This window comes from Mustela putorius, unplaced genomic scaffold (assembly GCF_011764305.1).
Source record: "Mustela putorius furo isolate JIRA1106 unplaced genomic scaffold, ASM1176430v1.1 tig00000056_pilon_pilon_pilon, whole genome shotgun sequence".
In the NCBI taxonomy this organism is placed as follows: Eukaryota; Metazoa; Chordata; class Mammalia; order Carnivora; family Mustelidae; genus Mustela; species Mustela putorius.
The window spans coordinates 5,521,846-5,593,934 of record NW_025421263.1 but is presented as its reverse complement, the minus strand read 5'-3'; the positions used below and the strand labels follow the sequence as shown (position 1 = coordinate 5,593,934).

Below are 72,089 nucleotides of genomic sequence, written 5' to 3'. Positions count from 1 at the left end.
CACTGAGCTTTTCAAATAACCACTCAGGAGGATGGACATAGTGCTTGGAACAGAAGGCTCATAGGAATAGTAAGAGAACTTAATATCTGTCATCATTTTTATAAAATGAATCCAGGTGATTGCTTCTCAAAAGTGCAAATAGATAACCTCAAAAGAGTAGTTAGGCGGTAAAGATAATATAGTTACAGAGTTCACATGGTCACTTAACTGGTGAATTTAGAACAGATGCTCTTAAGCAGGTTTCATCAAACTCACTTTACATCAACCAACCCATGCTTTCTCTTCCCTCAACCAGCCATTGTGGGCTATAGCCTATGACCTTCTCAACTTCACCTTCTGCAGACATGAGATCAGGAACAGTACCACACGCGGCCTTAGAGTTGACAGCAGGGTCATTCAAGATATTCTAGGTAGGATTTCTGTAACTTCTTTTTCCTCTGGATGCACAGCAAAACCTCGACTTACTCCGTGAGGTAAAATGCACATGGAAAACTTAGACTGGAGTGTTCTTAAGTTTAACTTTATACAAACTATCCTTCTATATATTGTTCACTAATAACATCAAATCACCTTCCATTTGCCCAAGGTAGACAATGGTACAGTATTTGGCAGCTAAATATTTTGAGCTATCTCCCTTTGGATGGTCCTCTGGTCAACAGTGTAATTTTAGAACTTCCCCACCTTTATCAACAAAGCAGAGTTTGTGTGATCCAAACTTCTGCTTTGTAAAAATAGACTAGAAAACAAAAGTGGGATGATGCTTGTTATAAGGAGTATAGCCTCACAAACTTAACAAGGATAGATGGGATTATTCTTCAATGAGCTCACTCACCTGGTCCTTTAATTAACCAACCATGAGTACAAATTTGAAAGCAGAGCTCAAAGGGTGGGACATATGCATGTAAGAAATACATCTTCGAAGTTGTATCTTGAAACTTCTAGACACGATTAGACACAATCTAGACACAAATTTTATTTACTTTTTTTTCTTGTCTCCAATGCAACCATCTGCATTAATTAAACTTTTAAATTTATGATATATTGGGGCGCCTGGGTGGCTCAGTGGATTAAAGCCTCTGCCTTCGGCTCAGGTCATGATCTCAGGGTCCTGGGATCGAGCCCCGCATTGGGCTCTCTGATCAGCGGGGAGCCTGCTTCCCTTCCTCTCTCTCTGCCTGCCTCTCTGCCTACTTGTGATCTCTGTCAAATAAACAAATAAAATATTAAAAAAATAAATTTATGATATATTAATTTAGACTGTATAGGTCTTCTCTCTCTCTCTCTCTTTTTTTATTAATCTCTCTCTCCTGCGTTGATAAGAGATTAAAGCTTTGCCTACTGTCATGAGACTGACTATTCACTGAATGAAATGAATACCAGGTTACTGAAATCACTATAGAGATGCGATTGGAAAAAAATAAGCTCCAAATGGTTATCATATTAAGACTATGAGCCTATGAGGTCTTACAGTATAACTACTGTCGAATAACTACATTGTAAGAAGAAATGCCCTTGAGTGGTTTCCAAGGAGGAAGATACTAAAATACAGGATGAAAAAGAGGCATTTGATATAATTCAGCCCTAGCTCTAATAAAACTAACGACTTTAAGTAGATTTGAGCCAAAAATGAATGTGCTAGTGAGATTTAATCAAATACTGAGCACAGGGACAAATTGGGATATTATCTAATGCAGGGGAACCAAAGGAACAGAGGAATATCAGAAAATTTCATTGGAGATTTTAGGATCTTAGAATTCTTAAGATGGGAAAATCTGAGTAAATCACTCAGTCAAGCGCTTGCCTTCAGACTTATTCTCTTAAAATCTCCAGTACCGAACATTTTTGAAAGGGCTGTCTTCTGTGCCACACCCTTCGTCTTGTCTCTTTTTTTCCCACTGTTCACTCTTCAAAATGGAAATTGCAACATGACCTCAGAAATCCAAACCAGAGCAAACAACACCCCAAACCCCTCGTCATTCAAAGTGAAAATGTGTCAAGAGGGAAGATTTGAGTCAAATCCAGATGGCGATGTGCCATGAAAGGCTAACAGAGCTCTTCATTTTCAGCAGAGAACAGAAACAGGCAGTGTTTATAATGACGTGTTAACATCTGTCTGTGAATATCATCTCCATAGCACCAAAGTACACCGCCCAAACAAAGGAAATTCACAATAAAAGCAAGACTCTGCACATTCTTAATAGGGAATTAGTACTAGAACTGCCAAAGACTCATCATATACGTTTGAAAAATCGAGGTAAAGTATATCATACCTCAAAGAATGACTTCTACCCTAGATCAGACATGAACATGAAAGCAGATGCCAAGGACTTTTTAATATGGAGCATGTCTACCAGCCCACCTCAGTTGGTGGCAGCGGAGAACAGTAGACTAAATACAGCATTAACATCATATTTACCCGCGTGTAATCCTAGATCCACAATTCCTTCCGTGTATGTCCCTGGGTAAGTCACTTAATGTCTGTCAGCATCAGTTTCACTATTTAAAGGAGGAAACAGTGAGCAACTCCCTGTAAGAATAAGTAAGAGATATAGACTCTTTGAAAACTACCTACCAGTTAATGTGTGCTCTGTAAATGTTGGTTTTCTTTCTGCTCTCCTTATAAAATAGTCTCCGTTACTTTGATCTAAATTCACAGTTGCTCGGGGGCGCCTGGGTGGCTCAGTGGGTTAAAGCCTCTGCCTTCGGCTCAGGTCATGATCTCAGGGTCCTGGGATCAGGCCCCACATTAGGCTATCTGCTCAGCAGGGAGCCTGCTTCCTCTCTCTCTCTCTCTTCCTACTTGTGATCTCTGTCAAATAAATAAATAAAATTAAAAAAAAAAATTCACAGTTGCTCATTTGTTGTAAAAGCAGTTTATTTAGCCTTGAACCATAAAAGAGCTTTGTTTTTCTTTTCTAGTCTCTACTTTTGGTCCTGCTCATTTGAATCCCTTTGCTCAACCTTGAGTGGCATCTTGGGCAGATTTTGGAAATTTTTGACTATTTTCCCTTACCAGAATTCAGGCCATTTGAGTTAAAATTCCACATCTAATTCAGTGCATTCCCATGTGCTCTCTCTGGCTATGCTCGGGAAATGGTCTAAGGAAAGAAAAATGGCCAACAATTTTACTCCTCACCTCCCCATGCCCTTGGTGTCACGGTCTTCTGTGATGCAGACATCCCGGGGTTGGCTCACTCCTTGAGCCCAACTGTAGGTCTCTGGAAGGTTCTCCCATGCCATCTAGTCCACAGTTCCCTGAAATGAGAAACTGGTGTGGGTTCAGTCAACAGTCTCTAGAACCCCATCCAGCTCCAGCCCCTGATGGTCCACCTTGAACCCATTGCTACTAGGATCCTCTTCTGTGGTAAATGTGCAAGAACGAGCTCAGCTCAAATCCTTCTAGAGATTTCCATTTGACCTGTGAAAAACACACATTCTCGTTATACTACAATGCTGGGGCCAGCCATTTCCATTTCTTTTCTCTCTCTCTCTCCCTCTGGCCTACTTTTCCTCTCCCAGATCACCTTTAGCCCTGCTCAGATGGGCACCCAGTAGAGAGGCTGATGTGTAGCCTAAGCAGGCAATGATGCAGATCAGAATACCAGCCTTCCCTGGTTTTCCACTTTTCGCAGGGAAGCCCTCTTTTATGCCTTTCCCATGAACCCTCCCTGGTGTCAACAAACATGGGGACTGGGACTGGAGTGCTTCTTCCTTAGCTGGGAAGGGAAGGACTCAGTACTCGCCACTAATACTATACTTCTTAGAGGAATAACGACTTTTTCTTCCCATCCTTGGGCATCCCCTCAGTCTTGGAAGGCCAGGTCTTCTCATTTTCATGGGATTGCTTCTGCAGGTTTCTGGCTACAGTGTTAGTAGTTCTCTTTGAAATGGGGGATATGCCCTTGTTACATTTCAGCTATGGATACGGGCCCCCAATTGAGGGGAAAGAGAAAAACATTAATAGTGTTGGATTGCAATGGCAAGAAACACAAATATTTGATGTATACACAGTTTCTGTAGTGTTGTCACCAACTTACTCCGACTCAACTTTATAACTGGTGTAGTCTTCACACACTCCCACACAAGGTAGTAGGAGAAATTCAGCCTATTAGTTCTGCTCTCCAGCTCTCCTTTCTGCTCTCCTTTATGTTCCTAAGACTGTGTTTTATGTATGAGTGCAAGGACTCTCATGGGGGAAGCATGGGGAATGGATTCTCAGATCTATACAGTATTCTCAAGATCCACATCAGTCTTCATTGTTCAGTGGCCAGCCTGATGTTTTCTGGGTGCATGTAGCTTCTGATTTCATTCCTGGGATGTTCTAATTAGCATCTTTGGCTAAATCAGCAGCTAACTAGAGATCTGTTAGTGCCCAACTCAGCCATGGCCAGTTACCTGACTTGGCTTGGGCAGAGCTAGATACCCCACAACCTCAACAGATCCCCTGACCCTTACAGCTTTAAAGCAGGTTCATGTCCCCACTACCTTGGTGGGTGCCATGACAGACACCCCTGGCCTTGTAGTCAGCATATCACATGTGGGAACCAGATGGGATTGGAAATGCCTGTGAGAACTGCCCTATCTGACCATTTTATTCCACCCTTAATGAGGATACTAGTAACTCCTCTGTCCTCTGTGGGATGATTTTTAAAACTAGTGTGTGTTTTTGTCATTGATTCTGTATAACTGTTAAGTTTCTCCTGGAAATGTTCTATATTCATTGGAGTAAGAGACTGACCTACCAGATACTTGGTTCACTGAGATTGTCCACGTTGGCCATCACCTCCAATATAGTTGGAGAAAGAAGAAAAAAGCCATCATTATTTACTTGGTAATTTCTAGTAGGCATTTTGTTACATGATTTGTTGCTTCACCTTAATATATAAAGAAATCTTACTACAATATTGTAGTATGATTGCTAAAGACAGAGAAATGGTGAAAAAAGTTTTCAATAACTACAAAGTTCTAAAATGGTTATTTTCCTTCTTCCTTTGTGATCTCTCTGGCTCTCATTCTCTCTCAAATGAATAAATAAAAATAAATAAATAAATTTAAAAATTTAAATTTCTTCAAATTTTATAGGCGTTTTCTTCTTTATGGAAAAAAGATACATTAACTTCATTTAGAGTTTTCTAATCTATGGTCTGTAATTTGATAGTTGAAAGCATATACTTAACATCTAGAAAACGACATACTTGAGCTAAAGGTCATTTTTTTCTCCCAAGAAATTCCAAAATAGATGATAAGAACTATTTTAAAAAAGAAATTAATGTCATCATTCTTCCACCTCTTTAATTGATACTGTCTTGCAAACCCTCTAGTTTACAAATTTGAAAAGCGTCAAGCCAGTATTTCAAAGTTGTAGCTGGAGTAAATTTAAGAAGTATGTTGTACCCTCTACACTGTGGGTGGGAGTGTGAAATGTTGCAGCCACTACTGAAATGAGCATAGAGGTCTCACAAACAAACAAACAGCTAAAAAGTAAAGCCACCGTATGATCAGCTATTCCATTCCTTGGTATTTATCCAAAAGAACTGAAAGCAGGGCGCGTCTGGGTGGCTCAGTGGGTTGGGCCTCTGCCTTTGGCTCCAGTCATGATCCTGGGGTCCTGGGATCGAGTCCCACATTGGGCTCTCTGCTCAGCAGGGGGCCTGCTTCCCTCCCTCTTTCTCTGTCTGCCTCTCTGCCTACTTGTGATCTCTCTCTCTGTGTCAAATAAATAAATAAAATCTTAAAAAAAAAAAAAAAGAAGTATTGATGTCCCAAACTATCTTTGAAAATATGCTTATGCTAATTTAAACAGTTTATTTTTAAAGTTAATAAATTTTCCAGGTTTAGTTAGTTTTGCTGGTTTTTTATTTTTTTTTAAGATTTTATTTATTCATTTGAGACAGAGAGATACAGAGAGAGAGATATGAGAGGAGAAAAGGGAGAGGGAGAGGGAAAAGCAGACTCTGCCCGAGCCAGGAGCCCAATGTGGGACTTGATGTGGGGCTCAACTCCAAAGCCTGCAGATCATGAGCTGAGATGAAGACAGATGCTTAACCATCTGAGCCATCCAGGTGCCCTTATTTATTTTTTTTAATAAATTCATCAGTTACTGATGCTTGCAGGAATTCTGTTAAATCAATCACTAAAATTGTCTCAAAAACTAGAATTTTTTAAAAAGTTTCAGAACAATAAAATAAATCAGTCTTATTTTGGATCATGATTTTTTTTTAATACATATACTAACTAAAGCTTTCCTTCAATGTGTGATGCATTTTTACTACTTCTCTTAATTATCAATATTCGTTTCTTCCAAAAGGATGATTATTGAATGGACCAAAAGTGAGACTCGTTTTCAAGGAGTTTTTGTCCAGGTCTGCTGGAGCAAAGTGAGGTGGAGAACAGAAGCAACTAGGAACAACTACCGAGTACTCAATTCTCACAGAACTTTCTAGTATTCCCTACAAGTAACTTTAAAAAAAGCAACAGTCTGTACCTTCATAGTGTTTAAAATTAAATAGGAAAATCTAAAAAAAAAAAAAAAAAAAGAAGCTAATTTAACACTTTCAGAGATGTGAATATTACTGCAATTCTTCACTTGTTTGCAATAAACACAGTCTAAGAAAGAAGAGTAGGTTGCAAATTGATGGGGGACCATCCTGTTGTAATTCAGAAGGACTAACCATAGGCTCTCCACATGAGAAGAACCAACAGTTCCACACACTAGTGGGTACATGGTTCAGTCAAACTGGTAATACAGTGTTCCTCTAAAGAGCTCCCCAGGAAAATCCAACTCAGAAAACCACCATTTATAGATACCAGGGTCCTGGTGCAAGTATATGGTTTGTCCTTCACTAAAATAGAATCTGAACCCAGGACTCCTTTCTGGCCTGGAGGAAGAGGTACAACAGGTCACAGACCAGAGTTACCATATTGAAACTGGGTTGCTTTTAGATCTTGAAATAGATCAATTATTGGAGTCATCCTAAAGAGATCTAGCAGGCTATCTAAAGGAGGGATTAGATTATTTTGTCAATAATATTGGGTGTGATTTCTCAATTCCTAGAAGCATTTTTCAATGATTTTTTTTCTCTTCTGTAAATTCACTCTTCTAGTTGGCTGTATTTGATCAGTGGGTAAATTAGGGTTTTGCCATAAATATGCTGTATAGCAAACATCCCCTCAATTCCCATGGCTTACAAAATTTTTTTTTCCCCAAGTGGAAGGTGATCTGTCATTCCAGTGCTCTCAGCTGGGATTGTCTTGTCTTTCCTGGACTACTAGGCTGGATCACAAGCTTCAGACTGATTTGAATCTTCCTTTCAGGATCCAGGCTAAAGAAGAAATAGCTCCCTGAGATACATTATGGCTAAGGGGAGCTGTTCCAAGAGTATTGGCTGAATCTTGCCACTAAGGCACAAGTTGAGAAAAGACGCGTGGTCATTTCTGCCCAATATTCCATTAGCTAAAGCAGGTATCACTTGGACAAGCCCAAAGTCAATGGGGTAAGGAGATACACTTCATTCACAGGTGAGTGATAGCATAGCAGGGAGAGAGGAAGAACTATAGACCCATAATACAATCCATTCCAGTAATGTAATAAAAGAGATAAGATAGTAAAACCTGATGTCTGGGGCTAACGTGCAACCATGCCTCTAGGAAAATCACAATTGCAAAAGAAGTCAGGATGTAGCAATTTAAACTGCTCAGTGAGGATGACTCAAGCTCATACCCAGCCCCAAAGCAGCTGCATACCTATTCAGTTGTCTCTTTAAGGCATGGGTGGGGAAGCTTTCCTGACTCTGTTTCTTAACACACCCTCTTTTCCTTCCTTTGGTTTGGGATTTCCACCATGATTTCCCAAACAGCATCTTTGCTTCTGGGTTTAGCTCCAGCCTCTTTGTCAGATAGTCATTCTTATCAACCCTCCAGTTTTACTCGCTCAGCCCGGGTCAGGTATTCCCAGCATCCCATCTTTCACCAGAAGTGTTTGGCACTTAGAACCGGGCAACCAAGACTGCTGGCTGACTGGGTGTTCTACCTTGAAAGTGTCCCACTTGTTATTCAGAAGGTGTATGCTCAAAATATGAAGTAATATTCATAAATAAATCAGTGGAGAGATAGTATGAAGTTGGACTACTTACTCAATAATGCTTGAAGAAAAAGTGTGGTTTTAGATATTCATTTATTTGTATTTATATATTCATTTATTCATATTTGTATATTCATTTTTGTTGAAAACAAAGATCAAATAGAAGCTCTCGGGCTTCCTAAATACCAGAGAAGCCATGAGATGTGGTGGAATAAGGGAGTTTATGCTTTTATCCTTGCTGTGTCATTAAGACTTATAGTCTACCTTTTACATGACCTATCTCTCTGGTTTTGATCTTTAGGTAGCCTTATTTGAATGATGACAGGATGAGCCTTTGAAGTTTCATACAATCCTACTCAACTGATGCTAAATATCTGAGACAAGGACATAACATTACCTTTGTTAATTAAAGACAGATGTATCTTTGGGGCACCTGTGTGGCTCAGTCAGCTGAGCATCTGACTCTTGATTTCCATTCAGGTCATGATCTCAGGTTCCTGGGATCAAGCCGTGTTGGTGTCTGTGCTCAGCGCGAAGTCAGCTTAAGGATTCTCTCTGTCCCTCCTCCTCTGCCCCTCCCCCAGCCCTTCCTGGGCTCATGAACGTGAGCTCTCTAAAATAAATAACCCTTTAACAAAATACATATTTTATTCAAAACTAATCCCAATGTTACACATATATAATCCCTCTAATTTGAAAATTTAGAAATTCCATACAAATTTAACAAAGACATTTAAAGGACACAACTGCTGATTTAGTTAGTGCTTTACATTTGAAGATTTATTATTTATTGGATCATATTTTTCAATGAACCTCTGACATAAAAGTCTTATTCTCAGGAACTACGTTCTCATATTGTTTTTCTTCACTGACTTAGAGTGAGTCATTCCAGAGAATATTCATAGATCATCTACCATATATTGAGCATTGAACATTACACACTAAAAGAACCAACAGTATAGACAAGGCTTCTGTCATCAGTTATATTTTAGATATCATCTGCCAGGAAGACAGATAAGAAAGAGCAAAATAAAAAGAAAATAGTAATTTTTGGATAGTTCAATGTTTTATGGAGAAAACACACAGAGAAATTAAAAAAAAAAATGACTCCTAGTATGTGTGCTACTCAAATTAGGGTTCAGGAAGGACATTTAGGCTGAAATCTAAAGGAATACAGAGATAAGTAATGTGGGTCTGCAGCCATATGGACATCTCAGGAAGAGATCTCTAGGCTTGGAGGAATAAGAGAAAGGCCTTCATGTCTGAATGGAGCCTCTGGTCCAAGAGACAGGAGAAAGACAAGGCAGGATGCTGGTGCCCAGTAAGCAAGGGGGTGGGGCACAGTAGCTGAAGGTCTCAGGGTGATGGGCAGGATCATATCTCAAGGAAGTTTTGGCACAAATGATAGTGGTTTCCAGGTGGTAGCATATATACAGGCCAACAAAGAGAAGCAGTTTGCCTATGAAGTAGCAGCAAGGACCAGGTGTTTGGAGACCTTATCTACAGTAATAGCTCTCTCATTCACTAACTATGCAAACTTAACCGAATGAACCAGTCTTATGGATCTCATTTTTCTTCCCTGGGAAGATAGGAATCTATACTGTCAAGATGCCATTATTGCCTTTAAAAACTAAATTAAACAAAAATCTAATGGTCTAACATTGACTGACAACTGACACTGTTTTACTAAGCCTCTTTATTTTAAGTTAATCGTACTTGGAATCTGTTTGTCCTTCAGCCTAAAACCATAATAGGCATAGCTTTGTAGATGGACAAAGTAGTATATTACCAACAACAACAACAACAAAAAATTAGCACTTTCTTTGTACTAAGCTAATTACTTTAAAATGCTCACATACAAATGAAAGGTAAAATGTTAGAGCTCTGATAGAAACAAAAATTCTTTCACAAGATAAATAAAAGAATTTATGTATTCATTCAGTCAGCACATGTTTGTTAAGTCCCCACTAAATGCCAAGCATCTCGGATGACCGCGGATGCAAAGTTAAAACATCCTTCCCCTACCGAGTATGCCCACTGCGGTACCGTCCCTGGAGAGTTGTTTTTATGTTTGTTGGTGTTGTTGTTTGGTTTTTTGTTGGTTGGTTGGTTGGTTTTTGGTGGGTTTTTTTGCATGTTACTGAACTGTACACATATAGTGTTCACATGACTATATGTCTGGGGATTGGGATGCAGAGAAAAAATAGATTAAGAAATGGGGACACTCACCAGGCAAAACTAATGGGTCCTCTTCCCTTGCTAGCTCCTGCTTCTTAGAGACAGTGTCGCAGTTTCAAGGCAATTCACAAATGCACAGTTGTGAGCAAAATACTAATGACAACCTTGAGAAGTCATACAGTTCAATCCTCTGCCTTCAAGTTCACACTTAAGTCTTCCAGAAATAAAATTCGATCTTTTCATTTTTCTATTTTACCAGGAAGGAACATTCCTGTGGCGAATTCATTATCAGAACTATTTGATTTCCTTTACAATATTGTCATGCACAATATTAGTACATAATAAGGAGTCTCTTAGAGTCCTTAGGTGCTCTGATAATGCAGCTATTGTTGCTAATAATAATGTTATGAACCAGTTCCTGCTCCACTGCCAATAGACATCAATTGTGTGACGGGGGACCTGCTAACTGGCTTCTTTGGAGCTCAATTCCTTCAACTATAAAATGAAAGTTTGGATTAGGGAATCATTAAAGAGTTTTCTAATTTTAATTTTGTATCTATGATTCCTAAAGCTTTTATATTTTTTTTTCCCTCCTCCTGCTAGGCTATATCCTTGTCTTAAAAGGTACCATGCTGCCCTCATGTGGTCAGACTTGAAATAATACACAGTTATTGAAACCAGTAAATAGAATTTTTTTGTTTTGTTTTAATGAAGCTTCATAAATGGTCAGTAACAAAATCAGTTTGAATCACCTATCCACTAAAAGTGTTCAGGTTTTACACATTCACAGTATACAGAGTTTTTATGTAGGAATAATAACAGAAATACTAATGTCAGTTAACATCAATGAGCACTATCTGAATGTTGGATCCCATCCATATTTTACATATTTTATTACACTTCATTTTTCAAAGATAGGTTATTTTTTTATGTATCATTTTTTCAGAATGCAGAAAGTGAAACACAATTGGGTCAAGTGCCAGGACATCACAGTAAACAAATGGGAAGACCAGTATCAATCCAAGAGCCCAAACTCTTTCACTGCTGTGTTCTCATTCAACCATTATATATTTATGATATCTCATTTCCTAACATTCCTTTGTTCTGGGAGACATTCCTAAGGAACTGGACATGAGTTCTTAAAAATTTGATGAGACAATATATATGAAAACTACAAAATGCAATGCCTGGTAGGAAAATAAGAGCTCAAAGAATGTTAACTTATTTTAATTATGCATCCTATTGCTGATAGCATAATGATCCTTTATTTAGTAATTAATACTCACTTTTGATAGTGATGTGAATTGATAAAGAGATTAAATATCTTATACCAATCAATAAGTACTCATTTTCTCAGTTGTAAAAAAGTTATCAGGGCGAATGCAAAAAGATCTGTTAAAAATTTAATAATGGAAGGGGATTTTGTTTTCAGATTTACAACTGTATTGAATGCCTTCATAAGGCAGATCAGTAGATGCTGTGTTTCATGTTGCAGGGAAAATAAAAACATTTTCAATTTTAGAAACGGGAGGGTATATCCATTCAAAGGGTCAACATAAGACGTTAGAAGTGTGATAGCAGGAGATGGGGCAGCTTGCTAATTTCTGGAGCTCTGAAGGCTGGTTATGTGACTTTAGGTGTTCTTCATCTCATTAGAATTGTGTCCTCAGTTCCTAATTAAAGGGACCAGGTTCTAGGATTTGCATACGCTTTGCCAGCTTCTATATTCATTCCATTGTCCTAGCCATTCTAAAAAATCTTAGGCCACATTCGTCTTTGGCCCACTTTTGTTAACAAAGTCACAATCACTTCTTGGCTCTGTGGGTTGTTTCAAAAAGCCCAATAGGAAGAGGGCTTCTATTTTGTTAAGCTTTACTTAACTTACTCAGCTGTTTCTCAACCACCTCTGTGAGACTTGAGGTTAATGGTCTTATCTCTGCCTCTGGTATCTTCAAGATAGTGCATGCCATCAGATTCTTTCAATGCACCACCCAGACACAGAGAACTAGCGATTCAATTTCATATAATATTCTCTCTCCCCAAATTCCATGCAAAAAGCATGCTCTGCTATCATGTTACCTCTCTTTTCTATTCCAAACTCCAAGGACCCTATTTCCTTAAATATCTCTAAATAAATAAACACAAACTTAAGCAAAAATTCTCCAAGTTTTCTGGGTCTAGGAGATCTTCTACGAGGAGATTATAGCTGTCTTTATAAAACCTAAAAAGTTAGAGCCATTAGGAAATTTCCTTATTTCTCTGAAAAAAAAAGTGATAGCTAGCTATTAAACTATATGAATGTGAATACAGTGTTGGCACCAGGAAAGATCACTAAGATGCAGAAAGAACAAGGAAGAGCTACAATCTTCAAATATGAAAATATTTTTGACTTAACAGTGAAGAGAATAAAAAGTCTACAAGTGTACTAATTGGTCCTAATCTTGTCTAAAAGGAAAACATTACAGCGAAATAGTTACAGCTATTATGAATCATCTTCTCTGACCTAAGAACTCTTTATCTGCTACCTCTAATTCTCATAACAATACCAGAACTAGAAATTACTTCCTGTGTGTCTATAATGATTTCAAGTCTCAAGAAGGATAAATGATTTTTTAAGGTCACACAGACAGCACACAAACAAATACAAGAACCCATGTTTTTCCAAATTCAAGACTATGGTTTGTCCACTATATTATGCCACCCACCAAGGTCTATGCCCAATGATTACTTTGAAGACTTTGTGATGCACAAATGTGGTATAAATATGGTAATAATCAGGAACAAAGCAAAGAAGTTCCTTCTCAGCACAGCTTTTTAACATCATACTCAAAATCCTAGCTAATACAATAAGACAAGAAAAGGAAATAAAAGCTATATGGATTGGGAGGGAGAAAATAAACTGTCTTTGCTCACAGTGACAGATTTGTCAATGTAAAAAATCTAATAGCTTTAACCCAAGAAAACCTGGAACTAATAAGTGTTCGTAGCAAGGTTGCAAAATATGTTAATATACTAAAGTCAATCTCTTTCCTAAATACTAGCAATGAACAAGTGAGCTTTGAAATTAAAAACACAATATCGTTTATATTAGCACTCTTAAAAATAGAACACATACAAAATCTATATGAGGAAAACTACAAAACCCTAATGAAAGATATCAAAAAAACTAAATAGAAGGAAGATATTCCATGTTCATGAGGAAAACTCAATATTGTCAAGATATTAGGTCTTTCTAATTTAATCTGTGAATTTAATACAATCCCAATCAAAATCCCAGCAAGTTATTTTGTGGATATCAACAAACTGTTCCTAAAGTTTATAAGGAGAGGCAAAAGATTCAGAAGAGCCATCTTGATATTGAAACAGAAGAGCAAAGTAACCAACTTGACGCTAACCAACTTGAGGACTTACAGAAGGTACACTAATCAATACAGTGTACTATTGGTGAAATAGCTCAACAGAATGGAATAGAAACCCCAGAAATAGACCCGTATAAATATAATCCACTGATATTTGACAAAAGAGCAAAAGCAATACAACTGGCCTCTACACCAGTGGTGCTAGAACAACTAAACATCCACGCACAAGTAAGCAAACCTAGACATAGATGTTATACATTTCACAAGAATTAACTCAAAACAGATCATAGACCTGAATATAAAAAGCAAAATTACAAAACTCCTAGAAGGTAACATAAGAGAAATCCTAGCTGACCTTGGGTATAGTGATGAGATTTTTAAATACAACTCCAAAGGCACAATCTATGAAAGAAACAAATCCTAAGGTAAATTCTATTAAAATTTAAAAGTTCTGCTCTGTGAAAAACAATGTCAGGAGAATGAGAGATAAGACACAGATTGGGAGAAAATATTTGCAAAGCACACATCTGATAAAGGGATGTTACTCAAAATATATAAACAAACTCTTAGAACTCACCAATAAGAAAATGGGCAACGCCATTTAAATATGAGCCAGAGACCTTAAAGGCACTTTACTAAAGAAGATACACAAATAGAAAGTAAGCATTCAAAAAATGTTCAATATCATATGTCATTTATGAATTACAAATCAAAACAACAATGAAATACTATTATACACACACATTAAAATAGCTAAAATCCAAAATACTGACATCATTAAATGTGATGTGATGTAATACTATGTCTAAGGATGTGGAGCAAGACCAACTTTCATTCACTAATGGTAGGAATGCAAAATGGTAAAGTCACTTTGAAAGACAGCTGACAATTCTTACAGAACTAAATATACTTTTATCATATATATACCTACAGCAATTGTACTCCTTAGTATTTACTTAAATGGAATTGAAAACATATGTGCACACAAAACTTGCACAGACATGTTTATAGAAGCTTTAGAATTTGACAAAACTGGGGTAGCTGAAAAACCATGCATGAGCTCTGAAACTTGGTAACTTGGAAGCTACCGAGATATCCTTCAGCAGGGAAGCGAAGGATAAATAAATTGTGGATATCTGAACAGTGGAATATTATTCAGCACTAAAAAATGAGATATCAAGCCATGAAAAGATATGGAGGGAACTAAATGCATGTTATTAAGGGAAATTGAAGCCAATTTGAAAAGGCTGCATACTGTCTGATTCCAACTGTATGACATTCTGGAAAAGGTAAAACTGTGAACAGTAAAAAGATTGTTGGTTACTAAGGGTCAATGGGGGGAGGGATGAAGAGGAGCACAGAAGATTTTTATGACAGTAATACTATCCTGTATGATTCTATAACAATAAATACATGTTACTGCACATTTGTCAAAACCTGTAGAATGTTCAACAGCAAGAGTAAATCCCAATGGGGAATAATGCTATGTCAATGTAGGTCTTCAATTGTAATAAATGTACCCCTATAATGGAGAATGCTGATCCTGGGGAAGGTTGTTCATGTATGGGGACAAGTAGTATATGGGAACTCTATATTTCCTGTTCAATTTAGCTCCAAACCTAAAACTGCTCTAAAAAAACAGTTTATTAATTTGTAAGCAATAATTTACATAAATTAAAAATTCTTGAAACCAGATAACCCTTCAAAGCAATACAATTAAATCATTCTGCATCTGTGTCTGTAGTTAGAATGTAAGTAGCTGTCTTTTTCACATGCTGCCTGAGTGACAGTTCTCTATCATTGCTAAGTGTGAAGCTAAATTTTCAGTGAGGATGAGTCACCCTCAACTATACAATTTTCACTTAAAGCCCGGTTTTCTCTACACTTGTCCCCTCCCTGCAAGTCCTCCTTTTTTCTTACACTCATCTTTGGAACAATGTGATTTTTTCATAGGCAATAGAAGCCAAAATATATGTTATTTCTCACAGAATCCATCTTGCTTAAGGGGAATGGAGAGCTAATAAAACAGAATGTACATTAGTATTAATGACCTACTCGGAATAAAGGATACCAGAATTGTTATATCATGAAAATGACAAATTTCTATTTGAAATGATTATATGAGGAAAAAAATAGGGAGTTTTAGGCTCCAGCAAAATATTATTGTTGTGCAAAATGCATTGTTTTTACCTGTGAATCCCGGATTTTTCTGAAATAGTTAAGATTACGGAATAGTCAGCCAATGCAGAGAACAGATGCTATTTGGCTCTGGTAGTTAATCATGGTTCTAAGATAACCCATTAGCTCTGTCTCCACAGTGCAGCAATGTAGAAGAGCTAAAGCATTGCTCTGTTCACATTTATTCAAATGTCAGCAAAATAGAAATGGATTGAGGTTTCTATAGAAACCACTTGTGATTTCAGGTGTTTCTCAAGGCATTTTGTTCCATTAACTGTTTGGAGAAAGAAAGTATGCATTATGGCTTTTCATTAATGGTATTTTCCCCTCCTCGTTAGAAGCTAGTCGGCGGAGTTTCCACATTCTCCTTTGTTTTACCACATTTTTGGCAGCCCCTGTGCCAGCCTTTCCCCTCCAGCGGAGAAACTAGAATGAGCTACTTCTAAAGCCCGAGAAATCGAGCCCATTAGCAGTAGCTGTTCAGACACCATTTCTTCTCTTTTGGCCAGAGAGGATATTTGAAAGTCTCGAATCTGGAAATTTATGTAACACCTTTTCTTAGGCAAAATTTATATGAAATCCCTCCAACCTGTTGCCAATCCAAGAGGTTAAGGACAATAGCAATGACTACAAACAACAACAAAAAAAGGGGGCAGGTGTGTTTGTGAGATTTCATGGCATTAGTAAGATTTTCACTGTAAGCCCAAGACTGAAGATAATCAAATCTTGCAATCCATATACTAGTTAATTAGCTGCCTGGAGGAATAATATCCCTTCCCACAACATAGGGAGGAAAATTAAAAAGAAAAAGCCAACCTTTCAACATGGCAGTAATACAACGACTCAAGTACATTATCGGATGCCATGTTTTTCTATAATTTATATTAGAATGTAGAAAGCTCATAGGGTACTGTGAAAGGTCGGATTAATAAGGAAAAGCCAACACAAAATCAAAAAAAAAAAAAAAAAGAAGAAGAAGAAGAAGAAGAAGAAACAACCATGTAATATGCCTTGGAGTAACCGAGGGCAGCCTGTGGTAGCTGAAAAACCACGAGTGAGCTCTGAAATCTCCCAGTTCAACTCACATCTTACTGCATCTACTTACCGCATAGGATCTTGAATAAGTTCTTTAATTGCTATACAAGTCCATTTCCTCATTGTGAAGTGAAGATAAATCCTACCTTGCCGGGTTGTTAAGTATTAGAAGCAAGGGACAAACTTCCTTATCATTGCATTCATTATCTGAAACTCTGCAGCTGTGAGGTCTGCGGGGACACAAACTTCCCCGTATCATGAAAACGTTCACTGAAGAACTAATCTGTTGTAAAATTAATATCCATTCAATCATTTCCCCCAATTTAATGCTAACATCTTTCTCAGCTTATGTTTCAAATTATTTGACAATCTTAAGCTGATTACTGGAATTATGATATCTCATGCAATTACAGTGATCGCTGATAACAGATTTATAATGCTTATCTGAGAAGGTATAGGATTTCACGTAGTTCTATAGATACGATGATGATGAACAGGAGAGGTTGCACAGCATAGACCAGTGCCAGACAGCACAGACTCAGATGCTAGATACACGGGTTACTAGATGTATAGGCTTCAGCAAACATCTTAGCCTTTCTGTGTCTCAGTTTCCCCATCAATAAAATAGAAATGATCACACTATCTATTGGAAGTATATGTTATGAGGATAAAATGAAGTAAAGTGCTTAGTACATGCTTGGTCAGTCATAACAAACACATGAGGGTTTATTAAGTGAGAATAAAAACAAACAAAATAACTCCATAACAAAGCTATTTTAAAATGAAGTAGAATGATTAAAAACTGGAGAAAACCCAGAAGGTTCTTGACAGGTAGGAAACAATAAATAATAATTGGAATATCCTAGAAGTTAAGAAGCATTTGTGAAAACGGAAGAGGTCCTGGATTGTTTTCATAAACAAACAAATAAACAACAAACAAAACCCCAAAAGATCACGTTTTGTCACTGGGCTGCTAAAATCAAAGAAAGATGAGGTTTGGATAGGTGATCTTCAAGATAACCCCAAGGAGGCCCACCTTCTGGTGTCCCCACCCAGGGCAATCCCCAGCTCCCACAATGCACCAGGCTTCACCTGAGAAAACAGGAAGGGAAGGAACAGCGTTCCACTCTCAAGGTTATGCCGTGGAAGATCTTGCTCCTTCCAACCCCATCACTCCCTGGCTCGTTCTGTCTCTCTCTAGCCACTCACTTGGAAGAAGACTGCTGTCATGCCACAAGCAGCCCTCTGAAGATCCCAGGAGGGAAGGATCTAAGGACTTTGTTCAAAAGCGGGAAAACTAAGCACTCCTGCCAGAAGCCATTTGAACTTGAAATTAAGTCTTCCTTCAGATGACTACAGCCCCTTGGACTGCTTGTCGGCAACCCCGGGAGAGAGCCTGAACAAGTACACTTAGCTCAGCTGTTTCCAGATTCTGGCCCCAGGGAAACCATGTGGAATAAAAAATATCAGTGTTTTTGAGAGGCTAATTTTGGGAGCTACTGTTATGCAGCAACAGATACCACTATGCAGGTGAAGGAAACCCTATGTGCTATTTTGCAAATTTAATGAAAACGTTTACACCTCCCATATAGGTGCCATTTATAATGTTTATTTTAAAATAGGCAAATACTTGTGACCTTCACTTTTCAAGATCTAAATCTTTCAAATTGCTTTTTTTTCTTTTTTCCCATTTTTAATAGGTCATTTTGATTTCCCTTCAACTAGCTGGCAAAGACCAGTATGTATGTATGCTTCTCATCTCTTTCTATTTTTCCCCTCTTTCTTTCTGCTTTATCCACACTCAGTTCTTATTTCTATTTCTGGAATATGCTGGGCATACTTCCGCTTTAAGGCCTTTGCATGGACTATCCCTTCTATCTTACCTTCTCTTCCCCCAAATACCTGAATACCTCACTTTACCTCCTGTCTTTAATCAATGTCTCCTCCACCCTGAGATCTATCCCAAGTGCCTTACTTAAAATTGCAACCCCTTTTCTTCTCATGCCTGACTTTCCTTATCCCAAGTTATTGCTCCATAACACTTCTATTAATTTACTGTGTATCTCCCCTCACCAAGTGCCAGCTCTATGGGATAGGGATTTGTCTTTTTAGTCGTGTACTGTACTGACATGTCCTCATTACCTACAAAAAATTCCTGGCACTTAATAGGTGCTCAATAAATATTGGTTGGCATGAGTAAATTTACTTCAAATAGCTTTTTTATAGTACCAACTACCCTGGGTTAAGAATTACTACTGTACTAAAATTTTCTGACTCAGTAGGTTGTTCATAAACAGTAGCTATGATCTAAAAGCAAAGCTCCATTTAAAAATAAGAATTGTTAGCTTGAGTGACTCACAGAAAGGACCAGGTACAGAAGAACTAAAGAGACTGAGATGGGGATTAATCTGTGCATTTATTATCTAAATTAAATCTGTATCATGACACATTCTAAGGGCAATATATCTCATCATATGTGCATATAAAAAGACTTTCATATCTCTCAATACTCAAAACAGATGTATATTACTTTCATTACCAAGTTTGCATCAAAGAATAGTATTACTCCCTTTACCTAGACAAACCTAAAGACATAAATCAAATGGTGATTCTAAAAAGTTTAAAAGGGCTATGACATCAATTTTGAAGACTTCTGGAAGGCTTGCTTAGAAAAGATTCTCATATAAAGGCCCATTAACGCTGCCTTTATGGATGTGTGGCCTGTGCAGTCACACAGGACCTTGTACTTAGAAGGGCCCATTACTTGGTTTAATGCTCTGCTGTTGCTCTCTTGGAATTCTTAATAATTTATGAATAAGGACCCTTCATTTTCATTTTACACAGGGTGCTACAAATTACACAGCTGGTTCTGAGGCCCAAAGAAGACAATATTACTCAGTTACTACTCATTGCCCAAGGAGAGAAACAGAGGTGGAATGACAAGAAAAGCATATAGAAATTTCTGAGCTACATACCCCAGTCCTCTTCCCCTCCCCCACACTCCCCTTCCCTTGAGAACTGGGGGAAAAAAAAAAAAGCCTTTGTGGGATAAAGCTTGCTACTGAAATTGGGGCCTGTGCCAGCAGCAGCCTGGGGCTGGGGGTGGGGAGTGGGAGGGTGATATATATATATATATATATATATATATATATATATATATATATAATCTCCACTCCAGACATACTGGGCTAGAATTTACATTTTCTGTACACTCCAAATTTGAGGGACTGACCTGTACTGTTCCAAGAGTAACCAAAAGTAATCCAGGACACCCACAATAATGGAAATTCTAAAGAGGTGGGGTTTTTTTGTTTGTTTTTTTGTTTTTTGTTTTTTGGGTTTTTTTTCCTTCAAGGGGACTCCCCCCCCCCCCCTTCCACTGGAAGATCTCTTATCTGAGAAGTTGCCAGATTGGGATGCTAACTGATTTGAACATTACTTTTGTTCCCTCTGTAGTCCATTCTGTAAGATTGTGTTAATATGAAGTGATGTGGTGTGAAAAAAATAAAAGAAGAGCATGAAGAATGAGTTATTACGAACTAAGCTGAGATGGTGGAAAGCAATTACGATAATAAAATGAAGGACGGGGGGAAGCTACCTTAAACAGGTAATAGCTAAAACTGAACAACTTAAAATATGCCAGCCATCTTGCAAAGTGTTTAAGGTGGGTTATTATATTTAAATTTCACCACAAACCTCAGAAGCACGTTCTACCCCTACCTACCTTTGCAAATGGAAAAACGGGCTTGAGAGGTTTTGAAATGGCCATCATGTAACAAGTAAAGAAATTGTGCCTGACTTTCATAACTGCAAATTCCTGTTAACGTATTTATAAACATCTGCTGAACGAATGAATGCCTTTGTGTCAATTCGCTAACATTTTGGAATTAGGTCCTAAACGTTAGAGACCTCCGCAGCAGGAACAAGGCCAAGAAAAATTCAAATACTGCCCGAATCTTTCAGTTTTGAGATAAAAGGAAGAATAGAGGACTTCGTTCTCGAAGCAGGCGCATCGCCTGGGGAATGACTCTCCAGCTCTCCTCGAACAGCTGGGAGGTGAAGATGCCACAAACATCCGCGAAACCGCCACAGTTCCCCGCTCATCGCATCCCCAGGCCCGGGGCCCTGGGGACTCAGGGAGCGGCCGAGCGCCCAGCGCCGTGCACCCGGCTCCGCCGCTCCCGCCCCGCACACCCAGGAGGGGAGGAGCCGAGGAATCGAAAGAGAAACCCGGGGGAGGCGGGGGCACCGGCGGCCGCCGGGCGCGGGGCGCGGGGCGCGGGGATGGAGCTGCGGGCGCTGCGGCGGTTCTGGCTGCTTTGCTGCTGCTGCTGCTGCTGCTGCTGCTGCCGCGGCCGCGGCCTCCCCGCGGACCCCCGCGCCACCCTCACGGCGACGGAGCCGCGGAGCCGCGAGCGACAGGCAGCCGCCTTCCGGGTACCGAGCGCGCGCCGCTGTTTCCTAGTCGCCCCTGCTGCCCGGGCTCTGGGCTTGGGGCAGCGGGTTGGGGGGTGGCGGGGTGTCGCTGAGAGCCGCCACTCCAGGGGGTCACCCTGCCCGCACTTCGGTGACGGGTTTGGGCTCCCGGAGAAGTCCGCAGGCCAACTTCCCCCTCCGTTCCGCACGTGCCAGCCCTCCCCTATCTGGGCTCTCCGAAAGAGGGGATGTTGCAGGTTAGATCTGTCACCGTGGGCCTGTGGGATGAGCCCAGAGTCATCAATGGATGTGTTCACCGTATTCGCGATCGGAAGAAGCACCCCTTTGGGCAGTGCCCTGGACCGTCCTCATGGCCTTCCAAAGCGGGTCCTTTCAGAGTCTCTGGAACCGGATTAAAAGCGGGAGCGGCCGGACGGGTGTTCTCCTTCCGCAGGGGGGCGCTGGTGCCCGCCTGTGATCGGCTTGTTCTAAACAAAGAGCCCGCGTTGGAAAAGCTCAGAGCCCTGCCTCTGTGTGATTTCCCTGAGCTGGGGCTCCTCAAACTTGTGCAGCAACCTTCAAATTCGTCTTGACTTGCTGGAGACGGATTTGGAAAAAAGGGAAGCATTTCATTTCCTTTTCACATTATTTTCAAAAGTCCTCATAAGAATGCTTAGATTTTAGCCCAGCGTTAAACCTCGGGAATGGCCGGAGGTAGCAGAGTATCAATAGGTTTTTCCTGTAACCTAGAGATACCGATTTAAAGCTTGCCTCATTGTGTTCTATATATCTGAGACCACTTAACAACTTTTTAAATCATGAAAGACGTCATCATTTTATTATAAAAGAAAATTGATTCATTCTGACTCAAAGGTAAAAATTTAGTAGTATTGTTTGTTGGAATGATATTTAGTTTTTTGCTGGTATAGTCTTGGGATTTCTCCTGGAGTTCTGTAGCTGTACTCTTTTCTGCTCCTCCTGTCTCCCCTAGAATATTCCAGTGTTTAGGAAGTCGCAGCCTTGCCTGATTGTGCCCGCTCTTGTTTTTTGCCCAAACCAAGATGTGTACGCTTGTCTCTGCTTTATTGCTTTTGAGTTACATTATAGCTTTTGAAATCAGAGGCACTGGCACAATTGCTGGAAAACAAACTTTGTGCCCCTGTATTCGGCCCCTGTCCTGGGCTTGGTTGCCTATGGTGGTGACCCAGACCCTTTAGGGGAAAAAAGTCAATCTTATCTATACTGATAATTTATTCATTGGCTGAATAAATAAACACACTGCTGTCCTCCTCAAGAAAATCATGTTGGAGGATTGGAGGCACAAGGAGGCCAGAGTAATAAATATATTTTTAAATATATGCATAAACAATGAATTTTGGAACAGTGACAAAAAATTAAACAAAATTTTAAAAAATATATGTAATATATATCTATTGACTTATATAGTTACTCATATTGGTCCTGTGAAGTGGTTGCACCCAGGAGGCAAAGGTCTGCAAATTCAACTCTTCTCAGGAAAAATACAAGGATCCGTAACAGGAAATGGAACATTTAAGTGAAGGAGGTCAGTTATGAAGACTTTTAGTACATTTAAAAATCTTGAGTTGAAAAAGCCTGGGAAAGTTTTCAAACCAATTGCTTCTAGTGGGAGTTTACTTCACAAAATGGATACCCAGGAATGAAAGTGTTTAGACTTTAAAACACATCACTGGAAAGTGGAGCACCTCGTGGTGTTAGATTCTAGTTGTCTGGACCTGGAGTAGAGGGCTGGACACAGGCAAAGATAGAAAAGGCCTTGCTTCCATGGTACCCATGAGCATTTGGAAGAATTCTTCTGACCAGGCAGGAGAGATTAAAGTATGTGATAACCAAAACTCATAACTACAACTCTACAACGCTTTACTCCTTTAAGATCATGTCAAGTTATGAATTGGCAGAGATTCCCCACTGTTTAACCATCTGGTAAATTATGTGCAGAATCTAGAAAATGCCCTTGTTTCACAGTGAAGTTAAAGTTTAGAGGGAAAAAAATTGGGACACCCATGGGTGGCTCAGTTGGTTGAGCTTCTGACTCTTAGTTTCAGCTCAGATCATGATCTCGGGGTCATGGGATCCAGCCCCTTGTGGGGATATCTGTGCTCGTGGGGAGTCTGCTGGAGATTGTCTCCCTCTCGCTCTGCCCCTCCACCACTCTTTCATCCAAGCGCTATCTCGCATTCTCTCTCTCTCAAATGAATAAATCTTTTTTAAAAAAAAGTTTAAAAATTAAAATAGAATCGTAAAACACTCTGTGTTGGGCCAGAATCTATAGATGCCCTAAAAGGTAGACAAATCCTGAGGACCAAGAGCTGTAATCTCTGGATCTTTGTTTCTTATTTAGGGATAGCAAATAGGTCTCATCATGTTTGCAAAAGGATTGATTAATAGTAGCTGCCTGAAATATGGCATTGGAAAGTATTCAGAGAATTGCTGTTGGAGACAGTTGGAGAAAATGTCTAATTAATTAATAATGTCTTTGATGGTGTTGGGTTCAGAGAATGGTGAAAGAGTCTTGTCATCCCTGCCATATGTATTTTCATAAATTCCTAGGACTATTTCTTAAATGGAAGTTAGATGGCATCTATGACACTTGTTGACAAACTATCACCACATTATTGTTGGTTGAAGACTGGGCCACTCTATGGTTTGTTATGGTATGCTTCTCAGGATAACTGATGGAGGGAAAACGGATAGCATCCCCAATCTGTGCTCTTCCACTGCTTTAGAAACTTTCAATGCCGAGGAAAATCAGAATGGAGGATTCAGCCTGCTCCTCTTTGTGCTGAAACCCAGGTGTGCACTGATAATTTACCGATGCTCATTATTTCACCACAGAAAAGTTCATATTCTTATGCCTTTGAGAAGTTACAGACCCAATAGTGGAACTATAAAAGTCATATGCACTCACTTCAGAGTGATGTTTATGTGCCAATACAAATGTGATTTGTGCATAAAATTTTAGAATCTTCACTTTAAAATTACTGGCATAAAATGATATATGTTACATTGTTAAAATTATATATAATTGTTAGGCATGTTGTTTATGCATAAATATAAAATAGTAGTTTATGTATAAATAGAAAATTTTACAATAAATAATCCTAACTAATAAGTCACAGATACTTGGCCATAATCAGCCCCTTGAAATCTGGATTGTCTCCTCCAAATGAACTCTGGGCAAGAATGCTTTAAAGCACATTTTCTACCTAGCATAGATAGCTGAATTTGATGTAAGGTACTGTTGTTCAAGTGGGCATTTTCAATGATTCTAACTTAATGCCTGCATTGCCAAAATGAAAATATATGAGGACCTTAAAATCTTGGATCAGAGTTTATTCATTCATTTGTCCATTTTTTGATATGTTTGCCTGTTTCGTGTGTGTTGAGTTTGAGGAGTTAATTATAGATCCTGGATATCAACCTTTGTCCATCTGTCCATTCATCTATCCAATATTTTCATATTCACTATGTGAAAGGAGCTGATCTGGGTTTTCTGATTCAGTGGGGGAATAAGACATGTGCCAACTTCTAAGAATTATAGCCTAACAAATGGATATTGTATACTTGAACATTGTACTAGAATCCATTTTTCAGTGAACAAACAGAAAAATGTAAAGAGTAATACACTAGAAAAATTATTCCTTCAATCAATTCTCAAAGGAGTATCACTTTAATTCAGTCTTTATGTGCATGTACAAGCAAATACTAAATGACAACATATTTCTTTTTATTGTACTCTGCATGATAAACATACATGCATATTATTTTTATACAGATGTCAGCACAACATATACAAAATCCTTTGTGCTGGTGACTTCTGTAAAGCAGGAATTTATTAAAGTATATATTTTTATTGTTCTAGTAGAGGCCTTCCCAACAGCTGCACTGTCGACATTGTGGAACCAATAATTATTGGTTGTGGGGAGCTGTCCTGTGCCTTGCAGTGTGATTAGCAGTGTCCTTGGCTTTTACCCACTAGGTGCCAGTAGTGTCTATCAAAATTGTCTGCAGACAGTGCCAAAAATCCTTGGGAGGGAAGAGGAGGAAGGAGGGAGTTTCCCTCAGCTGAGATTCACTGATCAAAGATTTACAACTCTCAAGTCTTAAGAGAAATTCTCAGCGATGCTCCCACACCGCATATAAACATTCTGCCTCTCGGGCCATCCCCAGACTTACTGCAACTTCCAGAAACGAAAGCACCAGCAAGGAGAACGTTTTAAATCCATCTGTGAAATGTATGATTTGTCCTATACCAAACCTCAGAACCTCCAAGTGAGGGCTGTTGAGGGAAAAGCTAAAAAACAGAAGTGGGAATGAGTTTAGAGCCCTAAAGGAAAAGTCACCTTACAAAGCACCTGTGGCTTCTGCAGTAACGTCAGTGTACAGCTTATCCCAGCAAAGCATGAAATGAACTCATTAAGGGAGCACACACCACAGAGAAAGTACAAAATAGATCACCATCCTACGACCCGTCTGTTTTTCACACATCTGCACGTTTCAAAACTAGTAATGCCGTGTGCTATATACTCCTCAGAACTTGACTGTCTTCTTTCCTAAGTGACCTTAAGGCTCAGGTCTTTCATTTTAATATTTTATATGGTTTTAGGCACATTGACTCGACTGTAGGTATAGTCACCATACTATAATACCATTATGGTCTCTTCCATGGTCTTATGTTAAGATCATGTGGTAATTGGTCCTTTACCTAGGACTGATTCTATGACAGAGCGAGTTAACATGAGGAGCTCCATAGACTCACAGTTTGTGATGCTTCTGCGAAATCTGCTCTCACAGAAGGAATCGAAATGGACCAGAAAAGTCACTTGGAAGAGTAGTCAATTCCAGAAATTAAATACAGGGCTTTTTAAAATTTACGTGATTTGAAACCCTGTTAGGGGGACTTGATTTATGTCTTACTGTTCTAGCAAATAGGAGAATAAATATTCTTGGATATACTGATAATATTATTTTACTGTGAAATCTGTTTCTTTTGATCGATAACTGGTCATTTCTAATTGCATGACAAAGATTAGCTCCATATTAATCTAAGAAAACCTGAAAACATGATCTTTGAAGGACATTTTCTATGTCCAAATGTTCTGTGTTTAAAGGGGGAGAAATATTCTGTGTTTAAGGGGTGAAAGAAGATACAGCACAGGAGTATTGAATTTAACATTTTTTCTGTAATTTGCATTTTCCAAACATTATCTTATTTAATTCTCACATTCTGTCAGGTCGGAATTACCCCATTTGTCAATGAAAAAAATAAAGACCCAAGAGGCTAAGTAGATACCCAAATATTGCATGACAATGTGGTTAAGACATTTGTTACAAAACTGAGAAGAAATTAGAGAAATTTACTGTGTGTGCATATAAATGTAGAGAATTATGTTTTGTTCAGAATTCTCATGGGAAGTACTTTTAATGTTATTAGTGGTCTTGCAAATTCAGAAAAGGGGGGATGAGGATTAGTGGTGGGGAGAAGGCAAAACGGAGCACTTTGGGGTTTAGAGGTCTTTGGTTTTTGCAAGAAGTCACGTTGTAAATATCAGATATCCTTAGCGTGGGCTGTGGACAGCCATGAAATGACAGGAATCAGTGCACTGGAATGACATACAAAATCCACAAATGGGATTCTTTTAGAAGTTGGCCTCTATTTGATACAGGGGTTTCGTAGATTCCCTCAATCATGACTCAGAAATTTGCTCTCAAGTACTGTTTGGTGAGGATTTTTGTCACGAAAAGATTTTGAATTTTGTCAAGGGCATTTTCTGCATCGACTGAAAATATGATTTTCCTTGCTTTTTAAAAATGCCATTAATATGGTATATTATGCTGATTGGTTTTCAAAAGTTAAACCAATGTAGTATTTTTTTAATGAACCTCACTTGGTCATAAAGCATTGTCCTTTTTATATATTGTTGGATTTGATTTGCTAATACTTTCTTAAGGATTCCACATCAATAGCCATGAGGGCTATTGGTGCATCGGTCTATTTTCTTGAGATGTTTTCGCCTGGTTTTGTAATCAGTGTAATACTGACCTTGTAAAATAAGTTGCAGGGATGCCTAGGTGTCTTAGTCATTTAAGTGTCTGCCTCTGCTCCCGTCATGATCCCAGAGTCCTGTGATGGAGCCCTGCATGGGGTTCCCTGCTCAGCAGGGAGTCTGCTTCTCCCTCTCTCCCTTTTTCTCCCCCATATGCTCTCTTTCTCACTGACTCTCTCTAACTCAAATAAGTAAGTAAGTAAATTAATTAATTAATTAATTAAAATAAGTTGCAAAGCATTCGCTTCTTTTTTATTTTCTCCAAGGATGTGTATAAGATTGATATTATTTCTTTTTTAATTGTGTAGAGTTCACCAAACAAGACATCTGGGCTTAGAGTTTTCTATTTCTCATACATTCAGTTTTGCAATTGGTGGTGTCTGAGGAGTGTGTCCATTTCATGCACACATTCATAAAACTTCCTGGTTTACCGTTTTCAAAATACTGTTCTTCTAATGACTGAAGCATCCATAGTGACAGCCCCTTCCTCGTTCTTGATGTTGATCATCTGTGTTTTATCCTTTCTTTTTTCATTTCCTATCACAAGACCAATGGCTGAGAGAAATGGGGAGAGGTTGGGAGAGCTACCTGATGGCAGCGCAACTCTGATCTAGAGTGAAGGAGGGAGGGAAGATAGATTGGGGGAAGTGCTTTAGATGGCTGTGCAGCCAAAGGAAGGGTCAGAGAGACCCTCAGGGCTCAGTCATTGGCTAGCGGCAGCTTGTGGGAACTGTGGCCTCTCTTGTGGTAATTCAGCACACAGCACACAACCCCCCATAGATGGAAGTCTGTGAGGCCCATTCTCACGGCTACCATTTGCTTTCCTATGCATTTTTAGTGTCCTACATTCTCAATGCCCTGCTTAGTCTAGCCCACAAAGATGTTCAACCAATACTTAGAAAATGAATGAATTTTAAATTCCTTAGCAACTAGCAGTCTCTGGCTCATGTTTGTCACATGGAATATAGATACATGCTTTGTTATTTCTGTTCTATTTTTGTATTCATGCATCTGCTTTCTAAATTATATTCAGAACTCTGCTTTATCAAGATTATTCTTAAGTATGTAAAATTCATTTAGTAACTCTTTATTATTTCATTAACGGTCCTTCCAGGCACGGTCAATAAGGATGTAGTAAGAAGATGATAAGTTCCAATAATAACTTGCTTCAAAGTAAATAGCTTAAAGCTGTTACGGGCATGATGTATATAAAATGTCATTGGTGTATTTATTCAACAAAAAATGTTAATTAAGCATCCATTGTGTGCCAGGCTTGTGCTCAGGGTGGGGAGTGCACTGATGAACAAGACAGACAGGTCTCGCCCTCATTTTACGTAGAGGTTTGTGAGACAGACACACAATAAACACGTAGATCCATAAACAAATACATATGAGCTAGAGTTGGAAACTTACCTAATGGTAGTCTCCTGAAGTTGTATTTATCCTACACAGTTGGTTAGCATCAGGAAATTGAGGCATGTTCTCACAGAAGACAAGCTTAAGATAAATTATTACAAAATTCAGAGCTGAGGAATCTGTAAATAATGGTCATGTTTTCCCTCCAGATACACAAGTTAATCTATCTTCTGGGAACATCTGCAGCTGCATTGCTATCACAAAGCCTTTTTACCTGTAATGAGCTGGAGAGAGCTATTAAGCTGGAATAGAATCATATTTATTATTTACTGATTTTTTTGTGCTTTGTTACATAATGCTGGGAAATTCAAAGATACAAGCACTCCAAATTCATAATTTTTTAACCTAATGAGTATCTCTTTGTGACAGTTTCTACTAGGATCTAGTGTTTATTTGCAATAAACGTATTTAGTGCTTTCAACATGCTGGTAAAGAGGAATTATAAATGGATAAGACATACCTTTCCCAGCCTCAAAAATATACCTGAAACCAGATAATAGTTTTCATACAAATGTTTGTAAATCTGATCTAGAGGTCCTATGCAATCTTTCACTGTGATCAGTAGGAAATAAATCAAGCTTTGCTTCTAATACCTCAAAAATATGTCCAAGTTAGTTACACATATATTGCTCTGAAAAGTGAACATAGGTGATGTGAATTAATTTTTTTCTTCTTTTAGGAAAGCCTTAATAGACATCAATACTTGAATTCTGTATTCCCTCATGACAACTCCAGTGCCATCTATGGAATAAATCAATTTTCTTATTTGTTTCCGGAAGAGTTTAAAGGTACTGTGATATTGTGCTACTAGTTGTTTGGTTTCCTGATTTTGATTTGTTTTCTTAATTGTTGAGGAATCATTTAATTGTGAATCTAGTAAATTGAGTGATAATTAACATTTGTTAAATACTAAATGTCAAGCATGTAAATACCTGGCTACTGTCTTCGGATTATCTTCTAATTAAGATCTAAATGTTATAGATTTTTCCATGTAGCTGTAAGGGCCAATGTTTCACCCCTTCTGCGCATTTTTTTAAGATGTTATTTATTTTACAGAGGGAGAGAAACAGTGAGAGAGGGAACACAAGCAGGAACACAAGAGAGGAAACCCCGCAGAACAGGGAGCCCAACACGGGCTCAATCCCAGGACCCTGAGATCCTGACCTGAGCCGAAGACAGATGCTTAACGACTGAGCCACCAAAGAGCCCCCATTCTGCATTGTTTTTTAAGATTTTTATTTATTTATTTGACAGATGGAGATCAAAAGCAGACAGAGAAGCAGGCAGAAAGAGAAGAGGAAGTAGGCTCCCTGCTGAGCAGAGAGCCCGATTTGGGGCTCGATCCCAGGACACTGGGATCATGACCTGAGCTGAGGGCAGACACTTAATGACCGAGCCACCCAGGAGCCCCCTTCTGCATTTTTTAGTGCTATTTCTATCCTAGACATCCATTATTCCATGGGTTACGATAAAGCTAATGATATCAATTATACTCATTTTTATTACTGACTGAGTTCTATCAGACAAGTCATTTTATGTGGCAGCTCCAGTCCTGTTGTAGGAATTCCTTAGTTTTCAGTGAGTACATTTTGAGTTATGAAAAAGTATAAAGGAAAACCACAAACCTAGTAGCAGGCTATACTAGAAAACTTCTGTTTGTGTTTGAAAAATGCCTCCAAAAAGAATCCCAGGAGGCCCTCCTTATGGCGTATGTTGGCTGTATTTTCATTTCCTTTTTCTCTTCAGCTATTTATTTAAGAAGCAAGTCTTCCAGATTGCCCAGATACAGAACAGAGGTGCAAACATCCATACCCAATGTATCTTTACCATCAAGATTTGACTGGCGGGACAAACATGTTGTAACCCAAGTGAGGAACCAACAAACTGTGAGTTTTAGGGGTTTTCTTTTTCTTTCTTTATTTCTTTTTTTTTTTTTTTTTGTCTTTTTTAAATCATCTTAGCATGCATGGGAAGTCATCTTTGAAGTCCAGTTCAATCAAACTTGTAGCAGAAGCCATATCTCTGGGTAAATCCACACTCCAAATACCCAGAAATGACAATGAATGGAGAATCTCTGATGAAATGAGAGGCAGATGTCAAAGCAGGTTCTTTTTTTTTTTTTTTTCCAAAGATTTTATTTATTTGAGAGGGAAAGAGAGAGAGAGCATGCAAGCGAGAGCACAGGAGCAGGGGGAGGAAGAATCAGGCTCCCTGCTGAGCAGAGACCCTGATGCGGGGCTCGATTCCAGGACCCTGAGATCATGACCTGAGCAGAAGGCAGAGGCTTAATGCACTGAGCCACTCAGGCGCCCCGAGGCCGATTTTTATTTTAAAGATAAACCTACTCCTCTACACCCCATTGGCATAGGGAATGACAGCTGACCAGGGAAAATCGACCCCATAACTACAGCGATATAGTCTCAGTTTATCTGAGTGGAAACCTTACCATGTCATTCAGCCTTCCCATTTAAGGTGTTTTAGACCAAGCAGTTTCTCAGTCACCATCTAGTTAGGATGATTCTTTTCTCCTCGGAATATAAATCTATCGCTTTTTTACAAATATATGTATTATTATGATTTAAGTTTTACCACCAAATAATTTGCTTTATTATTGAATTCATAAAGAAGAGTGAATTAGTCAGAAACAGAATCCTTCCAGGAAGTGTCTACTTTGTATTAAAGGAATACAATTTCGTTAGTAATCTTGAGTTAAAGAAATATACTGTAGAGATATTTTTGAGCAGAAGCTGCCCTCCTGGGTCAGCTATTGGGAGATAAGCTAGCTCTAGGTATGGTGTCAGCAACCTGTACTCACTTTTCTCAAAGGGTGGAGACCCGGACATAGAGTTCCTTAGTGCCTATTTTCCTATGCCATAGGCACTGGGCATAAAGACATAATAAGACATGGCTCAACACAACCCCACAAAGATAATCAACTGTTCTTCCTTTCTTTGCCTCACTGTGTAGCCCATGTCCTGGGATGAAGTCAGTTCTGCCCAACTTCAAATCTTACCGTTACCTCTGCCTTTTCTATGGATCCTTCTTCCTTGTGCATGAAACTTGATTTCATTTCCTCCATTTTCTCCCTATTTTTTCAGGACGAACCCTTTCATTCTTTCATTCCAGTTAGTCCAATAAAATCAAGTTATTAGATCCAGAATGAGGAAGATTGTCAGCTGACATTTCAATGAGGAATGGCCAGTATGGGTTTTGATTTTTATGATGTTTTATGCATATCTGTGATATGCCCATGCTGGCACTTTGGCAGCCTAGAAAGTAATTCATTCAGCTCCTGAGTCAATCAAATAATGAGCACAGCTTGGATGATGTATATATCTTCACCCCATGTCACCTCATCACTGCCTCTACCCTTTAGGATGGAGATGGTGGATGCCATAGAGGCAGAAGGTCAGGGGAGAAACAAGAGGGATTGAAGAGTGGGTGGGAGTTGGCACACTTCCTAGAAACAGAAGTCATGTCCAGTGAACTGATGAGTCTTTAAAAGACCATCCAGGGGGTGCCTGGGTGGCTCAGTGGTTAAGCCTCTGCCTTCGACTCAGGTCATGATCCCAGGGTCCTGGGATCGAGTCCCACATCTGGCTGTCTGCTCAGCAGGGAGCCTGCTTCCCCCTCTCTCTCTGCCTGCCTCTCTGACTACTTGTGATCTCTGTAAAATAAATAAATAAAAAATTTAAAAAAATTTTTTTTTAATTAAAAAAAATAGACTGTCCAGGTGTTCTCTCACTCTCTGAATCTCACTTTCATCTTGCATTGTCTCGTTGACCTGGGTGGTTGCCCATTTATCTTTAAAAGTTACATTTTGGGGCTGAAGTGAGAATTTTGGTTTTTCTTTTCTTTCGTCTATTTGAAAATCTATAGGCTGCGCATTACTATTTTGTAGGCCTCCAGATTCTGCCCACTTTACTTGACTTGTTAACTCGTGATAATTAACGATGTGGGTGAACTTGGTTTGAACATTATTTGGTAATAAATACAATGCTGTTTCTCTTTTTCAACAGTGTGGAGGATGCTGGGCCTTCAGCGTGGTGGGTGCTGTGGAATCAGCATATGCAATAAAAGGCAAGCCTTTGGAGGACCTGAGTGTACAGCAGGTCATCGACTGTTCCTATAATAACTATGGCTGCCAGGGAGGCTCCACTCTCAGTGCTTTGAACTGGCTGAATAAGGTGACTAGTTTCTCAGCCTTCTAAACTCTTCGTTTCCTCTTCGGTTTAGTTAACATGCCTTCAAAATTAAATTAGTTTACTCTCAGATATACCAAAGAATGTTTTTATTTTTATTTTTTTGAAGATTTAATGTATTTATTTGAGAGAGAGACAGAGAGCACGAGCTGAGTGGAAGAGGGAGAAGCAGGCTCCCAGATGAGCAGGGAGCCCGATGGAGGGGCTTCATCCCAGGACCCTGAGATCATGATCCACGCCAAAGGCAGATGCTTAACCAACTGAACCACCCAGGCACCCCTAAAGAATGTTTTTAAATTCAGAAAGTTTGATGGCCAAAGTCTGAATCCCTCAGAAGATTTGAAAATGAATTGCTTTCAGGCAAGTCAGCTACTCAGCGATCGAAGTGTGGAAAATCTTGCCTTCATTTGTTTTCAGAAAAATATGTGTTTTTTCTCAGCATTTTTCAGTAGGTGAATACTTTCTTTCATAGTTATAGATCACCTAATGTCCCAGAAAGATGAGAACCTATGATTACTTATTTCTATAGAATCTTGGAATATTGCAATTATAAGGGACAATAGAAATCAGCAAATTTAACCACTCTTTATGTAGGTGAAGAAATGAGACCTGAGAGGTGAGATCATGTTGCCAAATCAGTAGCTGAGCCATAACTGTGTCTTAAGTCTTCTATCTCAATGGAGGGCTTTATCCAATACTCCAGAGTGTCCTCCATTTCTTGGGAGACTCTCTGACATTGTCCTGTATCCAGGGCCAACTGCATGAAGCCAAACCATGAGGATGTTGTTATGGTTTGTAAAAGTCATCAAGCTGGAATTTCCCAAATTGGAATATTCTTTCCTTGTTCGCTTGCTGTATTTGGAGTTGCTACATGCTGGAAGCTTCTCTGTACACATCAGGGACAACAAGGAATTGTGTGTCCCCTGGCTTCTGTAAGCCCAGAATCAGAAAAGGAGGATTGTCTACCAACAGCTAAAAAATCTGTGACATAGGCTAGATGTATGGCATAGAGAGATGTAGGTGGAAAGAATGCTTGATCTGGCCATTGCCTGGGCTGGGTGAGTCTCAGAGACTTGCTGATGGAACCAGAAGCTCTGGAAGGAAAATGAGTTGCCCTGTTGCAACCTCAGGAGAAAAAAAATGGTAAGACTATTATTAAATGTAAGGAGGCTCTAAGGAAGGAAGTTAGAGGAAAAACGAGAGTAGAAGAGAAAGATACTGAGTTAACTTAGTATGTCCATAACAAACACCTAAAGGTTGAATTTAAGAATTTAGGTTATTTATGGGGGTGCCTGGGTGGCTCAGTGGGTTAAGCCGCTGCCTTCGGCTCAGGTCAAGATCCCAGGGTCCTGGGATCGAGTCCCATATCGGGCTCTCTGCTCAGCGGGGAGCCTGCTTCCCTCTCTCTCTGCCTCTCCATCTACTTGTGATTTCTCTCTGTCAAATAAATAAATAAAATCTTTAAAAAAAAAAAGAATTTAGGTTATTTATGAATTTAGGTTATTAAGATAACCTAAAAATAGCCACATGACGAGGATGTGGCCAACTTGAATCTTATTTGGACACATCATAGTAATTGCTGTTTGATTTCTAAAACAACTGTGTTTTAAATAGAGAACCCTTTGGATGATTATTTTCTTTTAGACGCAAGTAAGACTGGTGAGAGATTCAGAGTACCCATTTAAAGCACAGAATGGCCTGTGCCATTACTTTTCTGATTCACAGTCTGGATTTTCGATCAAAGGTTATTCTGCATATGACTTCAGGTAATTGTCTTATTCTGTTGTGTCTCTGTCTGCATTTCATAGTCTCTGATCTATTGACCATTTGGAATCAATAACTGGATTGATGGCATTAATGAATACAAGTCATAGTTTTAAGACCTAACTTTTTTTTTTTTTTAATTTTTTATTTTTTATAAACATATATTTTTATCCCCAGGGGTACAGGTCTGTGAATCACCAGGTTTACACACTTCACAGCACTCACCAAATCACATACCCTCCCCAATGTCCATAATCCCACCCCCTTCTCCCAAACCCCCTCCCCCCGGCAACCCTCAGTTTGTTTTGTGAGATTAAGAGTCACTTATGGTTTGTCTCCCTCCCAATCCCATCTTGTTTCATTTATTCTTCTTCTACCCACTTAATCCTCCATGTTGCATCACCACTTCCTCATATCAGGGAGATCATGTGATAGTTGTCTTTCTCTGCTTGACTTATTTCGCTAAGCATGATACGCTCTAGTTCCATCCATGTTGTTGCAAATGGCAAGATTTCATTTCTTTTGATGGCTGCATAGTATTCCATTGTGTATATATACCACATCTTCTTGATCCATTCATCTGTTGATGGACATCTAGGTTCTTTCCATAGTTTGGCTATTGTGGACATTGCTGCTATAAACATTCGGGTGCATGTGTCCCTTTGGATCACTACATTTGTATCTTTAGGGTAAATACCCAATAGTGCAATTGCTGGGTCATAGGGCAGTTCTATTTTCAACATTTTGAGGAACCTCCATGCTGTTTTCCAGAGTGGCTGCACCAGCTTGCATTCCCACCAACAGTGTAGGAGGGTTCCCCTTTCTCTGCATCCTCGCCAGCATCTGTCATTTCCTGACTTGTTGATTTTAGCCATTCTGACTGGTGTGAGGTGATATCTCATTGTGGTTTTGATTTGTATTTCCCTGATGCCGAGTGATATGGAGCACTTTTTCATGTGTCTGTTCGCCATCTGGATGTCTTCTTTGCAGAAATGTCTGTTCATGTCTTCTGCCCATTTCTTGATTGGATTATTTGTTCTTTGGGTGTTGAGTTTGCTAAGTTCTCTATAGATTCTGGACACTAGTCCTTTATCTGATATGTCGTTTGCAAATATCTTCTCCCATTCTGTCAGTTGTCTTTTGATTTTGTTAACTGTTTCCTTTGCTGTGCAAAAGCTTTTGATCTTGATGAAATCCCAGTAGTTCATTTTTTCCCTTGCTTCCCTTGCCTTTTGCGTTGTTCCTAGGAAGATGTTGCTGCGGCTGAGGTCGAAGAGGTTGCTGCCCGTGTTCTCCTCAAGGATTTTGATGGATTCCTTTCGTACATTGAGGTCCTTCATCCATTTTGAGTCTATTTTTGTGTGTGGTGTAAGGAAATGGTCCAATTTTATTTTTCTGCATGTGGCTGTCCAATTTTCCCAGCACCATTTATTGAAAAGGCTGTCTTTTCTCCATTGGACATTCTTTCCTGCTTTGTCGAAGATTAGTTGACCATAGATTTGAGGGTCTATTTCTGGGCTCTCTATTCTGTTCCATTGATCTATGTGTCTGTTTTTGTGCCAGTACCATGCTGTCTTGATGATGACAGCTTTGTAATAGAGCTTGAAGTCCGGAATTGTGATGCCACCAACGTTGGCTTTCTTTTTCAATATCCCTTTGGCTATTCGAGGTCTTTTCTGGTTCCATATAAATTTTAGAATTATTTGTTCCATTTATTTGAAAAAGATGGATGGTACTTTGATAGGAATTGCATTAAATGTGTAGATTGCTTTAGGTAGCATAGACATTTTCACAATATTTATTCTTCCAATCCAGGAGCATGGAACATTTTTCCATTTCTTTGTGTCTTCCTCAATTTCTTTCATGAGTACTTTATAGTTTTCTGAGTATAGATTCTGTGTCTCTTTGGTTAGGTTTATTCCTAGGTATCTTATGGTTTTGGATGCAATTGTAAATGGGATTGACTCCTTAATTTCTCTTTCTTCTGTCTTGCTGTTGGTGTAGAGAAATGCAACTGATTTCTGTGCATTGATTTTATATCCTGACACTTTACTGAATTCCTGTATAAGTTCTAGCAGTTTTGGAGTGGAGTCTTTTGGGTTTTCCACATATAGTATCATATCATCTGCGAAGAGTGATAATTTTACTTCTTCTTTGCCGATTTGGATGCCTTTAATTTCCTTTTGTTGTCTGATTGCTGAGGCTAGGACCTCTAGTACGATGTTGAATAGCAGTGGTGATAATGGACATCCCTGCCGTGTTCCTAACTTTTTGCTAGAGAGACTAATGGAGGGCTGTCTAGAGATGTTGTTTCTTAAATATGATCTTATTTTTTCATTTGTGTTTATAATAGAATTAACACATTTAAATCCGTGTAAGATATAAGTTATCCTTACCACCTTGCTTTAACAAACGGAGTTGCCGTGATTATCATTTGTATATTTCAGTCTCACTGTTGAAGTGATCCAAAATTGCTTTGTATAGACTCCCCAGTGAGTATCAAGCAGTCTCCTTACCAAGAAGTATCCTTTTGAACATGCTTGCATTTTTTTAAGGCATCAACCATAAGAAAAGCATGAACTGAAACATTCTTATTAGAAGCAAGTGAGACTATATTACTGGAGGTAGATTATGGGGCACAGACTACGGGCACGATGGGCGTGCAGGGTAGATGAGGACAGGCAGAGGAAAGGGACTAGTGTGGAAAGTTGAATGGCGTGATGACTTGAATAGGTTCAGGGGCGAAGAGTCATTACAAAAGGCTTTAAAAGTTCATGAAAAACTGAAATCCAGCTAGAAAATCATTGTGACCCTTTGATACAGTACAGAACAGGGGTTCAGGGATAATAGAACAAAGGAAATTCAAATAGCTTCTTTTTTCATTTAAAAAATATATCTAAAGGAATCTTAGCACAGTCCTTTGAAACAGAGAAAGCAGAAAGTAAATTATATTCAGCTGAGGTGACAGACTACCCCCAAACATACCAATACAGAATATAAAAGAATCTCTTGATCCAGATGGTGCCAACCCATGAGATCTGAAGGAAATCAAGGGTGAAATTGGATCATTGAACAAAATGGAACCCGTCTAAGTAAGCATACATGTACCAGAGGCCTGACAGATTGTCAGCACAGCTCCCATTTACAACAAGGGCTCTTGGGGTGACCCTAGGAACCACACACCAGAGAGTCCCAATTCCACAGATGGCAGGTTACAAAGAGTCTGTAATAAAATGTCCAGAGTCACCAAATACATTGTCCTACATCTTTTTTGAGGGAAACACACTCTCAAAAATGAGGAAGTGTGTCTCTATAAGCTGTCCATTCCTTTAGAGTGTAAGTGAAGCATGCGCACAAGAAGTAAATAGATTTTCAAAATATCACTTAAAAGGTTATAAAAAATGTCACTTAAAAACTTGAAGGAATCCCTGATCATGAGTAGCAAAATAATAATAAAAAAAAAAAATAGGGAGACATATAGAAGAAGAATAAGCATGAGTCTGAATTAGAGAGATTTGGAGAGAGAGAATGTAAAAGTCACAGGCATTGGACCTGAAGCATGATTTGTCTAACCCTTTGGTTAAGAAGAAAGAGGTCCCAATTAAAAAAAAAAAAAAAGAAAGAAAAAGAAAAAATTGTTTACACTGGACATAAACATTCTGGTAATAGAGTGCTAATGGTATTAGACTCTGCATGAAGATCTTTCATTGATTTACTCATTCATTTGAATATGTATTGAACATTGTTTCAAGTTCTGGGGATTCAGCAGTGAACAAAACAGACAAAAAAACCCTGACTGCATTTTAGTGATAGGGACAGACAATAAAACAAAAATATGTACTGAGTGCTAGATGTAATTATTTCTACAGAGAACTAAGTAAAACAGTGGGAGGAAGAGGAAACATCAGGGGGTATACAGTCTTAAAAAGAATGACCAGGAGGGGCTCCTTGAGAAGATGACTTTTGGGCAAAGACCTCGAGAAGTGAGGGAACCTAACCATCTAGACTTCTGAGGAACAACTGTTCCAAGCATAAGGAGCCGTAAGTGCAAAGGGACAGAAACATGTGTGGCATATTTAAAGAAAAATGAGGAAGCCAATGGGACTGTAGATGGACAAGACTAGTCGCAGATGAGGCAATAAAGGTTATCGGGTAATACCCTTGGAGCAGTGTTAGAAAAATGGTCTTAGGGGCGCCTGGGTGGCTCAGTGGGTTAAGCCGCTGCCTTCAGCTCAGGTCATGATCTCAGGGTCCTGGGATCGAGTCCCGCATCGGGCTCTCTGCTCGGCAGGGAGCCTGCTTCCCTCTCTCTCTCTCTCTGCCTGCCTCTCTGCCTACTTGTGATTTCTCTCTGTCAAATAAATAAATAAAATCTTTAAAAATAATAATAATAATAATAATAATAATAAATTTTAAAAAAAAAGAAAAATGGTCTTAGACCTGAGACATCATAGGTTATTACCCCTCATAGAATATGAAGCCCCACAGAATATATTGATGGATTTTATAGAGGGAATGAGAGAAAAGATAGTTAAGGATGATGAATCTAGGCTTTTTGGCCTGAACAACTGAAAGAATGGAATAAACTCTTACTTGAGACATGAAAGTCTGAGACAGGAACAAGTTCAGGAAGGAATATCGACCTCAAGCCGTGATCCCTAGAAATACTGTAGGGAAATCGAGAAATGAGAGTAGCAGGAAAGCAGGGTTTCCTTACCAAACAAATTAGTACTGCGGGTACTTACTGATCCTACTGGGGAGCTCTTGGGGCCAAGGTTAAGTAGACAGTTCAGAGTTATCTCACCCAGATTGATGTTTACTCCCTTCCATGTCAGTTGAGGGTGCTGCTAAGGAAGAGATGTGGGGTGAGCTTGATTTCCTGGCTCTTTAAGAGAGAAGGGCCTCGGGAAAAGAGCTTCAGGCCTCCTTGTTGGAAACCTGGCCAATTATACCACCATGGTTAGGGCCAGAGGATGTGGGAAGATTTTAAGAACAACTGCTGTAGTAAGGCCCCGGACCAGGCCCCTGACACATCTGAGGTTCCTGAGACTCAGGGAGGGTCACAGAACTAGTAAGGTAACTATAGGGCCACATTAAGCATATGGAAAAAGGTTTGATAGTATATCCATTATCAACAATATGGATTTTGATAGTACATTTGGCCTCCAAACAACATGACTTTGAATTGTACATTCTACCTCTAAGTGATTTTTTTTCCCTCAAAAGTACAGTATAGTACAGTATTTTCCTTGTGATTTTCATAATAGCTTTTTCTATGACTTCATTGTAGAAATACAGTGTTAAGTACATATAATATACAAAAGATGGGTTAATTGATGGCTTATGTCATCAGTCAATCTTTTGGTCAGCAGTGGACTATTAAGTTTTGGGGAAGTCCAAAGTTAATTGTGGGTTTTTGACTGTGTAGGGGTTCAGCAACCCTAACCCCCAGTTCAGTGGTTATTGGGCTAATAGTGGAAATTAAAGCGCTGTTAGGAGTATATTTTAACTTGCCAACATCTTTCTGAAACGCAAGAGATAACAATGCTAGTCATTTCTGGGACTAAATGGAATATTTCTGGACTATGTCATATCCTGTTCCATATTTTTGATCTCTTTTTTTAGTTCTGCCTCAAAGCAGAGACTACTACTCAGTTGCTTTGATTTTACCATGTTAATTATCCTCTACATTCTAAAAAAATATTTTTCCTTCTTGATCTTTCTCTTTCCATCATGCTCTCCCTGTCCCTGGAGCTTTGATGTCATGTATTTACAGTTTATCTTTTGTCATCTTACAAAGGTAGAGATGCTTGTATACTCTTTAACGGAGATAATCCTATTTGTCATATTTGGATAACAAAATGTTCAAAAATTTGAATATAATAAAATATACATTAAAACATATGCTGAACAAAACTGGTTTACCAGGTAATTAGAAATGAGGAAAGGGAGCGCTTTCTTTTAAATTCAGAGTGTAATTTATGTTAGGCACGCTATAAGTTTATACCTGCAATTTTCTCCTTAGATTGTTTTTGTGACAGAGGTGACTTCAGTCACCTGCTAGAGTCACTGACTCCAGTGTCACTGGAATGACTCCAGTCTATAGCTGTAATTTGAACCCAGCTATGCAGAACTTCAACACCTATACCCTACCATGATGCCTTGTAGGAATTTTGTAATTTTGCCTGTCTTAGGATAATCTTAATGGATACAGGTTATTATTACAGCAGTGAAAATTAGAATTGACTGCCTATAGATCTCCAGAAAAAGATCTTCACATTAACAGGTCAATATGAATAAACGTTTAGAATGAATGTGCATGCAGTTTCTATCTCAGTAAATTCTCTTATGCACTCAATTCTTTTTCCCATCTGTGGGTAAAACGTCCCCTTGGTAGAAACTGATCCCCTGCAGGTTATGATAATAGGTTATTTACTCTTTGGCGCTACTAATCTACTCATGGCTTGCTGCAGCAATAAAATACCAAATGCTATCTTAATGGTTTGAAATATCAGTAATTTGGTTTCAGTGTCCTTCACTCATCAGGCTGACCTTTAAAAGGGTAAATAATGGTTTAATCACATACTTCCAAGATCGATGATGACCAACTGTTATGTAACAGACTTTATCAGTAGGTGTCCACGTGTGAGAGCAATAACGGGGTCTTTCACAGACTTCGCAATCTAGCCCTGGTTCTCTTGGCATCTTTTTTTTTTTTTAATTCTGCATTTATAGCTTTATTTTAAAATAATAGCAATAAACCCATTACATGGCAACCTGTAACACACTTTTATGAAAAAGATATTTTTTTCCCCAAACTGAGACATATAAATAAGTTGACTGGTATCGCTTCAGATTTTTCTAGATCTTTTTTATTTTTTTTTTTAATTATGTTCTGTTAGCCACTGCATAGTACATCCTTGCTTCTGTCGTATAACGACATTTGCCACTTTTGTGTAACGTTCCCCTCTGATTTCTGCATTTGGCGTTCATTCACATAAGTTGGTCAGTCTCTTGATTCTCACATGGTATGGCACAGTTATCTCACGCATTTAGTCTTCTCACTTCCCTTATTAACAGAATCCCCCTATTATAGCTTGATACTTTGCCAGCTAGCTACAAAACTCCATTTCCTATTTTCCTTGGAGCTAAAGTTAACTGAGTACTAGCCAATGAGATCTATATAGACCTATGCAGAGCGTGTGTATTATCTATATAGACATACGCAGAGTACGTGTTTTACTTTTGGGAAGTCTTCTCAATAGGAATATTGTACTTCTTTCTTCTTTGTGCTGTCTGGAATATATGTTAAATGGCAAGAGCTCCAGCAGCAACCTTAGACCATTAATTGACCTTGACAATGGAAACCTCCCATGGTAGAGCAGAATACAGAAAGATTCTGGCTTCCTGATACCTTGGAGCCCCACAGAAGTCCTCGCCTACCCAATCTCTCAGACCTCTAGTTTCCATCTTTAGGTCTTCTGTAATTGCAATCGAACCTACTTCTAACCATACATGGATTAAATAGATTATTTTTTATAAACTAGCTCTACCTTAAAAACAACCCCTTAACCTTGGATTTTCTCTTCTGGTAGTGACCAAGAAGATGAAATGGCAAAAGCACTTCTTACCTTTGGCCCCTTGGTAGTGGTAGTAGATGCAGTAAGCTGGCAAGATTATTTGGGAGGAATAATACAACACCATTGCTCTAGTGGAGAAGCAAATCATGCAGTTCTCATAACTGGATTTGATAAAATAGGTAAGTCTGATAAGACTTGATTGGTTGCTTTGCAGCTTGAACTCTGACTTACAAATGATCACCATCCTTTAAAATGTTGAAATTTGGTCCTTCCATGTCTAAGTCGTCCTAAGACCTTAACAACTTTTCAGTAGACTTCCAGGTTAAATACCCTGTCATGGTCCTCCCTATCAATTTTGAGGACAACCTTGTTAAAATAACAATAATTCTTGATTTAAATAATGTGCATTCTCCACCTGGAATGTTTAGAATAATTGTTGGGGGAAAAGAAGTGTTTGTTATTTTAATTGTATTTTTCTAAAAATTCTTTTTTTTTTCCTTTTCCTAATTCCCAGGAATTGTGTGTATGTTTTCATTTCATGCTATCTGATTCAAATATATATTTTTCCATTACCTGGAGTGTGACACTAAGTGCAGCTCAAGTTTGCTTAGCCAGAATCACATTAAATTTTTAATCTCTTGCTCAGAGCTGCTATACCTATCAAGAACTAACTCTTTAAATTAATATGCTTCACAACAAAATTTTAACTTTTCATGGTTTGTTACCATCTTATGTTTTGTAGGAAATACTCCATATTGGATTGTACGGAACTCATGGGGAAGTTCATGGGGAGTAGATGGCTATGCCCATGTTAAAATGGGAGGCAATATTTGTGGTGAGTCATGAATTCATGTTTAAAACTTTAGGCTAAATGTCCAGGCAGACACTTGGAACATATTAAAATTACAAACCTGTATGCTCGTAATTTAAGTCCATAGTCAGCTTCCAATGGACTCAGACCATTTTTACAGTAATAATTTTCATTCTCTAGCCAACTGATAAAAATAAAATAGTGTTCCTTGAGGAGACACATTGCACATGTTCACATTTTAAAAGGAAGAGAGCTTGTAGTGATAACAAGTATAACGTGCAAAATATAATAAGATATACTACTAATAAGATAGAGTACTAATTTACCAGGAGGCTGAGATGCTCTGAAAACATCTCCAAAATTTATTTCCTTCATTTTTTTCTAAGTACGCTTCACACCCAGCCTGAGACCTGAACTAACAATGCCAAGATCAAATGTTTCACACTCCACTGACTGAGCCAGCCGTGCACCTCCCTTATTTATTTTTTATAACTGAATCAATTTTCCTAATTTGTGCACCACAATACCTGCTCAAGAATATAAAGAATTGCTTTTTCTTTGTGTCAAAATATATGAAAATCTGAGCATTAGGCTTGTTTCTGATTTAATATGCCCCTTGTTACCTACAGACTCAAGCATAACACACACCGGAATTGAGGGGCTGAAACAAATACCAAATATGCTTTTTTGCTGAATAACAACTTTGTTTCTGGTTAACCACAAACCAAATTAAAATAGCTAGTCAAGTATTTTTAACTTTATTCTAAAACCTATATGTAAACATATGTTCTAAAAATTTTAATCTAGGAAATCAGCACAGTTTATTAATCAAGTTTGACCTAAACTATATTGCATATGAAAGCAATCATTTAATTTCTTATTACAATGATTCCTAACGTACATACAACTTTTTTAAAAGTTGTAGAACCCTCCGGAGAGTGAGACTGAGAATAGAGAGTTATAGAAAAGTTCGAGAGCTGGGATGCCTGGGTAGCTCAGTCGGTTAAGTGTCTGCCTTCAGCTCAGGTCATGATCTCGGAATCCTGGGACTGAGTCCTGCATTGGGCTCCCTGTTCAGCAGGGACTCTGTTTCTCCCTCTCCTTCCACTCCTCCCCCTGCTTGTGCTCACTCTCTGACAAATAAATAAATAAAATCTTTTAAAAAAAAGAGAGAAAGAAAAATTTAAGAGTTTATATTTTGATTCAAGCTAGTGAACACTGGCCAAAGGTATCATAAAGTAGAATCCATGAGAGTTAATCAGCGGTCTGGCCTATCACCCCAATAAAATATTTTTCTGAAATTACTTATGAAGGAGAGTCAACATTACAGAAATCTTCAAGCCAGAGGGCTAGCAAACCAGTCAGGCCTCTACTTTTTAGCATCATGGGGGCTTTTCCATTGTTGGAACTTGCAGATGCATTACCGCTGCCGTTCATTGAGCCTCTGCTGCTAAACCCAAATTATCTCAAACTGTCAAAGTGGTGATACTTGGATCTGGATGAAGGTTGTTTTTTTCAAGGCTCTGGCAAGAGAGTTGCAAGAACATAATTCAGATGCTCGTTCATACTTGCCTCCGTTATGACTCCGTATCCTACCCCCACCACCTCTTCTTCAGCCTCCAGCTACTAGGGTGAGCTGGAATAATCGCTCCTCTCTACTCGTGTTCCAGTGGGATCCTCTATGTGCCTGCCTGATTAGTAATTAAGCAGAGATCCAAATCATTCCAGAAAATGGATATTTCCTGAAAGTTAATACCTGATGATGATCACATTTCTCTTATGAACAACACAGATAGTATTCTATGGCTCCAAGAGATTTTAAAGACATAGCTAATTACAGTGAAATCCAGTCTTCAAATGGACTATTTATTGCTTTTACCATGATGTTGAGATCTATGGTCTTAGGTGCTAAGAAAGCCTAGCATATTTGTGATTTATTTAAATTTTGCTAAAGTTCAGATCTTAGAGTTTGAAGTTTCAAATTTTATTTAAAACAATCCTATAAATTATTGTATTCCTCTAAGCAATACCTATGAGTGTATTTCAGATACATTAATCTATTTAGATAATAAGTCTTTGGGTTTTTGTGGGTTTTTTTTTTTTGTAGTTTCTTTAAAAAAATATTTTATTTATTAATTTTGCAAAGACAGAGAGGGAAAGAGTACATGAGTGTGGGGAGGGGCTAGAAGGAAAGGAGAAGGACAAGCTGACTCCGCACTGAGCATAGAGCCATATATGGGGCTCAACCTCACAACCCTGAAATCATGACCTGAGCCAAACCAAGATTCGGTTGCTTAACTGATTAAGCCACACCGGTGCCCCTGTAGTTTCTTGAAACAAAAATGTTAGTCTGTCTTTGAAGTTACCATGTTTATACTGTCAGCTACATGCATTACTTTTTTTTTTTTTATTTTGAAGGAAATAGACTAGCACTAATACTTTCTTTTTCTCTAGGTATTGCAGATTCTGTCGCTGCTGTATTTGTGTGATATGTTGGGAAGATCAAGGGACAGCAATAAAAATGAAGGTTCATAATGAGATGTGGCAAAGAACTCCATTCCCAGCGCTGTTCGCCTTCAGGCCACTGGCTCCATGGCCTAGGAGGACTCTGTGGAACAGTTTCTAGACCCTGGGATGAAGGACACTTTAGGAATCTCTTCGATTTGAAGAGGATTTTATCTGGCTTGATTGTTGTTTTTGTTTGTCTTTAATGATATACTTCCAGTAGGATTAGAGGGGATAAGAATTTCTTTTCCTCTGTCCAATATCATCCCCAGCCATAGCTCACATTGATATACAAAATTGGTCAGCCTAGAATAAGGTGTGCTCTCACAGTTATCATCACAGCCCTCGGAGACGGAATTTCTTAATTGAAAGGCCAATTGCTTTACCTCCACAAAAGATGCTTACCCTTGAAACAGTCGAAAGGTCATATAGAAAGTAACAAAAGGACAAAAACCACTTTTTAAGAGAAATTGATTGAAATTAAAGGACCAATATGGTGACTGTGTGGTAGGAAAAATTCCAGGAGCATTGCTTGAGAGACAAATTACTATTTGGAAAATTTTGTTGTCAATAGGCTTCCAGGAGGGTGTTATTTCTTCCTTTGTCCTCCCTGTATTGAGGGGATGCCTCCCACTCTTTTTTCTTGTTCTTTACTGTAATGCTCCAGGTGGTTCGGCTTCCCTGGCTAGAGAAGTCTCATTTATCACTTTCCATTTCTATTTTATAATCATTTACTTGGCTCCATTTGCCTCTAAGCCTTTATCAAATCAGGATCTTACTTATCTGTTCCTCCCCTCATTCCTAGGCACCACCCCTTTCAAAGCCCAAGCCTAGCAATCTGGGCTATCAGTCAAGCTGACTTTCCCAATCTGTGTTCCCACTTTTCTGCTTACTTTTCTCAGACTCCCATACTAACCACGTTTTTGTGTATCCTTTTGGCTTCTACGTGGTTCCGGTTCTCGATGCCAATGTTTTCTTTAGCAGAAGTCATCATGTGTGGGTGTGTGGCAGTGTAAGAACCTCAGAGCAGAAGAGCTGATCTTCTGACTAAATATAAGTACAATAAGTACTTATTCAATATTCAATGGATTCATGTAAGAAAATCATATCAAATACTGCATATGTAAACATTTCTTCTCTGAAACTTATGGTTGCTTTCTAATGTAGACTATCTTAATGAAAACAAAATTTTAAATGTAACGGCAACCACTAAAAAAATTGAAGCCCTCCCATTTTTCCTCTCACTTTTGAGCTTTATCTATCCCCTTTATTAGAAAGTGAAAATCAAAAACAAAACACTATCTTTCTTTGTTTTACACCAACCAGAAGCAATCTCAAAAAAAATACTGTTGACTCAAATTTAGAAATGTTCCAGGAAGAAAAATATTGATATTCTGATTAATATTTTAATTATCCAAATATGTCAGAAGGGGACTTTGTGCTGGTTGTTTTAGCTTGTATTTATTTACTGATTTTTATACACTGTAAGTGCTTTCCTGATACTCTTTTTCAAATGTTAAAGACTTTTTAAATTACAAAATGATTAATACCTCTTAGCTGTTCTGGATTTTGATGACATTTATAATAAAACAACCTATATTTGACTTTGATTGAAGTAGACTCTTGATAAGAGCGTGACCTACATTTTGTGAACAGTGTTAATGTGCTTAATTCCCATAAGCTTTTCTCAGTTCCAAATCCATATATTCAATTTTTGGTTGTCTCTATAGACACCTGAACCTCAATGTCTATAAAATTAACCCCTTTGCTTGCCCCCTTCTAAAAAAAGCAGAAAAAAAAAAAAAAGAAAGAAAAAGGAAAAAGAAAAAACTTACACACCTTCTAGAGTCTCTATTTTGGTTAACAGCATCAATATTATATAATCACCCAGTCAGTAGAAGTGAGGGAAATGTTACTGAATCAGGCCAACTACACTTTAGTAACCCACCACTTAATCACCTACCTTCCCTCTGTTTCTACCCTCCTTTCCTAGATGCATGTTCTTTCTTTATGTCTCAACTCTACTAGTCAGTAGTCACCAAACCTTACGTCTCCTAACACAGAGGTTCTCAAAGTATAGTCCCAAGACTCGAAGCCACATGAGAACTGATAAAACACTTTATTTATTTATTTGAGAGAGAAACAGCACTCCCTGCTGACTGTGGAGCCTAATGCAGAGCTCCATCCCAGGACTCATGAGCTCATAATCTGAACCGAAACCAAGAGTCAGTCACTCAACAGACTGAGCCACCCAGGTATCCCAAGACACTTTATTTTTATAAGTGCTCCAGGTGATTCTGATGGATGCTATTATAATCCATTTACTATGTGTCCCTGGATTTGCATTTCTGTAAGATATTATGTTGTTTCCCTGCTTTAAACCATTCAGGAGTTCCCCAATGCCTAAAAGATAACATGCCAACTCTTTTGAATGACCTTTCATAGAGAAGCCCCTTTCTACCTATTTGCCTCAATCTCTGCTGTTCTATGAGGACATATGCTGTGCTCCAACCATAGTAAGCTACTTGAAATTCCCCCAGTGGGGCTAAAGGGAAAGCAGCGAGATTTTCACATAATAGTTAGGAGTCATAATGAAAATCGTCAAGATGTTCCTGGATGTTATTTCACAAAGATCTCAAAGTGAATACTAAATTAGGCAACCTTACACAGACTTTGTGACTTATTTAAAAATTATAACTTAAAGTGGATCGTTAGCACTAGAAGCAAGTTTGAGTGGGGCAAGGGTAGTAACTGGCATTATAAATGGTTTTGACTTTTACATTAAGAATTACTTTTTTTTTTTTTAAGATTTTATTTATTTATTTGACAGAGAGAAATCACAAGTAGATGGAGAGGCAGGCAGAGAGAGAGGGAAGCAGGCTCTCTGCTGAGCAGAGAGCCCGATGCGGGACTCAATCCCAGGACTCTGAGATCATGACCTGAGCCGAAGGCAGCGGCTTAACCCACTGAGCCACCCAGGCGCCCCATTAAGAATTACTGATATATCCCTTGGGGGGGTGGAAAAAAAAAACTCTTACAACTATCTAGTTTAGTCACACCAAGAAATAAAAAAAGAGTTAAGTTAAATCATTTAGTCTGTTAGAATAAACCTTGACAAATAGCATTTATTCTAAGATTCCAAGACATCTTGGTGACAGAGCATCTATTAGCATATTTTTTTTATTACTTCATGAGATGAGTAAAGATTGAGGTAAGTATTTTTTTTTAAAGATGTTATTTATTTATTTGAGAGAGAGAGGCAGAGAAAAGCACAAGCTGGGGAAGGGGCAGAAGCAGAAGGAAAAGGACGAGCAGACTCACCGCTGAGCAGGGAGCTGGGCATGGGGCTCCATCCCAGGACCCTGAGATCATGACCTGAGCCAAAGTCAGACATTTAACCAACTGAGCCACCCAAATGCCCTTTGAGATAAATATTTTTATCCCCATCATATAGATAGATCCTGGGGCTTAAACTGGAATTTGTACTAGAATGGATAGTTAATAAATAGCAGTGCCAGAATTTGTTGCCATGCTCACTGATTTTGAAGCCGTTGTCTTTAGCCACCATGTTACTTGTCTCTGTATTTTTCAGCTTAGACACTCTCAGGCACTCTTTACATGTGCACATGCACAGACACACACAATCACACACATGCACAGGGCGTTATAGGTAAAAGCAATTATATGAAATTGTTTATCCAGAGACAAACTAGATGATGTGATCCTCATAAGAAGAAACTTATAATTGAGACCAAAGAATAGTTCAATTCCATCAAGAATTTGCTGCTTGCTTATAATCACCCCAGGTCAAGGTTGATATACATTTGGATTCCTTTGATAAAATTTTGCACTTCCTTTGTAAAAGAAATTCAGCTAAGTATTACCAATATCCAGGCCAATCTAGAAAAAGAATAAAATTCCTGTCTGATCTAAACTCTTAATCTTGTACTTGTTACTAGAAATGAACTAAATCACTATTTAGTGTGTTTTCTCTTCTCTCTTCTGGAAACAACATTCTTCAATTAAAGGAAATATCACTCTTTCCCAACTTCAGTCCTGCTACTTAACTGTTTCCTAGGGCTGGGAAGAGCACCTTTGACTTTCTGGTCCAGAGGTGCTGGGAGCTGGGACCTTGCTTGAGGAAGGAGCTGGCCTACAGCAAGGAAGAATAAAGCCAAGAAGAGAAAAGAAGAGATGAGACATAAAGTCTCTTAGAGAAAAGAAGAAAGGAGACAGAAAGTCTCCTCCAAGTGTTCCAGGAATATAGTATTCCAGGAACTGGCTCCATCCCCAGGCTCCTCCCAGTTGTTCAAGCTAGTGGAATTGTCCAGCAAGTCCCATATAGGCAAACTTCAGGTAGATTTCTGCCCTTGGTCATCAAGAGTCCCAGTAAATACAAGCAACGTTTCCAAAACAATATATGGAAAAGAGACTGATTCTTATTATTTCTCAAATTTTTTGTGTGTAAGTCTTTGTACACAATGATACATTTTACTCCATAAAATACTTGAAATAGCTGAAGTTTACAAGCCCATTAAATTATGAAATGAGATAATGATTGTGTTAAGTGGCTATACTAAGGTATAAGGGGACACTGAGTTTCAATAGGAAAATCTTCTATGTACAATGTTACCTTTCAATTGAATTCACTTCTTATCTTAATGTTTAGTCTTATACTATCACAAAAATGAGTTAATAAAATTATTTACAGGATTAAGTCAGAGCACCACAGTGCTTACCTATATATATACATATATTACAGTAGGACTCTTTGTGTATCATGAAAATTCATAGAAAATTTTTAAAAAGACAGGCTGAGAAATCGATGTCTTCATAGATTTTTGCAGATTATTTTAATCCGATTCATCACTGCTGAAGTAAGAGCTGTCACAGTATTCAGCCGTGTAAAGGAACTTATGAATACTTGGGTTCATCTTCGGGATCCAGTGTCGGGGAACCAGATATGTTGAAAGATTAAATAAATCTACAAATACCTTGTATCTGTCACTGGAAAAACACAAATATACAGAGGGTGCAGATTTATTGACATGAAATATTTAAAATTTCTCAGATAATGATTTAGTATTTAATATTATGCTTCATTATACATTATGTATTATATTTTGTGCATATTATACATGTAATATTAAGGAGTCAAGGAATATTAACATTAAAATCACTTCCTTTTCATTCTACATCCAAAGTTCATGCCCATAAAACAATATTATGTGTTTCATTGATCCTGACCAGGCTGGTTCAGACTAAAACCCATAGTCTTATGATTGTCATACTACCTTCATAAAGATAAGGGTATGTTCTTATTTCTGACTTTGAAAGGATGATATGCAAAATTTCAAAAACATTTAAGCATACAAAATTCCTAGTTGTTCCTTAGAAAATATTTCCCACCTGAAAAGTAGCTGTCAAGTAACTGACATGAATGGATTAATAAATTGAAATGCCAACTTAGATTCCTAATAAATATCTACAAATGTGGTTTTAACATTTACAATCACTCTTGTGTGTGTTAGTCAACTGTTTTAACTGTTGCAGTTTTATAGAGAAAGAGCATTTGCCTTTGAGGTCGAATGAGAGCTCAAATTCTGCTCTGTAACTTGCAAACCCATGTGACCTTGAACAAGTTGTCTAAATCTCAGTGTCTTGGTTCCAGACCCTATAAAATAAAAACTACAACCCCTTCTTCTGATCAGACCTTTGTGAAGACTTCATGAGACAATGGAACACTAGAAATGTTGCAAGTGCTCATTATTCCCACCATCCACTGGTGTATATATAGGTCCATGTGGTACAATCATTTACTGTTTCATGCTTACAGAATTTATCCCCAGGGAAAGAGAAAATAGGGAATGATCGTGAAAATTCAAACCAATGAATTTTATAAGTTGTTTAGTCTTGAGTTTGTCCCTAGGGAAAATGAAAATGTATAAAAAGGATGAAAAATTGAACCTGCATGTCTTATAACTGTCAATCTTATAGAAACATTAGGAATGAAAACCATGTGCAACATGAATTTTGGAGACTAAGTGTGAATATCTAATTTGTTCTTGAGCTGATTCTCCCTTTCCGAGGGGCCTTGTAAGTTTCCTGATTTCCATATGTATGCAACTATCTCTATCTCCATCTATAATGTTGGGAACAGTAAATAAATTAACAATATAAATGTCCCATAAATCTCTCTAATGTGTTTTAAGTGCTAAATAAATCTCAACCTGTTTCTTTGTAAACACCCTCTGGGAACTCTCTGGAGTAAATGGAAGTAGTTTTTATAAAATAGAGTCATACCAGAAATCAAGAAACTATTTTTCAGCTGTGTCATCCACCAGGCAAGAGGACTTTAGTGGAATGAATGATAACTGTTTGAATCTAATCTGAACTTTTGGAAATGTTCCTCCCTGGATGAACTCTCTCATATCTTCACAAGTCGTGCGACCACAGGTACCATGCCCCTTTTCATCTCAGGATCAGAATTATGAAGTTCCAAAACTAAGGATTTTTTAAATGACCTCTCCAATATGAATACCTTAATATAACCAGTATAAATGTGTTGTCAAGAGTTTAGATGGAAGCAAGTATAAATCACATTTCTTAGATAATGTAGGTAGAGAAACCAAAAATCAGCAATTCTGGCAAGAAAAACAGGTGAATTTCCCCCATCTTACCTCACTGTTGAGCGCAGGTACTGATAGCCAGAAGACCCACCAGTGCCAGCTTTGCTACCCAGCATTCTGTGGACCATGCACACATGGTTATCTAGGCAAACACACAGATTAACTCCATGGATATTTTTCTGCCATTAGTTCTACAATTTTTTAAAAACAAGGGGTTGGTAATGATTATTGCTTCTGAGAAAACCTTCAGCCCTTATCACTTAGCCATATGGAAGGTTTGCATGTGAGAGCCAGATGAGACCAGTAGGTTGCCTGGCACCCGACTTGGTTCAGGCTATATGCATGTGACTCCATCCAACATAATGATGGACCAGCCTGTGGACACAACAGGGGAAGAGAAGGGCAATATTATGACTTTCACAAGCCCTCACTGCCTTTGCCTTCAGGGGTCCCTTCCTCCATTTAAAGGAAAAAATACATATATATGCATATATACACACACACACATATATATATATGAATATTTTAAAATTGCATTGGCATAAAGATGAATAAGTTATGATTATATATGAAGACATTCTACTTAACCCAAATTTAATTTTTTCTTCTGATTATTAAATAAAACATTTTCCTGGGCTTCCACAGAGAGTCTGGGCCTTAGGCACTATGCTCGTTGTGTATAATGGGTAAATGGCCCTGGGAGAGAATAAATGTTGGGTTGATTTAAAAAAGACAGAACACAAAAAAACAAACCCATTCACCCACAAAGGGGGAAAGAAAAGATAGCGGGAAGGAGAGCAGACAGATGAAGAAAAGGAATAAAGGAACAAGATGGGAGGGAAGGATTACTGGGGTTGAGGTGGTAGTGCTGGAAGGGGTGGAGAGACTTACATCTCCACTTAGTCATGAGTGTGTCTATGTCCATGAGAGAAGTCAGCAGCTGAAAGGGCACCTGGAATCTAGGCTCTTCCCTAAAGAAGAAATAATCATGAAAAGAAATCTACTGAAGCAAACCCAATGTGTTCAGAGGCTGTGAGTTTTATAATCTGTTGGTTCTGGAAACAAATGTCAACTTTGCCTCTTGAGACCTAGAGCAGCCCTGAATTATTATCAAACTTAGTTTCTTCATCTCAAAAATGAGGATACTATTACTCAACTTAGAGCATTTGTTTAAAGGGTCTAGAATATTCCATGTAATATATGTGAAGTGACCGGGCAGAATCACACCCAACATTGATTCTCGTTAAAAGGTAGACATGGGGGCGCCTGGGTGGCTCAGTTGGCTAGGCCTCCAATTCTTGGTTTCAACTCAGGTCATGATCTCAGAGTCCTGAGATCAACCTTGCACCTGGCTGCATGCTGAGCACAGAGTCTGCTTGATATTCTCCCTCTCCTTGTGCGCCTCCCCTCAACTTGTGCATGCTCTCTCACTCTGTCTCTCAAATAAAAATACAGCTTCTTCTAGGAAAAACTCAAAAACAAAAATTGCTTTTAATTTCCTCTAATACATATTTTTTTTTCTTTCTTCATCCATTTATTCAATACTCACAGTACATTTTCTGCTTCAGATACATAAACTTGAGAGGCATAACTGAGCAGGATTTTAGGAAAAGAGTCAAAAATGTTTTCTGGATGTTTCTGAAGAAATGAATTTGAGAAGTTTTCTCTAAAGATTTTATTTATTTGAGAGAGAGAGGACATGAGCTATGGGGAAGGGTAGAGGGAGAAGCAGACTCCGTGCTGAGGAGGGAACCTGACTCAGACCTCGGTCCCAGGACCCTGAGATCATAGCTGAACCAAAGGCAGATGCTTAACCAACTGAGCCACCCAGGCGCCCCGGAATTTGGGAAGATTAAAAACTCAAATAAATACAAGAGGTCCAATAAACAGAGGTTTTGTTTTGGTTTTGTTTTTAATGTTTGCTAGTGTGCTCTCCATTGTTCTGACACATTTAATTTATGAAGCATGAAGATGAGGCCTTCATACACATGAAATGTGAGTAAATGGACATTTAAAGGACACCTCATGCACTTTAGACAGTGAGGACAATTTTACTTGAAGTTGCAAAATAAAGAAGATAACAATTTATAAAGTTGTTTTCACTTTATCTACTTTTTTAAATTTCATAAAACAAAAATGACTACAACATCATTTAACGATGGAAGATATTCTGTGAAAGTTTCTGAGATTGATTAAACTTTGGCAGTTTAGGACACTTAATGTCATATAATATACTGTAGAATTTAATAAAAAAGATATTTAATTAATTAGTGGGTGTATATATGTATATTTCTATCCACTATAGGGATAAAATTATACTGTTAATATCTAAAAGACAAAAACTAATGAATCTTCACAATTATTTTCTGAGCTTCCCTCCAAAACTTAATGACTTTTTACAACTATGATTGCAGTTTATAAGCTTTATACCTGATACATTATCTGTACCCACTCCTCAGCTTCTGTTATACTCTTCTATTTTGCTTTTACCTGTAAAAATAGATCATCAAGGCCCCCTGAAGTGCTCTGTATGACAGTCGTCTTTCACCTATAGGATACATAGTGAGTTTCAATTTAATGAGGAATTTAGGGAAGTCATATTAATTTTGTATCATCACCTTAAATAATTAAGTTTTATATTTTTTTAGAAAACAATGTTTCAGGTTAAATTTTTTATTCCTTAAATTCAAAAATAAAACTAATATGTATATCTATATATGCATGTATATATATAAACTACTTGGCTTCAAGGAGTACAACTATTAAATAAATTAAAGAACTAAATTCATCTTAAAGAAATTCAATATTGTTGGGCCACATGAGATCATCAATCACTTTGAAGAAAGGCTATGTTAAAGTTTTTATCTTTATTTTAAAAACAATAAGAAGGAAATGCTGTGAAATGTGTAGATATGAAGGCATTGATAACACTGATCAATGAACTTCAGAAAATAATAGCCTTACATTAATTATGTTGGAAAGTCTAAATATGTGCTCTCTCTGGTCTCCTTGGGAAACTGATTTTCTCTGCAAAGCCACCCTTGCCCTCATAATACTTATTCCTCTGCTCTGTACTACTGTACTGTTTACAATTACACTGCTTTTCTTCATTTCCATGCCTATTACATTGTGAACTAAATTGCAAAATCATATCTGATTTCTCCTGGTATCCTGAATGTCTGACACATATTATGAAATCTTCTGACTACATCTTTGAAATAGATTGGGCATGTAAACTTACCACTTAAGGTTATAACAGATAAAATTAAATCAGTTCTTGATTCTATGAGTGTAATATAAATTTTCATTTTATTTCCCGCATGTAAGATTTGATATTTTGATCTCATAGTCATACATCCTGGGGAAAGGATGCTTAGAATAAAATACTCACCCTTACTATAGAGATGTTCATGACGTTTCTCATCAAATAAGGAGAGTAACACCTCTTTTTGTTTCTGAAACTCAGCCATTTGTTCCTCTTTTTCTTCTGACTCTTCCTTAGCCTTGGAGGAAGATATCACATTAATATCCCCAAAAAGGGGATTCTTATTTCATAGATTCTTATTTCGGAAAACATGTCTTCTGAGAAATAGACGCACCAGGAGCAGAAAAGGTGCACTTGGAATATTTACCACATCATCTAATACAACTTGGAAACTGTAACTTATGAGATGGGTTTTTTCCTACTGGTTCTATCCTTCTATTCATTTATATAACTTGTTAATCTCAAATATTATTTTCATAAATATCATGAGAAATGGATTCAGATGGGCAAAACTGCAGAAAACTACAAGTGACTGACAATGTTCTAATTTTAGACAGCTATTTTTTAAAACAGAAAGTAAAGTAATTTCACTTAGGAAAAAATAAGACTTTCTAGTCAAAAAAAAAACTATCCAATTAAAATTCTATATTCAGTATTATATATTGTAAGTATGATTTTTTAGACTTTTTCCACCCTCAGATATTTTTTCATTTGCTATCTATTGATTGATTTAAAGAAATTCTTATAGTTCTGCCTACTACATATCTTTTACTTACAACTCAATTCAGCTGAAGCAAAAATCAGTTAAGTCAATTATTTTTAGTTTGAACAATCACTCATGTGGTGAGAACTTGTAAGCACATTATTATCAATTAATTACTCATTTATTTAGTAAATGTCATGCTAAGGTAATAGAGATAAAATCGTGAGCAAAAATTGAGTTCCCTGATCTCATGCAGTACATCATCTGGTGGGAATAAGACATTGAACAAATAATCACCTAGTCATTACATTGCAAGTGTGGACAGTACAAAGCAGGAGCCATATAATGCCATGATGACTTACAGTAGTCACGAGGTCAAGGGAGATCTTTTTTGTAAAGATATATTTATTTAAGAGAAAGAAAGAGAGAGAGAGAGTGCAAGGAGAGGGCCGGGGATGGGGGAGAGAGAAAGAATCTCAAGCAGACTGCCTGCTGAGCAAAAAGCCTGATCCCAGGACTCTGAGACCAAGACCTGAGCCAAAATCAAGAGTTGGATTCTCAACAGACTGCACAACCTAGACGCCCCAGGGGGAGATCTTTCTGAAGAAGTTCTCCTTGAACTTGAAGAATGGAACGAATTATCTGGGGAAGAATATTTCAAGCCCAGAGAATAACATGAAAAAGATTCTGTGGTGATAAATTAACGAACTAAATTCATCTTAAAGAAATTCAATATGGTTGGGCCACATGAGATCATCAATCACTTTGAAGAAAGGCTATGTTAAAGTTTTTATCTTTATTTTAAAAACAATAAGAAGGAAATGCTTTGAAATGTGTAAGCATGATGATTCGCACACCTGTACCCCTGGGACAAATAATGCATTATATGTTAATAATAATTTTAAAAATTTTTAAAAATTAAAAAATAAAATACCTACTGTTAAAAAAACCATAAGGAGGAACAAACACATTTCATGCAAAAGCAGAACGTGATCAGATCTGCATTTTGAGAAGACTGCTCAAACTGGTATGTAAAATAAATTGGAATGGAGTCCTACTGGGGAGAAGTAAAGGATAGTTTAGAGAAATTACGAGACCAGGTGAAAAACAAGAGCAGTTTGGATTTGATTAAGAGTGATAGATAAAATGGAGGTACCTGAGAGCTATTCAGAAGGTGAAATTTGTAGGATTTGGTGATAAGTTGAAGAAGTGATTGAGGAAGAGGGAGGTGCCAGTGATCAATTATACATTGCAGACTTGACAGATTAGGTGGTTTGTAAGGGAAAAATTTCTTCAATTTGTAGAAGACTGAGTTGATAGGAGCATGGAAGGAGGAGAGAATTTTTTAAGTGTGGTTTTATGGTTATGTTTTTGAGAGGACCAGGAGGAGATTATAAAGTAGGGTGTGAAATATGTAATTTGAAATTTAAAGAGCTATCTATGCTGGAGATGAATGTTTGAGAGTTATGGTTTAGAAGCAGATATTAAAACAGTGGGTATGAATGAGTTCATGTAGTGAGAGTACAGAGAGAGAAGAAAAAGTGTCTAAGCCAATGCATTGGGAAATCCCATCATATATCAGTCGGAGAAGAAAATTGAGTCAGTAAAGGGGACAAATCAAGACAATAAGGGCCAGAGAATTAAAGGAAGACAATGTCATGCCAAACCAAGGGGAAAGAAAATATCCAAGAAAGAATAAGTAGTCATTATTGAATGCCACTAGGAGATGAGGTAAAACGAAAATGGCCATCGGATTTATATACCTGGAGGCCATCTGTCAATGAGGGGACAAGAAGACAGACTGGATTGGGCTGAGGATTAGATGATAAAGAAATACCTACACTAACCATGTTCTAAATACCCAACAGATATTCACCTAACTTAATGCTCATAATAGTCCTACAAGGAAGATACTCTTACTTCCTATTTTCCTATTGGTGAAAGTGAAGCGAAGAGAGTTTAATTAACAGAAGTTCCATGTCAGTCGTTAAGGTGTGAAGCTGGAACTTGAACCTATGCAGGGTGACTGACTTAAAAGTTCCAGCTTTAAGTACTACCTGATGCAGCCTCTCCAGATATAGAATTGGAACAATTCTTTCAAGAAATGTAGTCATGAAGAGAAGATGAGAAATGAAGAATCAACAATAACATTCTTAAGATGAAAGAAATTTGAACTGAGAGCCAGTAGGAAGGGCCCTGCAAATATGTACGGGTCCTGGGAAAACTATATGGTTAAATATATTTGGTTGACTGGTCTTTTGTGAGCCTACTTCTGTCTAGAATTGGTCACAATACGAAATTTTCAATACAAGTTAAAAGGTCTATTAATCTGATAAATTTATCAAAAACAAAATCTTATCTATAATGAACTTCTTAATTTAGTTTTTATGATATGTAAATAAAATAAAATTTATTATGTAATTTATTTCTTACAGATACATTTATGAAAGGAAAAGAATATAAGGAAAATAGAAGTTTAAGAGAAAATTGGAGATTTGTTAAATTCTCGATATTTCATCTGTTATAAACTTATATTTAGTTATGGCATCATAAATACCTGAATTCTTGTGAATTCTTCCTCCAGGCCCTTCACAATGTTGTTTTCAAACTTTCCCCAGAAGTTAAATCCATGTGGTTCTAATCCTGGTGTTCTTTCCAGCCATGCCTGAAGTATTTTTTAAGTAAATAAATTATAAAATTTAAAATATGTAAAATACATTGTGCCTAACATCTACAAACTTGAAACAGGAAATTTTCTTAATTTTGAGAAACATTTGTCACATGTTTTTTGTATGTAAATATTATGTTTCCCTTCTATTTCATTTAAAGAATAGCAATTTATATTTCACTTCTTAATCTTTAAAGCAATCATATCGATAAGTATTTTCTCTTTATTTGTTAAGAAATAGATTATTACAGAAATCCTAACATTGTTCTATAAATCTATGAACATATCTAAATGTTGTTTGAATGAAGTCTTCTGGTTTATTCTCAAAATACCTTATGGCTTAGGAGCTGAAGGATGTAGGAACATGGTATACTTAGCAACTTTGAAATCAATTAATAACTTAATTATTTTAAGAGTCCATAAGACTTATTTTAAAAAGGTACTTTAATTTCAGGAGAGTGAACATATACAAGATTTTTTTAATGTAAAAATGAAACAAAATTCATGCATCTCTGTGGATTCCTATTTAACCTATTTTTCATTTTGAAATTAGCTTTGTGATTCTTTCTTCTTCTATCTTTATGAGTTGTTCTGGCATTAGATACAATGTATTGACCTAAATCCACATTTACAATTCTGAGGGGATTAGTGTGCAGAGTAGAAGTCCCTAAAAGAAAATGTTAATTTGCAAAGGTAAAAAACAAAAAAACAAAAAACAAAACCAAACCAAAAAAAACCTCTTGTGAAAGAAATTAGGACCATATAATCTTTATTTAATAATTTACTTCTGAAGAAACAGTAATCCTTTAAGACCTTTTATAGACCCATAGGGAATTAAGTTATGAAGAGAACAAATTCTGAAGACTATACTCTTCGTAATTTAAGTTAATTGAGAAAAATACGCAACATGTAGAACTGTTCAATAATGGAATATTTTAAAGAAGTAAACCTCATTTAATAATTAACTACACTCAACTTAAAAATCAGCTAATTAAATGTGGTTTAGTAGGCTTGCTTAAAAGAATTATTTTTTATAAGATGAAGTTATTAAATATTAACACAGCTGATTATATAAATATTTCTGAAACTCTCAGGAGAGTTCTTTATATTTTAAATATTTTAATTAGTTGAGTTTAAGTATTTTTATAAGTTCTTCTGCTTTAATTTACAATGAATGTGACAAAACACTTCAGTTTTAAAATTTTGATCTAACAGAAACTAAATTAACAAGACACGGGGAGTAAGACTTCAAAGATAATATTTGAGTATGTACCTCCACTAGCTGCAGTAGTGTTTTCTCTTGCTCCGACTTAAGTAGCAGTTCATTATCTTCTCCTTTGAAGTTATCACGATAATGTCTTCTGTTGTAAGGGACCCTCAAACTCTGAAGGACACCTATCTTGTTTTCTAAGAGTCGGAATTGCAAACTCTGGAAGCCTGATGCTGGAGATAAGTACTCTCTGGATAAATGGAGGAAGGCAAGAGAAAAGAAGAGGAGGGTTGACATTGTAAATCATTGTTATGCTTTCTTCTATTGAGAGGTCATCAGTTCTATTCTTTTAGGTATCACCAGGAACAGGGACACCACTGCCTAGAGTTGGACCTGCGATTTGATCTTACTGAAGAAAGAAAATTGGGCCTCCTAAACATCATTATTGCTGTCAATTAATCAATTTAAAGATGGCGTGTGTACACAGTGTGAGAAATGTCATATATGCATGTGCATATGTATATACATAAACACACACATATATATATACACATATATGTTTATGTGTTTGTGTACTAATTTTTTCCTGAGATAAAGACACGTGGACATTGTGCAATATTTCCTATTCTATAGTACTAAAAGATTCTTTACAGATTCAATCCCTCCTAAAAGTTATATTCTTGGATATCATCATTGATCTCACTATCTAGCGTCATTATGAACACAATGAGATATTATCAGTAAAACAAATGATATATTGCCTCACACAAAATAAGCAATCAAAAAATGTTATTACTTCCACTCCACAGTCACCCAGATTCTTATATCCTTCTAAGGTTCCTTCATCTAATTGGTTTTAAGACTTCAATTTTTTAAAACCACTATGAAGGAATTTTACTACATTTCTACTTGACTATCACACATGTTTGAGACACTGCCTATTACATGATTAAATGGACCCAATGTTCTTAAGAAAAGCTCTTCTATGATTTTGGTACAAAAAAACTTAAAAAAATATATATATATATGGCTTTGGCTACCTGGAAATGCAGTGCTAACATTTATAGTTCAATCCATAACTTAAACTGACACTTTTGCTGACCGGTTTCCTGTCAACTCTGTTTCTCTTTTATTTTTAGTTTGAAATTTTTAAAAATTTAGTTAGATGTTTTGTGTCAGTGATGTTGCCATTTTGATAAGTTATCTAAAATTCTTTTTAATGGCTTTTCAACCTTTGAGTAAGATCAAGCGTAAAATCCTTTTTAGATAAAAACAGGGCACACAACAATGAATTGAAATTAATCGATCATATTATGTTCATATGTAAAAGTGAGTGAAGGAATATTTTTATTAACTTTTATTAACTCAAATACTTTGTGATTAAGTCTCCTTCATGTTTGTAGTGGCACAGTGTCAGTGGGACAGGCTTTTTACACAGAACACATGTTCCTCTTTTACCCCATAGGAATGAAAGGGTAAACGCCACTGCCACCTTTTTTTTATTATGTTCAGTTAGTCTCTATATAGAATGTCATTAGTTTCTGTTCTTTCTTTAAAGATTTTATTTATTTATTTGACAGAGAGAGAAATCATAAGGAGGCAGAGAGGCAGGCAGACAAAGAGGGGGAAGCAGGCTCCGTGCTGAGCAGAGAGCCCCATGTAGGGCTCCATCCCAGGACCCTGAGATCATGATCTGAGCCGAAGGCAGAGGCTTAACTCACTGAGCCACCCAGGCACCCCTAGAATGTCATTAGTTTTTGATGTAGTGTTCAATGTAACACCCAGTGCACATCACAACATGTGCCCTTCTTAATGTCCATCACCCTTCTTACAAAGCCACCAGTCCACACCTGAAGTCGTTGAAGTCCAAGGGCGTCATGGTTTCCAGGACAGAAAACTGCTGTACTAGTAGTTTCAGGATCACTGCCACCCGGTGCATCCGAGTAACAACCTTCAGCATGTTCCTTTCGTCCCTGACCTGATGGTTAAGAAATGAAACATCAAGTAATCAATCCTGTTTTCTGGGAGATACAATAGACTATCAACAACAGTGTACCTCTATGAACTTTCTCTATTTTAATTTAATTTAATTTATTTATTTGACAGAGATCACAAGTATGCAGAGAGGAAGACAGAGACAGAGAGGAGGAATCAGGCTCCCTGCTGAGTAGAGAGCCTGATGTGAGGCTAGATTCCAGGATCCTGAGATCACGACCAAGCAAAAGGCAGAGGCTTAACCCACTGAACCACCCAGACACCCCAAACTTTTAAAGTTCTCTATTTTAAAGAGAAACATGGGAATTAAAAATTGAGTTAGAGAGGAGAAGGGAGTTGGGAAAAATTGGAAGTGGAGGTGAATCATGAGAGACTATGGACTCTGAAAAACATTCTGAGGGGTTTGAAGTGGCCGGGGGGTGGGAGGTTGGGGTACCAGGTGGTGAGTATTATAGAGGGCACGGATTGCATGGAGCACTGGGTGTGGTGAAAAAAAATGAATACTGTTATGCTGAAAATAAATAAATTTAATTAAAAAAATAGAAAAAAAATTTCCATAAACATATATGGAATTAATAGCCACTTTGAGTTGTGTGTGAAGATTGTCTGCAAAAGAGGAGTCATTTCTATTTCTTTAAAAAGAGAAAATTATATGGAAGCAAATGAGAGGCCAATTTTGGAACACAACAGCCACTGATGTCAAAGTAAATCTCTCTCTTAGTTGGCTTTGAGGAATAAAGGTGGAGGAAACATGACAACTTCTGGGTGAAGATTAAGCAACACTGTTGGGGCCGATTCCACGTTAAAACCTGTTAAACCCCTAGGGCCTGCCTAGACCTACTTAGCTGTAGTGACTCCATGTTGCCTGGGTAGACATTTTGTTGTTTAATAAAGCCTCAGCAGTTACTGCTCTTGGTAACTGTTACTAAAACACAGCACCTAAAACAAGGTAACTGTTACTAAAACACAACACCTAAAACAAGGCAACTGTTACTAAAACACAACACCTAAAACAAGGCCAGACAGGTGGAAACATCCAATCAGCCAAAGCCACATATGTAAAGGTCTGAGCATGTACCCTATAAAACTAGCCTGTAAGACCAAGGGGTCGTCACTCTCTTCAGAGGCGGCCCTGGCCGGTCAGTCTGGTTCCTGATGCCTGGCATAAAATAAAACTCTTGTTAAACCTTAACTTCATGTCAGTCTCGCTCCTTTGATAACGGACCCAACAACACCTGGATAAACCTGCTTTTTACCAAGAGCCTCAAAGTGGCCATTAACATAAGTGGGGAGAGCGCTCCATCCCAAGACTCTGGGATCATGACCTGAGCAGAGAGCAGACACTTATCTGACTGTGCCACTCAGGTGTCCTCTTTTTCTTTCTTCTACCACTCTCTTCTTCTTTTTGTTTCACCTTCCTCATCATTGTTCCTATCTCCCCATAGCAAGTATTTGTTAGAAATAACATCTTGAAAGAAACACACACACACAGTCACACACACACACACACACACACACACACACACGAAATGTAATTCTGGTACCTATTATTTAAAGGATCTATATTAGCTATTTTGGCAATCTACCATCATATATAACAACTTTCTTTAAGGGCAAAAAAAAAAAAATCTAGTTCTAAACAAGAGGACTGAAACTGAAATTTGAATCTTAAAGCAATGTGTAGCTCTAGGGTAATAGGCACTGAAAAAGTATGACTACACACTTGTCCACTCAGAAAGGTTTTTTAAATGTTTCCATTAAGTAATCGTTCCATCATTTAGTCATAAGTTTTACTAATTAACAGTATTCTACATTCCCCCCCAAAAAAAGTATAAATCCAACATTGTAACATGAGAACTCACATGGCCATTCTGAAAGATCTCTCGAACAGAATCTAATTCCCAGAGGATTTGCTTAAACCAGAGTTCATAAGCTGCAATGAGAAAAACCATTGTCAAGTTGAAAGTTATGGTAGCATTTTTACCATAATTATATAAAAGACAAAGTCAACACATCAAAAAAGAAATAAATGTAATTTTAAAATAATAAATGCTAATATATTATATTTATACTAAAAACAAATACTACTGTTAATGTTATGATAGTCTTCTTTCATTGAATGTTTTACTATGCCAACCATGTTTTCTATATGCTTCATATTCATTATTATTATTTTGACTTCTTTCAACAAATAAATTATCTATGTCTTTTAAGATATAGCACATAATCTAATTCCAATTTCTTGTGTGGAAGCTGGAGGTTTATGGGAAAGCAGAAGTGACACTCATCTCCATTCCATACTGAGATATTAATAATCACTAACCTGAAGAATATGACAAAACTTTGTTTTCTGGATGCTTAGAATATTATGGAGAGGACAAGCTTGTGAATAGTCTAAAACTTCATTGTATTTATCTAACTCTCTGAGTACCTAGCACAGTGCTTGCATAAGATAAACATTGGGTGATCATTTTATGAATAAATGAACTAAATAGCCAGTGTAGTCATTAGATGAGCATAGAACATCAAAAATCTTAGAGATATCTGGTGCATTCTATTTGGTGCTATTGTACGGGTAAAGGCTATGGCTAAGTGGAGGAATCAGATCATAATTTTAAATTATATTTAAGAAGTCTTCCAGGAATCTAATTTTCATATCTGGACCAAGAGAAAATCAAATATTTATTCATCGGTTTCTGTATCTTTTTATTCAGGTTTAACTTTGTGTGCCTAGTTCCATGACCCACTGACCATGAGCCATAACTGAAGGGTGAGAGGACAGTCTCCTTATCAAATCATGGTAGTTCCCATTTGTTGTATGCTTATCTTGTGCAAGACTCCTTGGGCTAAGTGCTCAATGCACATGAGCTCATTTTATCTTCACAAAACTCTATGAATAAGAAGATAAAATAATTGTCTCCATTTTACAGATGGAGAAAGAATTATTGCTCAAGAAACCTGACCAAGGCCACATAAATTTACAGTGGTAGAGAGAGGAGTCTAAACAATTTTCTGATTCCAAATATGTGCTACCCTGCCATGAGTCCTCTTCCATTTATTTTTGTCTTAGTCTAAATCACCAATAAAAATGTTAACATGAAAACAGGAGAGGTGATACATCAACTCAATTATTTTCCACCTTCATCTTTTTACTCCCAAGGAGCTGATCATTTTAACCAGTCAGTGAAGCAAGCAACCATTTGAGGAAAAGACACAAAGAACAGGTAGGGAAAGAAAACAGGTCTCGAAATGGAGCACTGACTAGTATGAATCCTTGGACCTGGTCAGACAGAGGACACTATTATGCCTCCAACAATCTTAGAGTAAATCTTAATATGCTGGGGTCACAGACCTCTTTAAGACACATATTCATGAAATTCTGCACACAATTTCAATGAGTCAGGTACTTTCCAAACTCCTGAAATCATGGATTGTTACATTAAAAACCACTGCCCAGAGGTAAGAAGACTGGAGAGAATAAATGCACACTTTAGACAAATTTTATATTTTTGTTTAGTACTAGATCTATATATAATTATGTAAAGTCACAATAAATTTGAATGTCTAATTCTTGAAAATAGTTTATTTATTTTTGGGGAGGGGGTGGGGCAGAGAAAGGAGTAGAGAGAGAATCTCCAGCAGACTCTCCACCCAGCAAGTAGCCTGATGTGGGGCTCCCTCCCACAACCCTGAGATCATGATCTAAGCTGAAATCAGGAGTCTGAGAGTTGGTCACTCAACCAACTGAGCCACCCACACACTCTTTGATTTAAAGTTCCAAGCTGACAAACAGTACCATCTTATCTTGCAAATTCCTTGTGAATTCCAAGAGATAGAAAGTTCCCTTGGATTTAAGAGCTAAAGTTCTACCTGATCCAATTAGCAGCGAAGTAACATAAAGAAGATTGTTACAAATTCTAGAGGGATGCCTTATGAGAATTTACCTGGCAGCAAAATATTCTGAAGCGTTTCTAAGGGAAGTGATTCCTTGATCTTTCAGCATGCTTTCCTCATTATCGTGGGGAAATGCCTGTGGAATAGTTACCATCTAATCTTTTGTGCAACTTACCTTGATGAGTTATGATAAAAAGATGTTCATCATGGATTTTATTTCCTTTTATTTCACTTTGAAGTTCCTGTGCATTCAAAACCTTTTCTAACTTTAAACAAAACAAACAACAAAAAAAGACAGACTAATTTTGTATAAACTTCCAGTTATAGGATGGACATGTTATAGGGATCTAATGTACAGCACAGTGATTATAGTTAATAAACTTTATTATATTCTTGAAACTTGCTAAGAGAGTAGGTCTTAAACGTCTTCACCACAAAAAATAAATGGTAATTATGTGATACAATGCAGATGTTAGCTAATGTTATGTTGATAATCATTTTGCCATATATAAGTGTGTCAAATGAACATGTTATATACCTTAAGTTTACACAATGTTATACATCCATTATATCTCAATAAAGCTGAAAAATTTTTTAAAAAAGAAAAATTAATTTTGAAATTGTAAATCTTATTTTTAATCAATTTTAATAAGAAGTAGAATACAATATCGAAAAAAAATCTCCAAATTCCCAAATAATCTAGAAGCTATCTTTTAAACAATTCATGAGTTTTAATCATAAAGAATGAGTTAAATTTATGATTTTTATTCTTTTCAGAACAACTTGTATTGGGTAGGATTCTATGTAACAAATACAACTGTACTCAACGAGAAATCATAACCCTTTTATCTCTTGAAATGAATATGATAAAAGCTTGGTAACTTACTTAACTCACTGTTTAATCTTCTACTGTTTTATACCCCAAAGAACCTATTCTAAGAAGATTTTAACATTCTTTATCAGCTCATCCTTAGAAACCCATCAATGAAAGCACCAAAGGCTCCAAACATTTAACTTTTTAAAAAATATAGAAGACAAACAGGCCACATTTATGATCTCCAAATACTGCATTTGTAATATTCTTCTTGCATTTACTAATGATTTCAAGAAAACATGTGTCTTCAACATTTCTACTTTCCAATAAGGGATTTTAAAAACATCATCTTTTTGGATACATTTGCAATTATCCAGGCTGGGATATACAGACCATGTCCTATCTATGCAAGCTGTGCAATGTCTGCCAGTTATCTCCACTTTATCTTATCATTTACGCTCTTCTGCTTAAGATTCTGCACTCTGCTTGGACCAGACCTCTGTCAGAGAGGTGAATTTTCATATAGGAGTCACCTGAATTGTGCTAACAAAAGTCGAAAAGCATACACCTGTGTCTTTACATCCAGAAAACTTTTTGGTGATTGAGAAAAATAAAAGAAAACATCCAAAACATGAAAATGTCACTTCGCAGAATTTAGCACCTAACCGTGAAAGCTAAGCTCTACCACTTACGTGCAGGTAGTTTCCATAAATAAGTCCTCCTTTGCTGGCTTTATTCACACCGGTTTGTGATTTGTCTTCTTCATTGCCTTCTATGGATAATTTTTTAAAAGCCCCTCTGCAGATTTAATAAGGGAGAAGAAAAACAGGAGATCTTGAGAAAGCATAATAACTAATAATATGAGAGAAGAAAATTCTCTCGCTAATTGATTTTGGAGGAGATTTTTAACAAGAGAAGGATGGCAATTTTGAATGCTTTGGAAATTCAGAAATTGCAGTGTTCTTACTTGGCATTTCTAAGATCCTGACCATCCTTCAAATAGAGGTAAATACTCACCCAAAGTTGTTTCCTAAAAATGGGCACCCACTCATGGTGAAAATGCACCGTCTGTGAAGCACTGAAGTTTGACTCTGGAACGATGATATCATTGACCTTCCCAGATGTTCTCCAGCTGCCTTTTATCTCTCCTGCTCTCTCGGAACCAGCCAATCAGTCCTCCCTGTGTGCTCTTAGATAGGCTCTTGTTTCAATTGGGACAGAAGCTGAACTCTGTAAACTTTGGAGAGGATCCGTGTTGGGGACAGTATGTTTGCTAAAAGAAGTGAGCATTCTGCCAGACCAAATCATTTGACTAGCTAAGTTCTGCTTTTATATCCAAAATAACAAACATTAAATATATCAACGGAGGCCAAATTTTTAAAATGGCATTGAGTTACTCTATTCCAAGGACACACTTGGCATAGTGTTAGCATATATAATATCGTGAGCTTGTAAAAAAACAAATATTTAGTCTCTCGGTTTCAGATTGGGATATTCTTGTAACTGCTAAGCCAACAGCTAACCTGGAACATGACAGAGGCAGGGTTCATGCACAAATCCCATTTCCATCTCATTTTTACTGTTCGTCTGGCCTAAATCTCATCTAATTAGCAGCAGTTGGGCTGCTGTATTAAAAAAAAAATTTTTTTTAATCTTTTCATTTCAGAGAGATACAGAGACAGAGTAAGCACAAGCAGGAGGAGGAGCAGAGGAAGAGGGAGAAGCAGACTCCCCACTGAGTTGGGAGCCCGACAGGGAACTCGATTCTAGGACCCCAGGTCATGACCTGAACAGAAGGCAGATACTTAATCTGCTGAGCAACCCAGGCACCCTGCGGGCTGCTATATTGTATTGGAACTTACATGGACATCATTCATTTACTGTTTACCTGTAGCACAGCAATTATAGGACCCTGGGGGTCATCCACACTGGGGTACTTTGGAGGTAAGTTAAGAACAATAATAAAGGGCCCACAGTTCTGAACAATGTCCGTGATAAAGTATATTTTCCTCGAACACATTATTGATTGGTCTCAGTTCTAAACCGAAATTCTAAACTTTATTTCTAGACCTTACTCTGCCACGGATGAATCATATGCTTTGGGGAAAAGTGGTTTAACTTCTCCAAGTATCAACTACCTCACCCAAAGAAATGAAAGTGTTCTAAACTGATCACAATTTCAAAGATCCTGACCCACCCCAACATCCTGATTGTATGAAATTCTTAATAAATGACCGTGATTGCTGCAGTTTACGTTCCTCCTCCCCTTTTCTCCTCCTTCTCCTTCTCGTTCTTCTTCGTCTTCTTCTTCTTTTGAAATAGGATTCCACTTGGGTTTTCAAAATAGTGCCCATTCAGCGGTTCATGTTAGCAACATAGAAACCAATTATTCAAAGGCTTAAATTTAATGCATTAGAGCAATTATAAATTAATCTAAGAAAGTGTTGTTGTCTTTAGCCGGAACAGTAACTATAATGGGAGTACCCTCAAATACATATATTCCCATTAGTTTTTGCATTTGAAAGTGTTATAAGATTTATGACTGGTTATAAATATATAAATATATGGTGAGCATCTCGCCAACACTTAAATCTTGCCACTGGGAAACCAGTTTCTCTCTCTCTCTTTTTTTTTTTTTTTAAACAATTTTATTTATCTATTTGACAGAGAAAGAGAGATCACAAGTAGGCAGAGAGGTAGGCAGAGAGAGGCAGAAGCAGGCTCCCCTCTGAGCAGAGAGTCAGATGTGGGGCTTGATCCCAGGACCCTGAGATCATGACCTGAGCTGAAGGCAGAGGCTTAACCCACTGAGCCACCCAGGGGCCCTGGAAACCAATTTCTCAATCCGATCTTTACCTCAGATTAGAAAATTGTTCCTTAATGATCAGATGAAAAACATCTAACCAATACAGTATTTGCTGCCCCCAAGATATTTTGCATACACATATTTTACACAAACCTCCTAGAAACACACTCTCACTCAAAGAATCAAATATAAGTATGAGAGCCTCAGGCTTTATAGCAGTTAAATAGAGGAGAATGTATGGGTAAAAGGCAACCATTTGTGGTAAGATCTACACTCACTGTATATGCATTGAGTTCTGTGTACACATTGATTACAGAAGGACCGTGTTAAAGCCTATTTGGAAGACACACAGCATGACCAATTCTTAGCCTAGGAACAACATAATCTGTTTTAGAAGTAAAAGTAGTAAAAGCCTGAGAGACACCCTGAGTGGCTCAGTCAGTTAAGTGTCCAACCCTTGATTTTGGTTCAGGTCATAATCTCAGGGTTGTGGGATTGAGCTCTACACTGGGCTCTTTATAGCCTGCTTAAGATTCTTTGTTTCCCACTCCTTCCCTCCATGACACCTCTCTCTCCCTCTCCAAAAAAAGAAAAAGCAAGAAAGAAACTTTTTTTTTTAAATTTATCTCATAAAAGAATATAAACAATAAATTAAGACTACTAAAACCAAAACAGACATATCTGGTTCTTCCTTGTGTTTTTTTAAGATTAGGATATAGAGAAGTGAGCCTGGAAGATGAAACAAAGACAAGAATTAGCTGGATCAGGTGTTGGGCTAAATTTGCAAAGTGAATAGGAATTTTCTTTATTCCTTCAACCATCACAGTATTGGTTTAAAAAAAAAAAAGGCTCTATGTAACCAGTTATAAAATGTTACATGTTCTTCTATTCCATAACTCTCAAAGCTTAGAATTCCTGCAACTTCCACCCCTGCCCTATAACCCAACTGTTAACAATTTTTCTTAGTCAACAGTTAAGTGTTGTGGCGGACACAGAAAGGAGTTCTCATGGATAAATGCTCCAGCATCTTATTTTTCAGAAGATAGTTGTGAAGGCACTCTGCACTCTTTTCCAAATATCCTGGAGGAATCCCAGTTATTCACAGCACTGACCTCACTAAGGAATCCTTTGGCTTTTCTTCTTCCCTTTCCCGTCTCGCACTCCCTGCTCTCTCGCTATTATTCCTGGGAATGTCTCCCAGGTCCTTGTCTCAGGCGTTGCTTTGGAGAAGCCAAACTAATACATACAGCTCTTATTCACTGTGAGATCTAATACATTTAGGAACTGAATAGTTACTTTTTTTATTTTTCAAAATATTTTTAAATTTCTCAGCTAAGAAGTTTCTGTGAACATAGCAGCCATTCAAGAAGCCATTCATTTGTTTGAGATAGTGAGTTACCATTTGTTGTATAAAGTAGCCATTTGTTGTTGATGCTGTTTTGTTTGATTCTCAAAGATGGCAGCCCGAAGAGAATTAAATCCCTTTACTGGGATTTAGTTATACAATAGAAGTTTTTTTCAAAGTCAATCCTATAAACTTGAGTATGGCCATGCATAAGTGATATTTGCTTGTTATGATTAGGACAAATCCAAGAAAAGACAAACAAGAAACTATTAGGACACTAATTTCGATGGAAGGGGTACTCATAATGTTAGTTGGATCAATTAAGAGATTATTTCTTTACTCACGTGGATTTAAGGTAACTAATTTCCAAGGGGAAAAAAGAATACATTAAGACATGTGTTTATGTAAGGGTGGCCTTAAGCCTTGTGTGCGTGAGAAAACAGTGTATCTCACAAAGCAAAAGTATCAGAAAAGAGCTGTGCACCAGGTGACCTTTTTATTATCCTGGACTATGGAATGTGATATTTGTGGAAAATGTTTACAGATAAACTCATATTTTATTTCCTTATTTTCCTTATTTCTTAAAAACCGTGGACATTAAAAAAATAATTCCATTGATATTTCAAATGTGAATTGTAATAGTTTCTTTAAGATTTTATTTATTTATTTAAGAGAGAGAGAATGAGAGAGAGAGAAAGGGTAGCAGCAGGGGGAGGCCAGAGGGGGAAATAGATTCCCCACTGAGCAGTCAGGCCCATGGGAGACTCCATCCCAGGATTCCAAGATCATGCATGACCTGAGCCGAAGACAGTTGCTTAACCAACTGAGCCACCCAGGCATCCCAGTAAATTGTAGTAGCTTCAAATTTAAGGTTATAAAAACTGTTTTTTGTCCACTTTGATGATGTTAAGTGTTGTAAAACTCCAATCGACACTTTAACATTTATTCTTGACTCCAGGTCAAAGTAGATACGTTATCATTTTAAATTTGTCATAAAGTAATGTTTTTCAGTATCAAATTTAATATAATTTTTAGATGAATGTGATATTTATAAATGAGAAATGATTTTAATATTATCTGTTTAGTATGACTTGTACAGAAGCAAACTACGATAAAATCATCATAATCATCAGTTTTGAAAGCATTAGAA

At 37.6% G+C, this 72,089-nt stretch overlaps 2 protein-coding genes across 2 annotated transcripts; one reads left to right on the top strand and one right to left on the bottom strand.

The window, feature by feature from the left end:
* Window positions 1-20,898: 20,898 nt before the first annotated feature.
* On the top strand, window positions 20,899-47,214 carry CTSO (cathepsin O). The gene is made up of 8 exons (XM_045084860.1): window positions 20,899-21,267; window positions 29,428-29,536; window positions 30,495-30,634; window positions 32,768-32,935; window positions 34,595-34,716; window positions 42,310-42,473; window positions 43,037-43,129; window positions 45,560-47,214. Exons 1-8 carry the CDS (start codon window positions 21,115-21,117, stop codon window positions 45,592-45,594), a joined length of 984 nt encoding a protein of 327 aa, XP_044940795.1. The 5' UTR covers window positions 20,899-21,114; the 3' UTR covers window positions 45,595-47,214.
* Window positions 47,215-50,029: 2,815 nt separating this feature from the next.
* On the bottom strand, window positions 50,030-67,913 carry TDO2 (tryptophan 2,3-dioxygenase). Its single transcript, XM_004772041.3, has 12 exons — window positions 67,806-67,913; window positions 67,481-67,586; window positions 66,150-66,240; window positions 63,943-64,013; window positions 61,936-62,063; window positions 60,149-60,335; window positions 58,765-58,872; window positions 55,631-55,742; window positions 54,730-54,787; window positions 53,131-53,210; window positions 52,291-52,381; window positions 50,030-50,617 (listed from the first exon to the last, which is right to left on the bottom strand). The coding sequence occupies exons 1-12, from the start codon at window positions 67,895-67,897 to the stop codon at window positions 50,464-50,466; spliced, it is 1,278 nt and encodes a 425-aa protein (XP_004772098.1). The 5' UTR covers window positions 67,898-67,913; the 3' UTR covers window positions 50,030-50,463.
* Window positions 67,914-72,089: the final 4,176 nt, after the last annotated feature.

Excerpts from the sequence above, each read along its gene's own strand:
- CTSO (XM_045084860.1), top strand. The coding sequence starts at position 21,115 with ATGGAGCTGCGGGCGCTGCGGCGGTTCTGGCTGCTTTGCTGCTGCTGC. Across the intron at positions 21,268-29,427 it reads GACAGGCAGCCGCCTTCCGG|GAAAGCCTTAATAGACATCA; the intron begins GTACCGAGCGCG and ends TTCTTCTTTTAG. Across the intron at positions 43,130-45,559 it reads AATGGGAGGCAATATTTGTG|GTATTGCAGATTCTGTCGCT; the intron begins GTGAGTCATGAA and ends CTTTTTCTCTAG.
- TDO2 (XM_004772041.3), bottom strand. The coding sequence starts at position 67,897 with ATGATATCATCGTTCCAGAGTCAAACTTCAGTGCTTCACAGACGGTGC. Across the intron at positions 55,743-58,764 it reads AAGAATTCACAAGAATTCAG|GCTAAGGAAGAGTCAGAAGA; the intron begins GTATTTATGATG and ends TCTTCCTCCAAG. Across the intron at positions 54,788-55,630 it reads TGAACATCTCTATAGTAAGG|GTGAAAGACGACTGTCATAC; the intron begins GTGAGTATTTTA and ends TGTATCCTATAG.